The 62,647-nt window shown below is 37.2% G+C and overlaps 2 protein-coding genes across 3 annotated transcripts; one reads left to right on the top strand and one right to left on the bottom strand.

The window, feature by feature from the left end:
* The first annotated feature begins 3,526 nt into the window (after positions 1–3,526).
* Positions 3,527–59,965, top strand: LOC129744433 (suppressor of hairless protein-like). The gene is made up of 5 exons (XM_055736946.1): positions 3,527–4,157; positions 12,540–13,797; positions 42,930–43,478; positions 43,544–44,086; positions 58,852–59,965. The coding sequence occupies exons 2-5, from the start codon at positions 13,534–13,536 to the stop codon at positions 59,131–59,133; spliced, it is 1,638 nt and encodes a 545-aa protein (XP_055592921.1). The 5' UTR covers positions 3,527–4,157; positions 12,540–13,533; the 3' UTR covers positions 59,134–59,965.
* On the bottom strand, positions 44,137–50,922 carry LOC129744434 (uncharacterized). Of its 2 annotated transcripts, none has more exons than XM_055736948.1 (3): positions 50,547–50,922; positions 49,998–50,465; positions 44,137–44,682 (listed from the first exon to the last, which is right to left on the bottom strand). In XM_055736948.1, the coding sequence occupies exons 2-3, from the start codon at positions 50,366–50,368 to the stop codon at positions 44,226–44,228; spliced, it is 828 nt and encodes a 275-aa protein (XP_055592923.1). In that variant the 5' UTR covers positions 50,369–50,465; positions 50,547–50,922; the 3' UTR covers positions 44,137–44,225. The 2 variants fall into 2 exon arrangements, with proteins under 2 accessions (XP_055592923.1, XP_055592922.1); XM_055736947.1 differs by having other exon boundaries at positions 49,998–50,436.
* Positions 59,966–62,647: the final 2,682 nt, after the last annotated feature.

The following is a 62,647-nucleotide window of genomic DNA, read 5'->3' as shown; positions in this document are numbered from 1 at the left end:
CATTTCTGTCATTTTTGTAATTTTTGTAATTTTTGTCATTTTGGTTATTTTGGTTATTTTTGTCATTTTTGTCATTTTTGTCATTTTTGTTATTTTTGTCATTTTTGTCATTTTTGTCATTTTTGTCATTTTTGTCATTTTTGTCATTTTTGTCATTTTTGTCATTTTTGTCATTTTTGTCATTTTTGTCATTTTTGTCATTTTTGTCATTTTTGTCATTTTTGTCATTTTTGTCATTTTTGTCATTTTTGTCATTTTTGTCATTTTTGTCATTTTTGTCATTTTTGTCATTTTTGTCATTTTTGTCATTTTTGTCATTTTTGTCACTTTTGTCATTTTTGTCATTTTTGTCATTTTTGTCATTTTTGTCATTTTTGTCATTTTTGTCATTTTTGTCATTTTTGTCATTTTTGTCATTTTTGTCATTTTTGTCATTTTTGTCATTTTTGTCATTTTTGTCATTTTTGTCATTTTTGTCATTTTTGTCATTTTTGTCATTTTTGTCATTTTTGTCATTTTTGTCATTTTTGTCATTTTTGTCATTTTTGTCATTATTGACATTTTTGTCATTTTTGTCATTATTGACATTTTTGTGATTTTTGTCATTTTGTTTTTTTTGTCATTTTTTTCATTTTTGTCATTTTTGTCATTTTTGTCATTTTTGTCATTTTTGTCATTTTTGTCATTTTTGTCATTTTTGTCATTTTTGTCATTTTTGTCATTTTTGTCATTTTTGTCATTTTGGTCATTTTTGTCATTTTTGTCATTTTTGTCATTTTTGTCATTTTTGTCATTTTTGTCATTTTTGTCATTTTTGTCATTTTTGTCATTTTTGTCATTTTTGTCATTTTTGTCATTTTTGTCATTTTTGTCATTTTTGTCATTTTTGTCATTTTTGTCATTATTGTCATTTTTGTCATTTTTGTCATTTTTGTCTTTTTTGTCATTTTTGTCATTTTTGTCGTTTTTGTCATTTTTGTCATTTTTGTCATTTTTGTCATTTTTGTCATTTTTGTCATTTTTGTCATTTTTGTCATTTTTGTCATTTTTGTCATTTTTGTCATTTTTGTCATTTTTGTCATTTTTGTAAATTTTGTCATTTTTGTCATTTTGTCATTTTTGTCATTTTTTGTAATTTTTGTCATTTTTGTCATTTTTGTCATTTTTGTCATTATTGTCATTTTTGTCATTTTTGTCATTTTCGTCATTTTTGTTTTTTTTTGCCATTTTTGTCATTTTTCTCATTTTTGTAATTTTTGTCATTTTTGTCATTTTTGTCATTTTTTTCATTTTTGTCATTTTTGTCATTTTTGTCACTTTTGTCATTTTTGTCATTTTTGTCATTTTTGTCATTTTTGTTATTTTTGTCATTTCTGTCATTTTTGTCATTTTTGTCATTTTTGTCATTTTTGTCATTTTTGTCATTTTTGTCATTTTTGTCATTTTTGTCATTTTTGTCATTTTTGTCATTTTTGTCATTTTTGTCATTTTTGTCATTTTTGTCATTTTTGTCATTTTTGTCATTTTTGTCATTTTTGTCATTTTTGTCATTTTTGTCATTTTTGTCATTTTTGTCATTTTTGTCATTTTTGTCATTTTTGTCATTTTTGTCATTTTTGTCATTTTTGTCATTTTTGTCATTTTTGTCATTTTTGTCATTTTTGTCATTTTTGTCATTTTTGTCATTTTTGTCATTTTTGTCATTTCTGTCATTTTTGTCATTTTTGTCATTTTTGTCATTTTTGTCATTTTTGTCATTTTTGTCATTTTTGTCATTTTTGTCATTTTTGTCATTTTTGTCATTTTTGTCATTTTTGTCATTTTTGTCATTTTTGTCATTTTTGTCATTTTTGTCATTTTTGTCATTTTTGTCATTTTTGTCATTTTTGTCATTTTTGTCATTTTTGTCATTTTTGTCATTTTTGTCATTTTTGTCATTTTTGTCATTTTTGTCATATTTGTCATTTTTGTAATTTATGTCATTTTTGGCATTTTTGACATTTCTGTGATTTTTGTCATTTTGTGTTTTTTTTGTCATTTTTGTCATTTTCGCCATTTTTGTCATTTTTGTCATTGTTGTCATTTTTGTCATTTTTGTCATTTTTGTCATTTTTGTCATTTTTGTCATTTTTGTCATTTTTGTCATTTTTGTCATTTTTGTCATTTTTGTCATTTTTGTCATTTTTGTCATTATTGTCATTTTTGTCATTTTTGTCATTTTCGTCATTTTTGTTTTTTTTTGCCATTTTTGTTATTTTTCTCATTTTTGTAATTTTTGTCATTTTTGTCATTTTTGTCATTTTTTTCATTTTTGTCATTTATGTAATTTTTGTATATTTTGTAATTTTTGTTCTTTTTGCTATTTTTGTTATTTTTGTACTTTTTGTTATTTGCGTTTTTGTTATTTTTATATTTTCTTTTTTCATGTATTTTGTTATTTTTGTATTTTTTGTCAGTTTTGTCATTGTTGTCACTTTTGTCATATCTGGCATTTTAGACATTCTCGTCTATTTCGTCTATTTTGTCATTTTTGGTCATTTTGGATGAACTTTGGGATTTTTTTATTGACATTTAAAAATTTTGCCAAATGAAACGTTTAAATCGTAGAAGACTAAACCATGTATCATTTTAATTTTTCCTTCCAAAAAAAATTTTTAATTTAAATTAAAAGGATCGAAAACCCTCACACTGCCCTACAGGATAAACATTTTCCGCAAATTTGGAGAAGGCTTTGAGTTTCAACAAGAGTAGTATTAAATAATTTAAGACCATATTGTTTGAATATGATAAAAAAAGGGAAAAGAGTTCAACAAAAATGGAATTTTAAATCATTTTCTGAATATGAAACTATTTGTTCCTCTTACAGGGATTTGTGTATTGTAAGCTTTGTCTTACGGCATCCACTACACTATAGAATAGTTGAAAATAATAAAATTGTCCTCCCGCCATTGAGACTGTAAGTCGGAATGTCTATACATCTACATTTTTATAACTTCTTACGTAAGTAACGAAAATATTCCAATGAATTTTTCTGATCATCAGATTTATTCCCGAAGTACTTTTTTAGTCGGGCTTCCATCGCTGTCAAAGAAGCACCGGGAAAGTGCACAAACGTGGCAACATGGCGTGGGAACCGCTACAGGTGTTCATTCTCAATTATTCATTCCCATTCTCGCCGCGTTCGAATTCGTCCGGCAAATAAACCTCTTTCGATCGGCGGATGCTCCCAGTTCACTCACACCACGCCAACAGCGCACAGAGAGCGAGACTTTTTGGCTCATTCTCAAATTTTGGACTGTCTTTCTTCGCCGTTGTAGGTATGTTGTTTTGGGATTGCCTGGCCTGGTCGCTGGAGATCGAGCAGTATAACTTTATGGGTGGAAGGGTGCGAGTTTTTTTTAATGAATCGAATAATTTAACTGTATTGTGCGGTGCTGCCAAATCCAATGGGAAAAGTGAGAAAAGCGAGAGTAAAGTATTGGTTAGCTGCTGGAGAGCAAGGCAGGTTCCAGTTCCAGCCATCGGCCAGGCCAGGGCAACTGATTGCTAGGCGTACGGTTCCGTTCATACGATATCGTGGATGCATTGAGTAAAGTCGCGCGTTCATCATCTTTGTCGGGCTCACTCTCTCACACTTCTGGATTGTGTTTTTTAATTGTCAATGAGGTGAAAGAATAAGGGAACTAAATTAATGCAAAGAAACATTCGTGTGAATTTCTGCACATTGGACATCATTAAATATTTACCATTGTCGATGGATAAGCCGTGCTAGTGATACAACGCAACTGTTGAGTGCGCTCAAGTGCAGTAGTTTCAATCAACATACGCCGGAAGAACGCAAGCTGTTACAGTGTTTCTGGTATACCGTTGTTATCCGGTCGGTGGCTTAGGGACATCATTGGTGTCGCGTTTGGTATATTCCCATTGAGGGAAGGCAAACTTGAAATCGCCCACGGACCAGTGAAAAGTGAGGTTATGTTTGGAGTGTTCGTATAGTGTAGCTAGACCCATCATATGCTCATTTAGCTTTTCGGTCATCCGGGTCTAATTTTGGCCATTTGACGAAACGGCTATCAGTGACAGTTTCCTTTGATCTGTCGGGAAAACTTGAACTTGAGATTGCGGATTTAGGAGTTGTTTCGGTTTTCCGTTTGTAGGTAAGTGTTGTGGCTCGCTCTTACTTTCTTGTGTGTGTTTGTATTCGGCTGGCTGTGAGGGCTGGGATGGGAGAGAAAAAAAAATTATGTTGTGTTTCCAAAATGTGCTGTTGTGTTGGTATTGATAGTGGTTGCCAGATGTTTTCTAGGTTTGTTTACTCATAACCGTTTTTTGATGAATGGAACCTGTAGAATAAGTTTTATTAGAGTTTTGAAAAAGGTTTTTCTCGCCTAACATTATTCAATGATTCTTTTTATCAGAAGTTATCTGGCGATTTAAAAATTATATCAGTAACTATGATCTTGGTGCGTATAACTTATGAGAAAATTATTATAAATCATTTTTGAATTATTTTTGTTTTTTTTAAAACTTTTTGCTTTAGTTTAAAATAGGTTTTAGTTATCTTTTAATGGTAAAACTATTTTCAAAAATAAATTGGGATATAGGGGTAATTAATTCTCAATGTCAATAAGCATAAAGCAGTTGGACGAAATTGCTGATAAATCAACATTATATCTAATCAGTCTAAATCAAGGGTAATACCCATAGATCACAAGGCATAAAAAATTTCTTATTGAAGTACAAGTCCAAAAAAATCTTAAAATTCAAACTGCGTTTTGAAACATTTTTTTTAATATATTGAATTTTTGAAATCATGCGTTCAGGAACTCAGAACAAAATTTCCTATAATGCCTTTACTGCCGTTCAAAGCAAGACTGTTCCATGTGATTTTTGTGTTTTTTTCACTTTTTTGTTGGAAACACTCTTTTTTAGTGTTAAATTTCGAATAAAAACACAAACAAGTATACTTTGTTCTGAACTTATACGAAATTTTCATCTAGGTGGTTGTCTCTATGTTGATGTTTTTTACGCAAGAGTGTTACACTAGAGAAATTTTTTTGAATAAGGTACACCGGGGTAAGTGGGGACGGTTTTTCGTATAGTTCAACTTTAAAAAATCATGTAAAAATCAGCAGTGGGTCAATTTTGATAAAATCGCGTTCAATGTGATGCAGAACATGTTGTTCACAAATGCTGAAGAGATGAGCTTGATAGGTGAAAAGCGAACAAAGTTATCACGTAAATTGTTATGGACGGCTGGTGTCTTCACTTACCCCGCTTTATGGGGTAGGTGAATTTTCCCTTTGATTTCTAAGGAAATTTTCAACAAATTTGTGTTTTTTTGGTTGAATACGTTACTTTATTGCTCGAACCGTCCGAAATTTTGAAAAAAGTTCATGGTACTAATTATTATATGATTATTGTGTGTAATCCGGTATTATCGAAAATATGTACTTATTTTCGAAAAAACAAGTATTTTCCCAACTTTTCATGATCTGAATGATATATATAGCTAAATTGTATTGAATGAAGGAGAGAAAACTGAAAAAATGTGTAAACATCAAGTATGTATGAAGCCGTCCCCACTTACCCCAGGTAGGGTTTGGAGACAAAATTATAGATTTTTGTAAAGAAACCCTTTTTTCTCAATTTTTAACCGTCGTTTCTTTTCCTAAATGGTTGTTTCGAATGTAAAGATTGTTTCAATGTAGAGTTTTTCGTCAAGAGCCAGCTAGTTTACGAGAAATTTGCGATTGAAAAAGATGCACATCAACTCTACATCGTAGTTAAAAATAGAAAATTTACAAAAAGTCACCGTAAACATCCGCAATTGTCGGAACCGTATCTCTTTTACAGTTATTGGATAGATTACAAGTAAATTCGACATTCTGCATTAAAAGTTTGAAAAAATAGTTCACAGTATTGTTTTAATAGCCACCGTCCCCACTTACCCCGCGTCCCCACTTACCCCGGTGTACCTTAATGCAAATTTCACCAAAAAATTCTTTTTCTGAAAAAAAAATTCAACACCTAAAAATTATCACAAAAATCATTAAAAAGTTGTGAATGAAGAATGAAGAATGAGTTTATCGGTTTTTCAAAGATTTCATTCATCTTTTAGCTTTTTTCCATTTTTTTTTAATTCACTCAGGGCTGAAATCGAGCTCGAAAATTTAGCAAAAGGGGGCGGTGAGACAAAAAAGTTTGAAAACCACTGGTCTATAATCTAAGGATTTCATATCAGTCAATCATATTATTTTTTTCCGATTTTCGATATGAACTACACTGCCGTTCTAAGCAAGATTGTCCCATGTGGAAAAACGTGCAAACGAGAAAAACGCGATTGAAATATCAGCTATATTTCCAATTTTTCTCTCAAACTAAAAATTCACCGACAGTTTTTTCGTAGTGAACAGTTCAAGTTAATCATCTTACAATGTTTTTTGCCAAAAAATTACGTTTCCTACAAAAAACAGCAAATTAGAGCCAAAAATGCTCCGTGTGACACTTTTGCGTAGAATCAGAACGCATGCCGGCTAGTTCTACGAAAAACTGTCACACGGCTACAATTTTTCTATCATTTTAAAAGCTTGCGTAGTTTATTTTTTCCCAAAAACTCATGCTAAACCGTAATTTGAGAAAAACGTTAATCTTTGTTTATAAAAATGTATAGTTGAGTATGGATCTTGTAAGTAGTGCCTACCGAAAACTGTTTAGTGAAAATTTCTCTGAATAAAACACTCAAGGCTTCTCGCTCCTCCTCTGCCCTCTATTTTAGTGTTCTTTTCAGTGAATAACATTAAATTCAACAGTTTGAACTCATCTTAAGACAATTTTTCGATAAAATTTGCATTTTTCATAGAATTTTCTCTAGTGTGACATTCTTGCGTAGAACTATCAACATAGAGACAACCACCTTGATGAAAATTTCGTATAAGTTCAGAACAAAGTATACTTTTTTGTGTTTTTATTCGAAAGTTAACACTAAAAGAGACCATTTCCAGCAAAAAAGTGAAAATGACCCAAAAGTCACATGGGACATTCTTGCTTAGAACGGCAGTACACGCGATTAAACTTAAGTTGTTTCAAAATTTTCTCATGGCGCTCAGTTCGGTCTGGTCGAAGCCCGGCCAGTAGATTTTGTTAATTTAAACAATATGCCTCAAGTGGTGGCAAAAAAGTTAAATATCGGCAGAAGGTTGCAGTTTTGATTGGAAATCGAATTTTTGGGAGATCATAAATCCTGGATTCCAAAACTTTGAAATTTTTCTAAACCAAGAATTGATAATTAACTATTTTGTTAACATAATAGTATTTTTTTCATAAAGTAAAATGGAAGTTAACAGTATAAGAACATTATGCGTTTTCAAACTTTACACAATTTGACAAATTGTGTACAATAGGAATTGGTTATTCACATCATTACACTAGCAAAAGTGAATCCTATCTTTTTCTCCCAAACCTCAAATTTTGAATTATTTTGCTGGAATGAAGAAAGAACCTCGGTTCTCTCCATTCAGAGTATCCCGTTTGCGTTTCCTTGAATGCCTTCTCTCACTCAAAAAGCTCCCTCTGACTGTGACAGCGTTTACAATTTTCTTTCGCTCATGTTCCCATTCCATTTGGCTAACGGTCACATTCACTTCGAGCACATGATTGTGAGCTTCGATGTAAACTAAGTCATTATGATGTTGAATGAATGAAATCCGTTTGAACGTTGTTCCCGATGCCGAAATATCTAATCAATAGCGGCTAACCGATAAACAATAGAACTTGATGTCTTCGAGAGATTTTTTACGCAACAAGATCTTTCAAATTCTAAAAAAAAATCAAGAATACTTTGTGGTGGTGTCAAAGTTGTAGATTGTGCAATTTTAAAAAACTTTGTCGAGCCGATCACAGAAATCGAATGAAAAACTAAAAAAAACTATAAGTAATTAAAAAATAAAATGTTTTTTTTTTCAGTTTTTGATAAAAAACCATTATTTGAATAAGTTTCAGAATTATCTCAAGTAACCAAAAGTCATATAACTACTTTATTTTTAACTATTGAAGTTCACATTTGGCTGAATAAAAGGTACTCGGGAGAGTTTTCCTCGGATGCTTTTCATCGAACTTTGGACGAACATGGAAGGTCTAAAAAAGTATCATAAATTCATTAATACATTTATGTACTAGGAGCTTATAAACTGTTGAGATTCCATTTGTGACAATTGTGCTTTTCAATGAACGTTATATGAACTCTTTTCTTCCATGAGGAACTGTTTACGAACTTTTTGAGGGACTGAAATAGAACTTCTACGTGAATTATTATTAAAAAAATTAAATAAGATTATTGAATGAAAATTGCATTTGCAAAAAAAGATTTTTTTTATCAATGTCGCTGATTATTAGGAATTATTAGGAAAAAATATTTCAGAAAAGAATCTGAATAAGAAGATTTTCGTGATTTCAAATAATATCACAATTCATTGCTTGTACAAAAAGTTCAGTTTCTGCATTTTCAACAGGGGTTTTCATTGAGAAAAAATCTCATGAAATTTGACACCATATGTTTTTCAACAAATAAATTTATTTAGTCTAAATTAAGAGACATAATCAAGCAGTTTATTGAAATTTATTTTACACAATCCGCTCGTATACAGCCTTTATTTTATCTTGAGATGTAGATATAGGGAAAAATACAACAATGTGGTAAATTCCCGGAAAAAAAAAGATTACGATTCTTCAGTTAACTCTTTACTATGGGAAGCTAGCACTTACAGCAGCTTCTCCAGCACTTGGAGCATCGCCATTATCAGCTGGCGTTAAGGGTTGCTGAAAAAAAAATCTGTGATTTTGCGAAAAAAAATCTGACATTCTTTGATTTTGCAAAAAAAAAATCTGACATTCTGTGATTTTACTTAGAAATTCGGTGATGGTTTTCTGTGATAGAAAATGCCGAAATTTTTTTGAAAAGTCATGAATGTATGAGTTTTTTTCATATTTGACTTAAGAAATTAAGATAATATTAACAACCTTAGCATGATTTTCCAAAACAAAGTAAGCAATCCATAATTTACGTAAGATAAAAATTATAATTTCGGACATGTATGTATGTATGTAAGGGTCCCTCATCGCACAGTGGGGATTTTTGATCAAAAAAGGTACCTATTACTGTGACGATCGCCTAAACAGTATGGGAGAGTGGGGAATCATGGACCACTTTTTTCGTTGTTCCATAGCTTCTTTATTATAAAAGATAAAATGAAAATAAAAAATGGTATGGTTTTCTACATTTTCAAGGTATCATAAAGTATTTTTTTTTTAATTTTAATAAGTTATTTTCCCCAAATTCTGACTGTTTGAAAAAAAGCAATATTTTTTGGATTTGTAAAAATGGTGGGGAATCGTGGGCCACCAAATCCAAATTGACCAAATAACATGCAAAGTTTATGAGTTGACCCAAAACTGTGATTTCCTAGTTCATTTCGTTATTTTAAAGCAATATCAGATGATTAAATAAAAAAGAGAGCTGTGTATGATCGAATAGACTTCAAAACCTGGCCCGCGAACGTTTTGGCAAAATTTCTTATAAAGGACGGACAAAATATTTTTCATAACTCTTCATTTGGCATAAGAAAATTGTACAGATAGGAAAAACGTATTTTAAGTTCTGAATGTGTATAAAAACATAAAAATATAGGTGGTTCAAGATGTGTGGCCCACGATTCCCCACAAGCTATGATTTGCAAATTGGTTGCGTTTGTGTGACTTATTGATGTTTCATCTAAAATTCCTTTTCCACGTGAAAGATCATGACAAAACTAAGATCATAAGCGTATGAGCATATTTTTGTTATGCACTTTAGGTTCCCCATCGATGAAATTAGCGGGTGTTTTTTAAATTATGTAAGTAAATTTTTCTAACTTGTTTTAGCTTGGTAAATTAAAGAAGCATATGATGCGTATTTGAGTCAACAACATATAGAAATTTAGACAGACGATGACAGTTGGTTTGAGATTTTTATCACAACACACATCTGTGGCCCACGTTTCCCCATGGCCCACGATACCCCACTCTCCCCTACTAAATTCTGGTAAGCTATCACTTCTTATGCAAAAAAACACGAGGAATCGAATAGTCTACACCGTTTTCTGATTAAAAGACTCTGAACGCCTCATTTTGACCATTTTCCCCTATTTTTCTTGGGTGTAAAGTTATAATTCCGAATGTAGCAATCAACCTTGCAACAAAAAAGTCATAAAAAGCATACTTTTTATGTAAAGATGTCGGCTGAATCGATTGGTGTATTCAAATTTTTGTTTTAACTACGACAAGTGGCTCATTTTGCCTCTTTTCCCCTAAAAATAAGAAATTTTTCAAAGAAATGCACTCAAACAAAGTGTAATCCAACAATTTTTCATCATGAATGATCATTTTTGGTAGATTTATTTATGTTCTAGATAACCGTGTCGCTTTTTTGCACTAAAATGATTAAAACGACTAAATATCCCCAACTTCCACTAGCTGTTTTTAAATTTTTGCACAAATTTCACTGTAACAATCGAGCAATTCACATATCAAATGCAAAAACCATGTGATTAAGTGTCCATTACTTTATTCAACAGTAAGGTTTACACATGTTTTAATGATTTGTACCTTTTCTGATGCTTTCACATTTGTTAATACGATTTTTTGGTTCATAATGTATGAGTTAATTAATGAATTTAGGGAAAATTGGGGAAAATGAGACTTTCCTCGTCAACTCTGTGCTTAGCAGTGTTCCTCTTCGATGCAGCAATGAGTTTTTCACCTGATTCAACGTTTTCTTCATCTGTTCAATAGCATTTTCGTTTGTTACAATGTTTTTTTCGAAGAAATTGCATGAATTTAGGGGAAATCGGGTTGATTGAGGGTCTTCTCGTCAACTTCACGCTTAGCAGTGAACATCATTCGATTCAACAATGAATTTTACACTTGCCTCAATCATTTTCGTGTATTTTCTGATGCATTGATGCAACCCTCAGAAACCTACAATGATGGTTGGCTACCACTCCGCTTGCTAAATTTCTTCGGGTTATCCCCAGATGCATTTCCTTTGGTAAATATGTGTTTAAATACTTTGGAATAGTATAATATGTGGAATATAATTAATAAACAATGAAATCAATATCAGATATACTGAATGTTATAATTGTTATATAAAAGGGCAAAGGAAGAAAAAAAACAAATATATATATATAAGATAAAAATTATAATTTCGGACGTAAGTGCAAAATTTAAAAAATCTGTGAAATCTGTTTATATTTCCAAAATTCTGTGACACAGATTCTGTAGTGAAAATTTGCTCAAAATACTGTGAAATTAAAGATTTTTCTGTGATTTCGGCAACCTTGGTTAAGGATAGTTCTCGAAACCGGAAACACATCGGAAAAACTAAGAATACATGGATTACGATGTTTTCCATACAAACATCCGTCCAAAAAAGAATGAAATCGTTTGCTGGGCGATAAAGAACCTGATTTTCTACCCGCCACCAGTTTTGATCACGTTCATCGATTTTGACGAAACTTGGCCTGGTATTAGATCAAACATTTTTACATCTTTGGACCAAATTTCAAGATTTTTCAATGAAAATTGTCGAAGATATACAGCAAGTTTAGTGAAGCAACTCAAAATTTCCCTTTTTACGGAAATAGCTCTATCTTTGTTTCCCGTCATTGTAAAGACTTCAAATTTCGTAGAGTGTTAGTTGAATAGTTGAAGTAAATTGTGTGAAATTTTCATGAAAAAATATCAACCGAGAGAGAAATGGTAGCTTGTCAAAGTAGGAAGTGGGTGCGCAGCTCCACGCGATTTCATTCTTTTTTGAACGCAACTGTACATAAATACACGCAGTTTTTAAGCTAGAGTAGCATCCGTATCACTCTTGGAGCATAGAAGTTCGAAATAGATGTTGTACGGAACTTGAAAGCTGAATAACGGTTCATTTGAAATCACATGGACTTCCCATTTGTAAAAAACGAATAAACGCAAAAATGTTGCATGTTTGGAGATTCTAAAGTTTGTAATGAGTTTGGAACTAGTTCCATGAGGGAAAGTATTTTCCTCTCTGGTACCCTTTATCAGCCAAATGTGAACCAAGAATGCTACTGAATAAAAATTACACATAAAATCAGCACTTTTGGTGTTTATGAATTCGGGACAGGTATCGGGATTCGAAATTAGAATGCCAGGCTTATCAAACTTGCTACACTCTAACTGCATGGCCAGTGTATAGCTCCACTGCAGTTAGACATTTTTCCTTATACTTTAAGATTAAGTGATCACCACAGATTCCCTTTAAAAAAAAGGAGCTCAGGTGACGAGACTTGTCGTACAATTTTAAAACCATTCTATAATCGAAACAACCCGAAACTTGCCATCACTTCTCTCAACGTTAAAAGTCCCCGTTCATGAATGACTGTATTGGGGGACCGTGGCATAAGAGAGTATGTTGATACCTTCATTCATTCAGTAACATTGATATGCCCACTGCTATCTGTTCTCTTTTCCAGGCGGACGGAACTCGTCGTCGTTGTGTAGCCATACGCTAAACGCCAAAAGCCACCACCAGCCAAACCAGCATCTCTCTGGGACCAGCATTGATTTTCTCGTTGTATGTCGTAGCTGCGGCCACCAAACCGAATCTGCTCTCTGCGCACCATCATCATCAGCCCCCGAATTTCGTTCGGGCAACGAAAAAAAAAAAAACCAGAAAGACAGAGGACCGTGTGAAGTTTTGGTTAGGGTCCCTTGTATTTTAGTTTCATTGGCACAAACTCATTGCCAGTAATTGCAAGACTGCAGGAGAAAAAAAGACAGCTCCGTGTCAAAATTGACATTACTTGCATGTTCCGTGATAGTGGAGAAGAAATCTGAGCGAAATTTTTGTTCATGAATGTTTGCGCCGTGATGAGGAGTTAGTTTTTTATACGCGTTTCGGTGTCGCGAGTGGTGGTGCCCTGGAATCTGTTGAACTGTAGGCATGAATGGAATAGTTTTCCCAGTGCACTGATAATCGAAGTATTCCAGGTGCGAAAAATGGTATTTGAGGTGAACGAGGAAAGTGACAAGAATGTGATGATCTACTTTGCTGTGAAAATCAAGAAACCATGATCCATATCGACTTCTTGCGTACTAGTCCGTGATGTAGAAGTTTTAAGAAAGGATCGTCGAAGAATATAGCTCAGTGTTACAAGGAGTGATGAATGAATGAGCGAAAATTACAGAAAGTGATGCTGACTGATGGTGGATTTGCCGCTGGAATTGAAGGAATTTGCCATACCCATTAGCCGAAGCTTCTGAAGCGTTCCCACGGATTGTAGCTAGACGTAATGTAATTGCGTTGACGACCAAATGGTAGAAGTCAACTAAAACCGAGCGGCCTTTCTCATTATAATTGTTAGTGCTCATCTGTCTGATTCGAATCGGGATACAAAATACAAGTGTTAAAATTACTTCGCGAAAGAAATTAAGTTCGGCAACATTCAACCCCAACAGCACACAACGATGCCACATCAGTACGGAATTCCCAGCTATGGCCAGACACCGCCGAGTCCACCTACGCACCATGGAGGCGCGCTCATTCCACGGCTTGGCGGTGGAGCTGTGATTCCGGTGGCGGCAAACACCAACTCTGGCGGCAGCAACATGGGTCCATCCGGGAATGCGCTTTTCCGGGGCCCCATCGAGGAGCGGCGGCTGACGCGCGAGGCGATGGAAAAATATCTGCGAGATCGCAACAACATGGTCATTGTGATACTGCATGCAAAGGTAATTATTTATTCATCTTTTAATCATCATCATCAATATGAGCGACGACGGACGACTATTGTCGAACTTTTTTTTTTAACGAACGACGACGACTGGCTGTTAGAGAGACGTTATTTCTGCTATACGAATTTGCACACGCACAGTGGGTGTATGTAAACGGATCTCCAGCTTTTTTTTTAAATAACCGTCTTATTAAGAACACATGATGATGCATGAAATTATTTCGACTTCCCTATTTGAAAATTGAGATTTTTCGATCCGCATGGTTAAAATGTCAAGTTTAAATTTTTCATTGGTTCTGTTTACTAAACAAATTTAAGAGCTGTTGTACTTGATTGACAAATCATATAAATTTACTAATTTGGGCAGGTTTTTATCACTAATCAAAATTGAAATTACTTAAGTCAAGTACCAAACAGCTAAATCCATACCCTGTTGAACAAAACTGATGCGCACTCTACACGTAGATATACAAAACTTGAATTGTACCTGGCTAACAAATTTACATCTTCCTAAGGAGTGATGTATTCCACTCATTAAATGATAGAATCATGCGGCAGCTGCTGTAAGTTCCCAATTCGCAATTCTGTCAGCAAAAAACTTTCCAAATTGGTTATCAGAAGTAGATTGTCATATAGGAAAACCCTCGCAAAAAAAAAATTTTAAGCGCACAATCAGTAAAAAAGCTCCACAATATTATTTTTCTTCTTTTTTTTACAACTTTTTTATTCCAAACAATTTATTTTCCTTGAAATCAGTTTTTATTATTAACTTTGGCATGATTTTACAGAGAAATGTTTTAGAAATCTTCAGCTAATTCGAGTGCTGAGAATCGGTCACATGTAAATACATGTATATTACATTAGATTGCTGCAAAAATGAATTTTAGCTCCCATATGTTTCTTCGATGCCTTTTGGGTTACAAAGACTCAATATAAAATTTGAGATGATCTGGTTGATTCCTGAGTTAGCGCAACGTGATTCAATTTTGCATGGAAGTTTGTATGAAAGAAGAAATTTTAGTATATTTAATCATCCAGGAATTTTAAAAAAGCTTTGAATGAAGATTGTCTTCAATTATTAGTTTTGCCTATTCTGAATCTTTATTTTTTGTTAACATGAGAAGCTAAGATTTTCACGGAAACAGTTATAACCATTTCAAAAATTATAACCATACCAAAATCTGAATCCATTGCAATGGATTCAGAAATGCCAAGCCGCCGACCGTTGCCTAGAGGATAGCGTTCAAGTCTTCTAAGCCAGAGGTCATAAGATCGAATCTCGGTCACGGCATATATAGTAGGGGAGAGTGGGGTATCGTAGGCCATGGGGAAACGTGGGCCACTTTTAATATCTCGGATGTGTGTTGAGATAAAAATCTCAAACCAACTGTCATCGTCGTCGCTTTACGTGAGCATATGTTCCTATATGTTGTTGACTGAAATACGCATTATATGCTTCTTTTATTTATCAAGCTAAAAAAAGTTAGAAAAATTTACTTGCATAATTAAAAAAACACCCGCTAATTTTATCGATGGGGAACCTAAAGTGCATAACAAAAATATGCTCATACGCTTATGATCTTAGTTTTGTCATGATCTTTCACATGGAAAAGGAATTTTTGATGAAACAACAATAAGTCAGACAAACGCAACCAATTTTCAAATCATAGCTTGTGGGGAATCGTGGGCCACACATCTTGAATCATCCATATTTTTATGATTTTATACACATTCAGAACTCAAAATACGTTTTACCTATCTGCAAAGTTTTCTTATGCCAAATGAAGAGTTATGAAAATATTTTGTCCATCCTATATAAGAAATTTGGCCAAAACGTTAGCGAGCCAGGTTTTGGAATCAATGCGATCATACACAGCTCTCTTTTTTATTTCATCATCTGAAATTGCTTTAAAATTACGAAAAGAATTAGGAAATTACAGTTTTGGGTCAACTCATAAACTTTGCATGTTATTTGGTCAATTTGGATTTGGTGGCCCACGAATCTCCACCATTTTTCAAAATCCAAAAAATACTGCTTTTATTAAAACAGTCAGAATTTGGGGAAAATAACTTAATAAAAATTTTAAAAATATACCTTATGATACCTTGAAAATGTAAAAAACCATACCATTTTTTATTTTAATTTTATCTTTTATAATAAAGATATTATCGAACAACGAAAAAAAGTGGCCCATGATTCCCCACTCTCCCATACTCTTTCTGTGGGCTGGTGGTTTTAGCATTCGTAAGATGCTAGCCATCATGTCCTTCAAAGATGTACGCCTTACAGGGTGGCCACTCATTCGGGAAAGGCGAGAAATGCGAGAAAAAGTCGGGACTTCAAATTCATCGGGAAAAAGCGGAAAAAAGTCGGGAATTCCTCCCAGAAACCGTGAATTTTGCTCAGCTGCTCAGTGCATATTTTTAAGTGCTTTCAATGCTCCAGTGTAACTGATAAATTATGAAACAAGCACTTGAACTATGTTATCAGAAAATTAAACTCGAAACTTCGAGCAACTCAAAAAAGATAAAATTGTATCCTTCAGTCCAGTTGTTACCGAGATAAAGCTGGAAGAAATATGATATTTTCCGTTTGCATTTCATCGTGGCCTTCAATATGTCAAATCCTGTTTAACATGCATCTTCTTTTTTTTTAACCTTCCAAAGCCGTTCGCTAAATATCAGGAGCTGTAGTTCGATTTCGTTTTCCTGGCTATAAATGTTAACCGATTTCGATGTTATTATATTCATTGTGTTGGTAATTTATTCTAACTACTCATCATTTCAAAATTAAGTCGATATGTATTACCAGGTTATCAGAAACTGGTTCAGAAAGTACAAAGTCCGAAAAATCTATTTTATTTTTAAAATACTCATAACTGCTGATAGCTTTTCAGTATTTAAGTGTTTCATTGATGTTTGAAATTGTCAAGAATCCATCTATCCGACAATGTACAGATATGTTGGGGTCCAATGAAAGTTTAGACCGCTATCTCAGATCTTCCGGTAGGAAAAAATCTAACTTTAAAAAACGACATCCTGTTATGGCTTTGCTTAGCCTTATTTCATTTCCCAATGAGCCTGTTCGGGCACGGCCGATGCGGGGGTTCGGATTTCGGGGAATTTCTTTCCGTCTCCAGTCGACGGCATCCACCAACACAGGAACTCCAGGTAAGTCGCACGATTGATGGCACAGCAGCTGATCGCCCGCTCGGGGGGAAGATTTTGTTTGCACTTGGGGGTGTACGTTGATGTGTTGAAAACACTTCGCAATTCAATTGCGGTTCTACTACTATCACTTGATTTCGGATGCACTTATTGAAAGTCGCTTTATTGGACTAATTACTAATTTATTAGCGAAGTGAAAAATCCGTGTGTAGTATTCAACGTTACAATCTATTCTATTCTAAAAATGGCTTACTTTCTATTCTATGAGCGGTTTCATACTCTCTCGAAGAAAGCTTTTATGTTAAGAGAGAGTTATGTTTATCCTAGGGTACATATACAAATAGTGGTGTTTTCGAGCAAATTAATTACAGTGTCAAGTGAACATAAATTAGACACATATTAAAACTAAGAGTATGGAGTCAGGATGGTATTTCCTGACCGGTACAGTACCGATCATTCCGGCCACCTTGAAACTGCTGTTTCAACGCATTTCGGACCACTTGATTACGGCCTCCTCAGTCGGTTGAACCATGCGACACGGTTGGATCAGGGGACATAGTTGGACCAAGGTACCCGGTTGAACCAGGAGACACGGTTGGACCAAGAAACGCAGCTGACACGTCGCACATCGAGGACTCTGCTTCGGCACTGGTGCAGAATCTGTGAAGACAAAAAAGACCCGGTAGACCGAACGGCGTAGGGTAAGGTTATAGGAACGCTAATCACCTGTTAGCGCCCCATTAGCGCGTTGAGCAACGTTCGGCGTGCTCTACCGATCTTTGTAGATTCTGCTACCTTGTGGATGTGGCCGATCTCGATCGGCTATAACGCTGGTGAACGAAAGAACTGCGACGATGTACGACAGTGGACGGTCTGGAATCGATAAAAGACCCGGTAGATCGAACGATTTTGATTAAGGTAATAGGAACGCTAATCACCTGTTAGCGCTCCTTTAGCGCGTTGAGCAACGTTCGGTGTGCTCTACCGGTCTTTGAAGATTCTGCGTTGCGGCTTGGAACACGGTGACGGAATATTAATGGAGTAATGTTTGAGATAGGATCTGAAATCAACGAAGACCAGGTAGATCGAACGAGAAAAAGTGAAATATTGGAACGCTAATCACCTATTAGCGCTTGGAATGCGCATCGAGACACATTCGGCGTGCTCTGCCGGTCTTTGGAGATTGATCTCGTTGAAACAAACAATGGCTAGGCTCTACAGGACACATACGGATCTGGAAGCAGCAAAGACCCGGTAGATCGAACGGTTTAAAGAATAAATTTGGAACGCTAATCACCTGATAGCGCTCCATTAGCGCGTTGAGCACGTTCGGCGTGCTCTACCGGTCTTTGTAGTTTCTGCTAATCTTCGGTGGTTGTTGGGTTAACGTCTTGGATGCTGGCGGTGGGTAAGATGGCTATCCGGTTCACCGCTCTGATGACGTCATCACGCTTGGCTGTCTTCAGTCCCACAACACGAACAACTCCATCTCGGCCGGGATGAAGTTTTGTGATGCGACCTAGTGGCCACAAGGCTGGTGGTAAGTTGTCTTCCTTGATTACCACGATTTTTCCAACCTCCACCGGAACCGCCGATTTGCTTCCCTTCCTAGCGCGAGTTTGTAGTTGGGCGAGATATTCGGGATACCAACGAGCCCAGATACCCTGCATCCGTTTTGTGGTGAGCTTCCAATGGTCGAGATGGTTGTCGGGCTTTGCAGTATCATCCACATCGTCAACGGCTTGCAAGTTGGTGCCCACAAGGAAGTGTCCTGGAGTTAACACCTCGAGATCATCGGATTCCGTCGGGATCGGGGTGATTGGACGTGAATTAAGGCACATCTCCACTTCAGCGAGCAGTGTGGTCATGTCCTCGTAGCTCATGTTCGTGTGTCCTATCTCACGTAGAATATGGTGTTTGGCAGACTTCACCGCAGCTTCCCATAATCCACCGAAATGCGGAGCTCGCGGAGGAATGAATTTCCACTGGATTCTTTCCGTTGCACACCAGTTGAATATCTGCTCCCTGTCTTCGCTGTTTTTCTTCAGCATGTCGTACAATCGGTGAAGAGCGTTCGATGCACCTTTGAAAGCTGTCCCGTTGTCCGAATGAATTTCCCTCGGGCGACTGCGACGGGCAACGAAGCGACGAAGTGCTGACAGAAAGGCGGGCGTTGACAGATCCGACACCAACTCAATGTGAACGGCCTTCGTAACGAAACATACGAAAATGGCACCATATGCCTTTGTTGGACCATGACGACGAATCGGTGACTTGATAAAAATGGGCCCGAAATAGTCGACTCCACACACAGCGAATGGACGATCTTGGATCACACGGGATTTTGGTAGATCTGCGGAGCTTTGCTCAACGAGGGTCGGCTTCTGCCGAAAGCATTTCATACAGCCATGGTACGTTTGGCGAGCTAAATTTCTTCCTCCATGAATCCAGTATCTCTGGCGAATAGTGGCAATCATCAACTGCGGTCCAGCATGCAAAAGCGTTCGATGGTAATGCTCCGTAATAAGCCTTGCCAGTGGATGCTTAGCCGAGAGAACTGCTGGATGTTTGACACTCTGCGCAACGTCTGCATTCCTTAGGCGACCACCAACGCGAATAATACCATCCTCACAGAGAAAAGGACGTAGGTATCGTAGCTGCGACGACAGCGGATTTCTCGTACGTTTGGGATTTTGGAACTCGGAGAGCTCTTCCGCGTATAGCTGTGACTGGGCTAATCGGAGCAGCGCACGATCTGCCTCGGCTAAATCTTCAGCTGAAAGGTAGACGATCGCTAACTCATTGGGTGTAGGGAACGGCGTAACTAGTTGATTTTTCCTCCTTATAGCTGCAGCTTGGAGTGCCTTGATGTATTTGATACAAGCGGCTGTTACCCGGTTGAGTCGCTTGAACGTTGAATACCGAGTGAACAGCTGGTCTGCAAAATCCTCTTTTTCGGAAACGGTGGCAGCTAAACTGACAGAAGGACTTTCTTCAGCGACCTCTGGTGAATCATTCTCCGGCAAAACACATCGTGGCCAATATTCCGATGACGACGACAGCCAATCTGGACCGTTCCACCATCGAGCTTGGTTGAGAAGATCGGAGGGCTGTAGTCCACGAGAAAGTTCGTCGGCTGGATTCTGCACTCCCGGGACGTGTCTCCAATTGAAACCTTCAGTGCCAGTCTGGATAGCAGTAACGCGATTGGCAACAAAGGTTCTCCATCGATGCGGTGGCGACCTCAACCATTGGAGGACTGTGGTTGAGTCAGACCAGAAATAAACGTGTTCTGATGACCCAATCGCGCCTTGTACCTTCCGGAACAACTTTGTGGATAGAACAGCTGCGCATAGCTCCAAACGTGCAATCGAATGTTTCTTGGCCAAAGGAGCAACCTTGGATTTGGAGGTCAACAACCGCACTCTGATTTCGCCTGCAAACTCGGAACGAACGAAGCAACAAGATCCATATGCAGCTTCAGATGCGTCACAGAAGAAATGGAGCTGGATCGAACAATCTGCATATCCGTTGACAAACCGAGGAATTCGAATGTCGGCTAAAATGTAGAGCGTTGCATGGAACTGCTTCCACTCCTCCTGCAGCTTCGAAGGCAGAGGCCGATCCCAATCGTACGGTTCGTCCTTTTCTGATCTAAGTCGCCACAACTTTTGCATGAACAGCTTGGCCAGTGTTATAGCTGGTCCGACGAGGCCCAGCGGATCGAAAATCCTCGCTATGTAGGAGATTACTTTCCTCTTGGTCAGCACCGACGCAGGAAGTGGAAGGTTGATGTTGAACCGCAGCATATCAGTTCGAGTATCCCAAACTAGGCCGAGAGTCGATACCGATTGATCTTCGTTCAAGTCATGCAGTGGATCGATGGCAAGGTCTGCAGATGGAACGTCTACAAGAGCCGATCGGTTGTTAGAAGCCCACTTTCTCAGCTGAAATCCGGCAGACTGACACATCGCGGACATCTGGCGGCGTTTTTGTATAGCGGACTCTAGATCGTTGGCACCGGATAGTAAATCATCCATGTAGTAGTCATCGATGGCTTCGGCTGCGACTGGGAACCTATCTCCTTCATCAATGGCTAACTGCTTCAAAACACGAGTTGCCAGGTACGGAGCTGAAGCGGTTCCGTAAGTAACGGTGCGGAGTTCGTAAGTATCCAACGGTTCAGAAGGGTTCTCCCTCCAAAGGATTCGATGAAAGGGCTGATCATCGGGATGTAAATTAACTTGACGGTACATTTTTTCAATGTCCGCTACAAGAGCGATGGCCTTTGTACGGAATCGAAGGGTGATGGACAGCAGATCCTGTTGGACGACCGGACCGACGAGCAGCACATCGTTCAGCGAATACCCGGATGTGGTCTTGCAAGAAGCGTCGAATACCACGCGTACCTTGGTGGTTGTGCTGGCTTCCTTGAAGACCGGGTGATGTGGCAGATAGCAGTGTGGTTTGTTATCGACGACAGGATCTATCTTAAACATGTGTTCAAGTTGTGCGTATTCTTCGATGAATTTGTGGTAGGCCATTTTGGTGGAGTCATCTCGCTGTAGGCGGCGTTCTAAGCTGTAGAACCGGCGAATTGCGATCATGCGAGAGTCTCCAAGGGTGATCTGGGAATCATCAGTCCGGGGCAGCCGTACGACGTACCTTCCATCGTGATTTCGAGTGGTGGTGCTGGCAAAAATCTCTTCGCACTTCCGTTCTTCTGCTGAGAGGTTTTGGCCTTCATCGACGGTGTCCAGCTCCCAGAAACGTTCCAGAGTAGAGTCCAAGTTCTGGTCAACGGCGGAGATGTAGCACGCTCGTGGTGCGGTGGTGGAGCCGGTCGTTACCTTGCCGGAAACTGTCCAGCCAAAGTGTGTGTCCACCAAGAACGGGAAGCCGTTGCCAAGAGATTGGCGAACGCCGGTGTGGAGCTCGTGATAGCACTCTCCACCGATGATTATATCGATCGTAGCTGGAACATTGAAATGGACATCCGCCAAAGGCACTTCAGGAATGTTCCACGCAGATGTGTCGATAGGTATTGTGGGCAGATTTGATGTCGGCTTCCTCATAACTAGAAAATCGAGTGTGGTGGAGAAGTCACTGTTCCTGGAAACAATCTTGGCCGTTAGCTGGTGCTTGATGCGCTTGACGGACTCTCCTATTCCTGCAACTGAGATGTCCACGGGGCTTTGTCTAGTGGCGAGCTCGTTCGCCAGCTTCTTCGTAATAAAGTTAGACATCGCTGCAGAATCCAGAAGAGCGCGTGCTGGAATTTGCCTTCCATACCGATCGACCACTAGAAGCGCAACTGTTTCCAGTAGAACCGTCGAGTTGGAATGCACAGATAAGTTGATTGCTGGCGGGCTGAGTGAACCACTGGTGCCTTGAATCGCCGACGTGGGTTGCGGGGCTGGTTGATCGTGCAACATAGTGTGGTGCTTAGCTTGGCAGTTTCTACAAACAAACTTCGACTTGCACGCTCGTGCCTGGTGATTTGAACGGAAGCAGTTTCGGCAAAGACTGTGCCTCGTAACTAGTTCTCGCCGCTGGGAGATCGACAGCTTCTTGAATGCTGGACACTGGTGCAAAGGGTGCGTTTTGGAACAACAGTGACACTGTTGTGTGCTGGATTGTGACTCGGATGTTGCTGCGTTGACGACGGATTTGATCGCTGACGGCTTCTTCGGTGTTTGTCCGGCCACCCTGGAAACAGTCAACACTGTTGAACGGTGCTGCAGATCACTGGCAACGGATTTCAGCATTCGAACATGTTGGATCAAAAAATCGATGAGCTCGTCGTACTTTACTTCGTCCTTTTGACGAGTATCTTGCTCCCAAGCGCGGATCGTTGCTGCATCCAATTTATTCGAAAGAATGAAAATAAGTGGAGTGTCCCAGTGCTCTACTGGCTCGCCCAATTTTCCCAATGCCTTGACATGTCGCTGAAAGTCATCAACCAGAGTGTTGAGGTCCTGTGCTGACTCACGCTTTATCGATGGGAGATTGTACAGGCCTCGAAACAATTCCTTCCTGAGAAACCGTTTATTATCGTACCGCTTCTTCAGTGCATCCCATGTCGACGAATAGTTGTCCGCTTGGATGTCCACAGACTCAAACGGCTTCTTAGCTTCTCCCTCCAGTGACTGTAGAAGATATTGCAGCTTGTTCACGATCGGAATATCTTCGTTGCAGTGGATCATTGAGATAAAGTTATCACGAAACGAGATCCAACGCGACTCATCTCCGCTGAACTTCGGCAGATCGATTTTCGGCAAACGATGGTGGAAACTAGCAGACATGTTGTGTGAAGACGATGCGTGCATGATCGTCGAACTCAACGGATGCTCCCTACTTTCCAGTTTGGACAGCAAAAAACCTTTCGCCCTGCAGAATCGATCCTCAAAATCCGCCCGAAACTCTAGATGACCTTCAAACCTCTCTTCGTGATCGCCCAGCTCAATATCATTCTGCACGTTCAGGAACAGCTCGTTGCACTTGTTTAGCGCCTCCAAACGCACCGCAACCTGGCAACAATCCCGTTCATAGGTGTACTCCGCAATGAACTTCTCCACCACATCTCGCTCGGCACACGCTCGTCGTCGCGTCAGAAGGTCCGCTGCTAATTTCTTCTCCGCCTTGCTAGCCATATTACCACCACTCGAATCACACTTGTTGACACCAAAAATACCGGACACACCACCAATGATTGACTTTCGGATATTTTCTCGCAAATAAAATTCCCAAATTTATTTTTATTTTGTAGATGTTGCTATCTTTTTGGACCGTACTGTAGTCAGCAACTCGTATGAACAGCACCCAGCAATGTTGTAACACAACTGTTACGATTTGAAACCAAAAGTGATTTGCAATTTCTCCAAAAAATGTAGTTTCCGAAGTGTCGCTATTATTTTGACCGACACTGTAAAGTGCAACAGGCTAAATGCACTTGCAATTCGTTCTACAGCACGCCTTTATTTATCCAATGCAATTTCTCCTCAAAAAGTTTTATTTAAAAAAAACTTGTTCCAAAACTTTTGTGCTCCAGTGTAAAACCTCAAAATTTTGTGAGACAGTGTAATTGCCGTTTGTTTTGGTTCTAATAAATATCAATCACCAACTTGATTCTAATTGCTGCTGTTGCAATTGCAATTATTGGACAAATTTTCGTTGGCCAAGTGAATAATGGGCCTGAATATTATATTCACGGTGAGTATATCACAAAATGGCCTACCTTGATGTGATTGTACAAACCACAGCTGCTACTGCGCTTCCGAAGATGGCGAATGTTGGATTCCAATGCTGGTCCAGATGAGCTTCTGTCCTCGAATCCGGCTCGAAGGACCAAATGTTCGGGCACGGCCGATGCGGGGGTTCGGATTTCGGGGAATTTCTTTCCGTCTCCAGTCGACGGCATCCACCAACACAGGAACTCCAGGTAAGTCGCACGATTGATGGCACAGCAGCTGATCGCCCGCTCGGGGGGAAGATTTTGTTTGCACTTGGGGGTGTACGTTGATGTGTTGAAAACACTTCGCAATTCAATTGCGGTTCTACTACTATCACTTGATTTCGGATGCACTTATTGAAAGTCGCTTTATTGGACTAATTACTAATTTATTAGCGAAGTGAAAAATCCGTGTGTAGTATTCAACGTTACAATCTATTCTATTCTAAAAATGGCTTACTTTCTATTCTATGAGCGGTTTCATACTCTCTCGAAGAAAGCTTTTATGTTAAGAGAGAGTTATGTTTATCCTAGGGTACATATACAAATAGTGGTGTTTTCGAGCAAATTAATTACAGTGTCAAGTGAACATAAATTAGACACATATTAAAACTAAGAGTATGGATGGTATTTCCTGACCGGTACAGTACCGATCAGAGCCGATTTTCAAAACTCAAATTTTAACTTTTTGTTGTTAATTGATCATTATTTTCAAAAAACATACTTGGTCTGTCAAATTTCCCAGTTCTTCAGTATATTGGAATGATGATAAAGATGTTTGAAATGTGCGCTTCGGGTCATAATGACCCCTACAGCTTTGGAGGGTTAAGGAATGGAAACTCCGAAAATAAACTAATAAAGCATATAATTGAAATACACATATTTATCAATAGCATTAGAAATCGGAACTCTAGGTGATATCTGCAGACTGCATTTGAAGTCAAGTCAGAGATTCGTCGTTTACTTTCTTTAGAGAGATTTGTTGAATCGTTGAATCTTTAAATAATGAAACGAAAAAAAGTTTGTCAAATTAACTAACTTTCAACAATTGCGTAGTCTAGTTATGAGTTTTAGGGCTTATTTTTATGTTTGTTATAATTGAACATATTCAATCATTAATGAACTTTTTAACGAGTATTTTGTTGGGCTTGACCAGGTCAGACTTAGCACCATCATTATGAGAAAATTGAAACAACAGAATTTGAATCTCAATTACAAGACCAGAGAAGTGACTATGATCGACGGAAATTTGTTTCTTGGAATCAAAATAACTTATTCTGGCCCTTAAAATTCATCAATTGTTTTTTGTAGCCTGTAGAAATGATTTGTACAATCAACAGATGCTTCTAAAAAAAATGCTGATGGCGTTAAATTAGATTTGGTCGAATTCTGACCAATCATCCTCCGGTATAAAATTAAAACTCAGGAAATATTTTTAGATTAAATATTTAGGAGAAAGCAATGAAATTTTGGTTCCATTATGGATGTATGAATAAAATAATCTTAATTCACACAGCAAACTAAGAACAGTTTTGAACTAAATTCACGTCTTGATAATTAAGCAATTTTCTTGAAAAGCATAGTGTTTATAAGAAAGTTTATAACAATCATAAAAGGAAGGTTTTTGAAATAAAAAGCAAACGATTACACATAAGATTTTTTTTTTAATCTTCTTTGTGACTTGAATTTACTTAAAATAAATTTTACTATATCTTATACTCCTTTTTATGATATTCATACTCTAAGTATTTACAGCATTCCCGAAGCACAAAATATTTCCATTTTTTTTAATACCTCTATTCTTTAAGTTTCAGATGGGAATTTACTTGTTTTCTCGAATATTATAAAAAATATAAATTACCCAAACCGGTACCATTTCTGTTGAGTTCCAAACTTGGCGAATTTTATTATTTTGGCTTGGCTTTTTTAAATGTACTTATTTTTATTTAAAAATGGTTTTCTTGTTAGCGAGATTTGAAAATGCGAGGAATTAGGACCGATGACAACAAAATGATTAAAAATTGAATTCTTTTTAAATATGCTATGATTTTTGGGTTCAGTAAAAAAATTGTAATCAAATCACTTATTAAAGATAGGAAACCGGTAAATAGAGCTTTTGTGACTTCATTTCTGTTTTTAATAATCGGGAATTTTGTGAGACCAAGCGGGAAAAAGTTGGGAAAAATGCGTGAAATCAAAAATTCAAATTGAGTGGCCACCCTGGCCTTAGTGTTAAGTTTGAATTAGATCTCTTCAAAGAAACATGAAGTTTCACTGAGATCCTATATATGTGTGTTCGTTTTTTGAAAAGGCTTTGCTTGTTAGAGCTTTCAATAATAACATGAAGTGTTTTTGCCAATGTTATATCTATCAACAAACTCATCGGCTATGTAAGGTAGTTGCGATTGTTTTTCTTTTTTTTTAAAATAGGAATTTCCTCGATTTAAATAGGGTGTGCTTTTACGATTTTTAATTTTCATCCTACGATTAAACACCTTCAAAATTTGCAGTCAAAATCGCTAAGTTAAAAGAAAACATTAAAAAAATGTTTTGAATAACATCCAATTTTTTTCCTGATGTAAAAGTTAGGTATATGGTTTGTTCACATGAAATGTTATGCAAGAATCAAGGATTATTGAAACTCCAAAGTTAATGTTTTTTTTTTTTTAACTTACAGTACATCTCTGGCAATTTTTTAATGAAAAATATTGTAATCTTGTACAAATTTCGATACAAAATTAAAACGCGTCGCGCAAATTTAGGACTGAATTTGAAATTTCTACACAAAGCTTGCAGCGGTCTAATGTGCATTTAATGAAGCCATTTAATTCAAATAGACCCAGTGCAAGATTCAAGCACAAGATTCTCTGACGCACTCCTCCATCATCTAGGATTGGTATTTTATTTGGCATTTATGATGAGTCCGTTCCTCAATGTTACATTTTTCCATTTTTGAAAGCATTTAAATTATACTAGAATCGTGTGAATTGTGAGATTTTAACGGGCAAAACACTACCCATGAATTTTTATTTTCAAAGTTATGTATTACATGATATTCAGACAAGACAGTTTTTCTTTTGTTTTTTTCTCGAAATGATTTTACATTTCCACTTATAGTTTATGTTACTTGAAATCAGATGCAAAGAAAAACTTGAATTGAATGCTAGACTGAAAACCTTAGATTTTGGAGGAATACCGGGCATAATTTGTATTTTTTTTTATTCTATCCTTACGTTACAGCTGAAATTTTCTTTACTGGTTTCAATATTTCTTTGAGATGTAACAGCGTTTTGCTACAGGAAGCCACTACCGGGCCCTGATAGAAACTGTTCTTGGAATTGATCTCTAGATAACCCCCTTCCTTTTCTATAATTAGATCAAAATTAACAGTTTAGTCGCCGCGACGACGCCTTTCAAATATTTTCAATACAAATTGTCTACATTTAGTACAATGAAAAATGCATCGAATAACTATGACGATAATAGAATCAAAGTTCTTTCATTCGTTATTTTACAACTCATTTGATTTTTTACGATAGTAGTTAATTTTTGTCGCCATTAAACAGAAAATACTCATGCCTTCTTATGAACTGAAAGCTTTCAATATGAGCCAATAGGAGTTAGGAATACAATTTTTGTGGTTCACCGTAACACTAGTCAAAAGTGTCTCCCAATCAATTCCATTGACCCCAATCCCAATAAAATTATTCGCTAGGAGGCAGAGATAACCTTGGTCTTAAAGCACAAAAAAAGGTCTTCCATTCTTTTTTTTTTTCAAATCTATCCATTGACTAGTAGGACGTGGCCGGCGCCGTTTTTGACATTCATTGAGCGAGCATCAATTTTGTGCAGTGTTAATGGATTTTATTTAAAAAAAATTGGCAAAATCCGAGCATTAGATTTCAAAATTGACATCCAAAAATCCTGATAATATCCTAGCAAATCTGGGTAAACAAAGAAATTACTAAAAATCATGAAAAAAAAATTTAAAAAAATGATTTTCACCAAAACTTATCACAGATTTTAAAACGTATTTTAGGCTTCCGAAAATACCCTTCATGATTGTTTTTCTAAAATTTGCTCAATAAATTTCGTATTGGATGCATAAATACAACACAATAAGTTTTTTTTGCGAAATAAAGTTTATAGATCTGAGCAAAATCCAGCCATTTTACAATGAAATTCGGCCAACCGGGCCGGGCCGGACTGTTCCCAAACTTTGTATAAAATACCCGGGTAAACCCGGATAAAACCGGGCAATCTGGCAACTTTATGCTAATCCCAAACATCATTCATTTGATCTCTGAACAAAATTGATGGCCTCGGTCAATCACGGAGTAGCAACGAGTTTTACGGCTTAAAGTGGATTGAGTAGTTCGTCAAGCTAAGCTAAGCTAAATCTAACTACGGTGGAGAGTAACAAATATAAAACTTCTTAGTATTTTAGTTCAGGAAGCTGAAATTCTTACAATCTTCGCGGTCTTCGAGAAAATTTGTTAGGTATTGATTATATTATATATTTTTAACAAAATTTTAAATAAGTTCGATCCAGCCAGTTGCCCGTACGTCGTATGAAAATGTGCGGTTTCTGTCTGAATTTGTTCATATTTTTCGGAAATTTATTCAACTAAAAAGGGTTTTTTTTTAAGTCGACGTCTAAAAACATAATTTTTCAAGTGAGTTTTATCATAATGAACATCAGAAAAAATCGAATACGGTATAAAAGTTTTTATATAAAAAAAGAAATGTATTTCTTTCATTCTTTCCTTAACCTTCCAAAGCTGTTGGGTCAATATGACCCGAAGCGCATTTTCCAAACATCATAATGATCCAACCCATGTACTGAAGAACTGAAATTTTTTAAAAGACTGAGTATGTTCTATGAAACTGAAATTAAAATCAAGTTAACGAGAAAAAAAATTAAAATTGGAAAATCGGTTGATTGAAAAATGAGATACAGCGAATCAAAGCAAATGTTGAAAGTAATTTTTTAAGTAAGACTTTTTTCTACGGGAAGATTCGAGATAGCAGTCAAAACTTTCATTAAATCCCAACATATTTATACATTGTTGAAAAGATCTGAACGACTCTAAAATCATTAAATTTCTTATAGATATATAACAAAGCTGTCAAAAATTATACATTTGAATAAAATATAATTGTTTTGTTCCAATGAAAAAGACATTGGAAATCAATTTCTGGTAACCTAGGTAAAAAAAACCCGACTTTATTTCAAAATTTTGAGAAACTAGAATCAATTACCTTACAATGAATCTAATATCAACCAAATCGGTCATCATTTGTGGCCAGGAGAATGCCATCAAACTACCAGGTCAAATTTCCAAAGTGGATATTTTGCAAACAATTTTGGAGGGTTAAAATTGTTTTAATAATACCTGGATTCTGCCGTTTCACTAGAATAAATGGTGACAAATTTTCATCCAAATTTGAGGCTCGTTGAGTGACTTCTTAGAGTGAACCAAAGGAACTGAAATTTGGCATAGGGCCTTCTGGCAGGTCAAAGAACGATTTCCGCCCCCAAGGTTTTGATTCCGGAACATAACCCTATTTTTGTACCACCGTAACATGCATATCTATGTACTTTTCAAACGTTTTTTTTTTTTTTTTTTAAATAAATCCTGTTAATATTTAAACAAGAGCTGTTAGAAAAAAAACGAAGCTGTAGCACTGCTATTAGCAGATTTCAAGGGATGTTGATTTGGAACTCTCAATTCAGATTTCGTTAGATAATTTCAATTTGTCATGAAATGGTTATTCTTTCTAGATCTGTGTAGCATTGCAGGGAATTTATTGAATTTGGTTTATCATCTTCGACGCCGCCTCTTCGGAAGAGGATGAGTCGAGTCTCTTCACATAATCCGTACCGATTCCTGAAGCGGCTGGCCCCTACATGCATGGGACCAGCATCAGCGGCCCGGACTCAGACCCAGACCTGGTCATCATAACAGAGCAGAAAACAAAAAGTTCCCATCGTTCGTTCTCTCTCCAAAAAAACCGAAAACCATCCGGGGTCCGGGGTCCATCTCCGTCTCACTCGCTCTTGATTAGTTTGGAGGAATTTTCTCACGGTCCGTCCTTCTTCTTCTGCTTCTTGTTTTCTACTCTGCTCTCTTTTGCGTCTCTTTGACCGGCTCTGGCTGGCTCGTTGATGATGGGCTCAGTTTGATCGTTTGTTGTTTCTGTTTTTCGATCTCTCTAAAGTGTTTGTCGCGCTTTTGTGGTCGAACACAATGCGGTTCAATTTTTGAAAAAAGAAGTTTTTCTTGAATCAATATATTCAAGAGTCTTATTTTTTTAATTTATTTTTTATAAATTCATAAGTTCTCATAAATTGATTCGTCATATAGCCAGGTAGATGTCCTACATATTCCGCAGAATGCCCTAAATGTGTCTTAACTTTGATTGATGGGTATTTTATTTTGCCATTACATCCTTCCTCTGTGTGAAATATGAAGTAAAGTTATTATTTTTACATTTGACTATTGATTGCGGTACTTTCTTCTGCGATTTCGAAACCGAGTTAATACATGCATCGTACGCACCAGTGTTTAGGCAGAGGTCGATTCAGTCCTTCCTACCACATGTCTACATTAATGTCGTTGGGGTTCTCCTCCCATTCATGCTCATCGGAGTTGGGGAAAAGCTCATCATCCCATGCTAGGGGACACTCATGTGTATGCCAGTGTGTATGTGGCGATGGATGGAGCAATAAACTACTTAAATTCGATTTATGTGCGGAACTTTTATCGTTCGTCGTTCACGGCCCGTATTTTTATGGGAAAAATATTTCGGATACTTCAGGGAGGCCTGGGGATGATTTGTAAAGTTGCTCCCGAACCAGAAGCAACAGAACACGCAAACACAACGGAACAATGAGTTGCCAGAAAGTGTTATATGTGGAAATATTATTTTGTTTCAGATAACTGTACTATTTGTCAAAATAATCGAAGGTGTATCCGGCAAGAATATTCTAATTTTAGAAAAGTTTATGAAATTGTGATAATTTTTAATACAGTGAGCGAAATAAGAATAGTACCACTATGTGTTTTGCTTGTTAAAATATGAATTATTGAAAATCACCAAAATTTTCTTCTACAATTCGTTTTAAATTATTTAACGAACAAACCAAGCATAAGTTTACTTTTTTTTGGACTTAGCAATTGGCATTGAGGACCAAAAATATGAAAAAAGGTGCGAAATAAGAATAGTATCACGTGTGTTTTTCAACAAAAACAAGATTATTTCTAAAAATTTACTGTGTAAAAGTGAATAATAAGGCTTTTACGAATTATTTGAATAGATAACTGCATTTTCAGTATTTTTCTAGAATTCCAAAGGTTTTCAAAGGTTTTCTAAGAGGGTTTTAAAAGATACTCTTCTAGAATTAAGGAATTTGATAATTGAGCTGTATCTAATTCTTTACCAAACTAATTACTTTCTTAATCAAAATAACGTGAAATGATGAAACAAACATTCTGTGTTTATTTTGAATCAGAAAAAACAGGTTGGAATTCAAAAACTTAAGATTTTTTTTAGTAAACCACACTTTTCCATTTTCAAGTCGTAGATGGTTGCACTATTTTGCAGTTAAAACCAAATTATTATTGATTTTCCAGGTTTATTTAGGCCCATATTCATCATTTCGAGGTTGTTTTCCAACACTGGTTGGAGTTCACGCCGCAGAAAGCTTTTCCGGATTTGCAAAAAATAGTGTTTGACTATTAAACCCTCATCCGCATTAGAGTGTCAATTTGACACTATTGCAAGTTTGAATATAACTTTTTCAGAAGCTTCAAAAAACAAAAATTTCTTCGTGGACCCTAAATTAAATACAAAAGTTCTTTAATATTGCATCTTTACTTTTTTTTATGGACGAACCCTGGAAGCCTGGACAAAATAAAACTCCCATTTCCGACTACGTTGCGTTTCTTGGTTGGAAATTTTCTAATCGCGTTTGCAAGTTACGACACGCATCATTATTTCGTCTCTCGGCTTGGCTCTCTGCCCAAATCACCACCCACCGTACCTACTCGGAGAGCAAACAACCACGTTCTGCTGGACGCGTTCTGCTTGTAGTTCCAAAAATTCAGGAATGGTTTTACGTTTATAATTTTCATATTTTTGTTCAATCTCATAGCGTGAATTGTTGCACCTCATTAGAATGAAGATTAAATTAGCTTTCCAATGAATATACTTTTTATTGGTCCAAACAAAGTAAGAGCACTGAAAATCCGGGTACAACCTGACGGTGGACCACAAAAACAGATGGAATTTCAATTTGTAAAAAAAACGCGCAAAGTAGTTAACTTTGAAAAATTCCAGTAAATTCATTTTTTGTTGCATCGAAAATCTAAAGACAACAAAATGTCAGAATTAGAATAAATTTGGTAGTCATATTTTTTTGAAACCTCTACCACCGCTCAAACAGTATTTACTAGCAATCTATTGAAAAGTAGGTTTTTCAGACCACTTTTTTTAACTTTTTGTGACTCTTTCATTAAAAAAAATTTAAAAAGTATGTCTTGACTTCATGATGTAGACATTAACTTCAGCTTTCATATGCATAAGGAAAATATTTTTGGACGTGTAATATATCAACTACAGCTGTTTTGCTGAAGCATGTTTTTTCAGATTTTTTTTATGCTGAATAACGAGAAAACTAGTAGCTTTAGCTATAGATATATAATGTTCTAAACATATTTTACTGACATTAAAGCATGGATCACTACAAATCTGGACGCATTAAAACGGGTCTATCTCGGAGCTATGTAAACAAAAAAAAATGTTTTGTACTCAAAATGTAGGGTTTTTATTGCACTTTAAAGGAAAAATAATAAAAACATTATTCCGATGTTGTTTTGATGAATTTTCGAACTTTTCGTCGAGTACCACTCTTTATAGTTTGGACACCCTATTCGGGCCCGTCAACGGAGGAGGTCCAGCTACTCGCCACAGTAGCTATCGAGAAGGTGGAAAATTGGATGCGCTCCAAGAGCCTACGTCTGGCTCACCACAAGACCGAGATGGTGCTGATCACCAACCTGATTTCAGCACAATCAGGAACGATCGCAGTTGGACCGTGCGCGATCGAGTCCAAGCGTGCGGTAAAATACCTGGGGGTGATGATCGACGACCGGCTGAGCTTTACGGCCCACGTCGATTACGCCTGCAAAAGAGCGGCAATGGCGACAGCAGCCCTCTCACGGGCCATGTCGAACAACTCGGCGATCCGCTGCAGCAGAAGGAGGGTCCTGGCGAATGTGACCTCGTCCATTCTGCGTTACGGAGTGGCAGCCTTGAGCAGGCTGTGTAATCTGCAAAAGCTCTGCAGTGTGCAGCGGCTCGCTGTCCAACTGGCAGCACCAGTGGGACAGCTCGGAACGTGGCCGGTGGACCCATCGCTTGATCCCTAATATCGGATCCTGGATGGATCGAAGACATGGTGAGGTGGACTTCTGCATGACACAGTTCCTGACTGGTCACGGATGTTTCATGCAGTACCACCATCGGTTCGGACACGTGGCTTCGCCATCCTGTCTAACCTGCGGAGACATAGTAGAGACACCTGAGCACGTAGTGTTCAGCTGTCCAAGGTTCGAAGAGGTACGTGCTAACATGCTTGCCGCCTGCGGACCTGACACGACAGCCGACAACATCGTGCGGAGGATGTGCGAGGACGCCAATACTTGGCGCGTGGTCAGCGATGGGTTCACCCGGATCATGACTGCCCTGCAGAGGAGTTGGAACCAGCACCAGTCCGCGAACGGTGTAGGGTGACTCCTTCGTCGGGGAGCTCCTGAGTAGTGTGCGTCCGACCCTGGCAGTAAAGCATACAAAGATAAGACAATACCTTCTGCGTATGCCGAGCTGCTAGGTACGTCGCGCGTCTGTGTGTAGGATACCTCCAACGTAACCGTCGCGGAGTATCCGAGTCGAACGCGCTCTCTGCGACGAAAGCTGTGGGGATAAGACAATACCTTCTCCACAGTGGAAATCGTAGGGGGAAGAGTATTCACGTCGCGGAATACTCTCGGGTAGAGTGGTCTCACGTCGCCGTCGGATGAGCCACTCGAGTCGGGTAGGATGACATCACCGTCGGGATACATCTGAGTCGCAAGCGTCTAAGACCCGTACGTGTGCTGTGACAGGCGCGAGTCTAGGATAAGCTGCTCTCGATTCGGCACACGGCGGGCAAAAACCCTAGGGTTGCCAGCCAAAAAGGCAGGAGGAAGACCGGACCACGGTCGGAGTAGAATGTCCTTTCGGCTGGGGGGCATTCGAGTAGAGTGCGTCCGATCCTAGCAGTAAAGCATACAAAGATAAGACTCTACCTTCTGCGTATGCCGAGCTGTTTAGGTACGTCGCGATCGTTGTGTAGGATACCTCCACCGCCGCGGAGTATCTGAGTAGAACGCGCTCCCTACGAGGGAGGCTGCGGGGATAAGACTTGACCTTCTTCGTAGTCGAACTCGTAGGGGGAAGAGTATTTACGCCGCGAAATACTCTCGGGTAGGGTGACTTCACGTCGTCGGCGGGTGAGTCATCTGAGTCGGTGTAGGATGAATTCTTCGCCGGGAATCATCCGAGTAGTTTTTCGTAAAGCCCCGGACGTGTGCTGTGACAGGCGCGTGTCCAGGATAAGCTGCTCTCGATCGGCACACGGACGGGCAAAGAGGAGAGGGCCTCGAGCCAAACCAAGCGGAGCCAAGATCTCGAGTCGTTAGAGGAGAGGTCGTTGGTCTCTTGCAGTGGTCTCGAACAGAGGTGGAGCGCACGATTTTCGTGGGAACCAAGCTAGTCTCGAGTTGCGAGTAAAGGCCGGATCTCGAGTCGTTAGAGGAGAGGTCCTTAGTCTTGAATCGTAACGAGAGGCAGGGTATATATGCTGGAGTTTGACTCGAACTGGAGTTTGCCGAAGAGCGCTTAAGCGCGGACTTGGTCTCCCATCTTGGGTACAGTCTTCGTTGCAGGTCCGGATGGGAATTATGGCCAGAGGCCCCAGGTGGACTTTATGGCGTAGGGGTACTTAGTATCATGAGTCGGCCAATTGCACCCATGGACCCAGAGTAGCATACTGGGGGGACTCGGTCGCTCGCCGTGCCTTGGAACGCAATCCGTAAAAAGGATTTACCACCTGGGTGATCAACTAATAAAAAAAAACCCTATTCGCTGACCTCAGCGGCCATTTTGTTTCACAATCTCTTCATCTCTGTTCCATCCCGAGTCGTCCTACCATTCTTCTTCATTATCTGCTTGACAATTGCCCAAAATTTTTCAATAGGGCGGAATTGAGGGCAGTTGGGTGGGTTGATGTCCTTTTCGACAAAATCCACCCGTTGGTCCGATACCACTTTAGTACCTCTTCGCTGTAGTGGCAGCTTGCCAAATCTGGCGAAAACTTTACTGGTCCTTTGTGAGATCTAATGTACGAAAAAAAACGTTTTTAATGCACTTCTCCTTGTACATTTCGGAGTCCATGGTCTTGTTTTTCACAAAAACCGTCCGCAGCTGCAAATACCTTGCCAGATCAAAAACTTTCTTGCAAACTTATCAGCAAAAACGAATTTGAACTTGCCGGGAACATCACCATTACCAGTGCCGTGCACCATTATTGCAGTGGCTTTATAAAATTTTTGGCCAGGAAGCTGCCCAAAATCCATCTTTACGTACGTTTCGTCATCCATGAGGATGCATCCGTCGAACTTCGTTGGATTCTTCTTGTATAACTTCCGGGCACGTCATTTGGCTACTAAATTCTGCTTCAATGTCCGGTTTGCTTACTGGTCCGATAGGATCGTATTCCTTGGCGTAGACGAATCCTTCTGACGGTGCACCGGTCGGCGTTGAGTTTCTTGGCGATGTCGTAATCCGACTACCCTGTGTTTGCCTTGATCGTTCTCAACACCTTCAAATGCAGTTTCCGATCCTTAATTCCACTATGACGCTTGGTATGAACCTGCCAATCGATAGTATGCATCTCACAGAAACGTTTGAGAACGCTGCACACGGTTGATTTGGCCATTTTTAACGATTTCGCGATTTTTGAACCCGACCACATCGGGTTTTTGACTTGGGTGTCCAAAATTAATTTTCGTCTCCCGGCTTCCATCACGTGTAACTTTTTTGGAACAAAACGAATCGTAATGAAATTTTCGATTTTAGCTTGGAGGGTCAAATAATTGACACTCTTAAGTCTGATAAGGGTAACGAAATATAGTGCGGATGAGGGTTAAGAAGATGCTGCTTCATTATCGCCCAGTACTTTTCAACGGGGCCGAGCTCAGGAGTGTTGTGAGGGTTAAACATTTTCGGCACGAAATTGACCGCATTCCACTTCAGCACGTCCTCGGAGGAGTGGCATGAGGCCAAATCAGGCCAGAAGATTGTTGGGACGTTGTGGGCCTTCAGGAGATGAAGAAGTCACTTTTGGAGGCACTCTTTCATGTACATCTGTCCATTCATCGTGTCCTGGATCACGAAAGGTGCACTCCGCTTCCCGCACGTGCAGATGGCTTGCCGAACCAGGAATTTGTTCGCAAATTTGGACATTTTCTGAGTGCGGCGTGCTCCGGAACGCTGAACTGATCCTTGGCCGTGAAAAACAGATTGCCGGGGATCTGTTTGAAGTCGGGTTTCACATATGTTTCGTCGTCCATGATGCAGCATTCAACTTTCGTCAGCATGTTGAGGTACAACTTCCTGGCACGGGTTTTGGCTGACTTGTTCTGCTTCTCGCCGCAATTAGGGGCCTTTTGTACCTTGAACGTTCGAAGCCCAGCCTTAGTTTTGGCCTTCTGGTCAAAACTTCGGCTTAGGTGCAGCTTCTTAGCCACATCCCGAACGGAGGCGTTTCAGTTGAAGACCCCAACTACGTGGTTGTGATTTTTTGTGTTGTACGGAATACCTTTTCCTTCACTTCTGGGCTTCCGATCGGCGGTCAATCGTTCCTCGAACCGCTTCATCCCTCGCTTAATCCGATTCGCAATGAATGCGCAAGTTTTTATCACGCACGAGCTTTTCTTTCGACTCGATTTCCACGAGTTTTGATCACAGGACTTTAAAACTTGCAGGATGTAAGAAATGCATTATGAACTCAATCCACCTAAATTTCCATTAAATTCTACCCAAAGGTTATAAAGTTAAAGCAATTCCATAGTGTGGCAATTTCATCGTGGACATTCTTTATGAGGAATCGTTTGGCACGATTAATTCAAAATAAATCATTTTTGCACTTATACCCCCTGAGGGCCTTAAATGTATATGATTGGTTGATACTTCCCATACATCCATTTCGAATCTAATGTATTTTCCCGACAAAAAGTTTGGGATCAACCTCAAGTAACACCGATAGTTTAATTAGACTCCTCAAGCCCCTTATAAAACCATAACTTTATCTAGTAGCCTGCTATAAAACTTTAAATGTTACTTTACTTGGGACTCCTAAAAAACATGAAAACATGAGCTATATTTCAGGAATCTTATCATGTATTGCATGTGTTTTAAATTTTATCCGAATGATCGTAAGCAATTCCTTCTTCGCATGTATAAAGCGATATGCGTTAACATTATATGACTGAAACTTAACGTAAAGTTGGAATGATTTTCAAAAAGTAGCACTCAAAGTACCAAGCCGATTATCTCAAGGTAACTTTATTCGACATTTATTTTTGAGGCTTAGTTAAGATAAGTATGCGGATGATCTGAAAATATTTCTGATAATAAACAGTCGTACTGATTGCTACGAATTACAACAATACCTTGATACAGTAGTGAACTGGTGTGCTGTCCACCTTCTGGTTTTGATTGTTGCTTAGTGTTGTATCATAACATTTGGACGCAGGAAACAACCTTTCTTGTACGATTATAACATTGTTAGCAAACAATTACATCGTGCAGACCAAATAAAGGATCTTGGTGTTATTTCAGACAGTCATATGGCTTTTAAGCACCACTACTCTGCTACTATTGAAATAGCTAACCGGATGCTGGGATTTGTAATTCGTTTGAGCAAAGAATTTACTTATCCTGACTGCCTACGAGCTCTATACTGCTGCTTGGTTCGTTCAACATTAGAATCTGCAAGCCTTGTGTGGTGGCCATTTGAAGCTGTGTGGATTGCACGTTTTGAAGCAATTCAAAGAAAATTTGTGCGATATGCTCTTCGGGAATTGCCTTGGGAGAACCCTCTAAACCTGTCACCGTATGCTCAGCGTTGTGCTTTACTGGGTCTTCACACACTCTCGGATCGTCATGCCATCTCGCCCAATCACTGTTCGTGGCGAAGGTTTTACGAAATGAAATCGACTGTTCATGGTTGCTATCTCGCTGTAATATCTATGCTCCTGAAAGAGCTCTGCGAAATCGAGACTGGCTTTCACTAGAATCAAGAAGTACGCGGTATGGTAGTAACGACCCTTTAGGGTCTGCAAAAATTAGCTTCCTAATTCCTACGATTTTATACGCTTTTTGACTTTAAACGACGTATTGAATCTTATCTAAGAGACGAATTGAGAAATAATAGTTGAAAAATCATCGCTCGAGCAATTGATTCATGTAACCTTAAATTAAGTTTATCATCAAGACAACTATGTCAGATGATTTCAAAAGCAACAACAATAAGTAAGATAAGTAAGATCGTTTTTGATAATTCTCATCAAATATCCCGAACGTTTAATAAATACTTGCTCTTTTTTTTACAATATTTTAATGTAAAAGCTTTTGAATCCAATGACTTAAAAAAAATCGAATGATTCTGAATGAAAGAAGCGTGTTGGTATGATATTGATTGGATTTAACACAGCTTAGATGCACAATTCCCGGCATTTCTGAGAAGTGTTTATCCTACTATCCGACGCAAGTAATTTGCAAGTAATAACATCAAGTGTCGCTTGAAAAAATACCAATGACTAAATCCGGGACGCTCTGCCGAGTTTCGATCCGATGCAACTGAACATGCGGACCCCTATCCCATCGCATGTAATAAAATCATCCACTAGAATCATCCCGCTGGGGAAGCTCCAGAAAGCCGGCAGACCACCACCAGCTGCTGAGGTCGTTTGTTTTTTATTGTAATAAATTTAATTCAATCAATCCAATCTAGTACCACTTCCTCCGGGCTGTCCATTCCCGGAGTCATTAGTGAACTTGAATCGAGCAACAGAGTGAAAAAAAAAACAAAAGAACCTAATTAAATAAACCTGGAACTTATCATTCAGTAATTTGTAATTCGACACAATCGCAGTTTAAAAGTGCAAATTACGAACACCTCGCGAATCGATTTCTCCAGAGTTATTTTACTCATTGAAAATTTAACCAAATCCAGCCTCTGTGGCCAGACTCACAACAATCATCACCGCACACATCATCAAAAGTCATCAAAGTTTAGCTTCGGGTGCGGAAGGTTTTTGGCCAATTTTTCAATTATTTTCTCATTTTCTTTAATTTTTGTTGGGCTCAGATGTGGGATTAGACAAAACCGTGAGAAAATCAATCTCCCGCGGGTCTCAATCGTCGCGAGATAGTATCGAGATGGAGACGGAAAAAAGACGCGTATATGCGGCACCGCATAGATAGATGGATAGGTCCGTCCGGTGCGAGATTGTCCGTTTCCCAGTCACATCACGAGATGTCACCTAAAGTTTCTAGGTGCTGTTGTCCGGTGTTTGAAATGGAATTCGAAAATTGTTGGCGCTATGGCTCGTAAGGAACTTGGTGAATTGAATAAGTTGTTCCATCATGACGTATGGTTTTAGCTCAAACTCGATACTAATTTTAAACAATTTCGAGTCTTTGAGGATTGCAAATAATTTTCATATTTTTTTTTTTTTTTTTTTTTTTTGTTTCGATTATAGTCGTTTTACCATCTTTATGGCATTCGCGACTTTATCAACGTTACAGTAGGCGGATCGTTATTGAAAAACTTATCCGGTACAACTGTGATCGATGTTTTACTCTTGGGCTCGAACTCGCGGACATCGGCTCAGGAGACAACAGACTTGCCAACTGAGCTATATCACAAGCCCATAATTTTCATATGGTACTTTAATTTTCCATCGATAAGCTCGTTAGTCTGATCTCTAACTTCAACTGGATAATTGTTTACGAGTTGTTAGTTTATTAGTTATTTTAAATCGAAAATTTCATCTACAGTTTGCCTTTCGCTCTTTCAACTGTTTGAACTTTCGAAGAATTTATCAACTTTTTCAATTAAATATCTTAAATTTTATTCAATCGGAGCAGGGTTGGTCGGCTCTTCTCAAACAACAAAGAGCCGGGAGAAAACAACATTGTTTTCAGTTCGGCTTCCGAGTGTAATCCTCTTTCGCTGATCGTGCTCCACTCGTTACCCGAGTTTACACGAGCTGTAAGTGACTCGTACGGCAAGTGTGAGAGCATTTGCATCTGAGTGGAAGAAAGAGAATTGTAAACAAAGAGCGCCCTGTGTTTCAGTCGTACACCTCAGAGTAAAGAAGAAAAAAATATTTAGACTCCCACCACACAACGTAGAAAAAATGCCCCACTGCTGTTAGCTATTTTGGATTTTTTTTTTTTGCAAAAGGTAGCGTTCGAAGAAGAGCTGCCAGGTGGTTTCGTCAAAAAATCAGGACACCGCGAAGAAAAACAAAACAGGATTTTTCAGGACACCAGTAGATTGGTGGAAATGAAGTGCAGCTCTTCTTAGATTGCATAAATTAAGGCGGAATAGCGGTGCAGTATACGCCTCAATTTATGCAACAGAAGAGATAAGAAGTTAGGTGGCTTGTGATTTTTACCGAAAAACACCGTTCAAATATCATATGAACCGAAGATTACAATTGGTTTAGGAGGTTAAACTGTTTTTATTACAAAATCATTTGCAATTTAGATCAGGACGGCTTTGAGAAAATCAGTACACCTCTGGGACCTTTGATTCGGAAAGCTGCATCTTTTCTCGTGAACGTTCCAGGAATAAACTGAGTAAGCTCTCAGATTTATCCTCAACACAATGCGCAACAGATTTTTCCGGAGAAGGGAATTCTCTTCATCAGCGGATGTGAATGCTCTCGCTCACTCTTATGGGTTAACAATCTCACTCTTGATTTCAGTGCGATTTATCTGTCCCCGCACAGGTTGGAGGAGCAGACGAAAAAAATTGCACTCTCTTTCAATGGACAAGCCGATCTGAGGAGTTTTGCCATCCATGAATCGGAGAATCGAAGGGGGGAATGAAAAAACAAGAACTAGATAGATATTTGTTCCGCCGTCTTATCACGCTTTAAGGCATGTTTAAAACAATTAATAAAACAAGTTCACATAAGAAGGTTGTTTTATCAAGTTGGCGTGAGTTTCCAGTAACTAGCAGATAAACTGTTTTTACCACAGTATCTGTCATAAAACGTCAACAAGGACCAGAAAAGGTTATATGACAAGGACTATAGGTCGAGGGCTAAGACAACGACTGAAAGTCGAGGACTAGGACAAGGACTAGGACAAGGACTAGGACGAGGACTAGGACAAGGACTAAGACAAGGACTAGGACAAGGACTAGGACAAGGACTAGGACAAGGCCTAGGACAAGGCCTAGGACAAGGACTAGGACAAGGACTAGGACAAGGACTAGGACAAGGACTAGGACAAGGACTAGGACAAGGACTAGGACAAGGACTAGGACAAGGACTAGGACTAGGACAAGGACTAGGACTAGGACAAGGACTAGGACAAGGACTAGGACTAGGACAAGAACTAGGACAAGGACTAGGACAAGGACTAGGACAAGCACTAGGACAAGGACTAGGACAAGGACTAGGACAAGGACTAGGACAAGGACTAGGACAAGGACTAGGACAAGGACTAGGACAAGGACTAGGACAAGGACTAGGACAAGGACTAGGACAAGGACTAGGACAAGGACTAGGACAAGGACTAGGACAAGGACTAGGACAAGGACTAGGACAAGGACTAGGACAAGGACTAGGACAAGGACTAGGACAAGGACTAGGACAAGGACTAGGACAAGGACTAGGACAAGGACTAGGACAAGGACTAGGACAAGGACTAGGACAAGGACTAGGACAAGGACTAGGACAAGGACTAGGACAAGGACTAGGACAAGGACTAGGACAAGGACTAGGACAAGGACTAGGACAAGGACTAGGACAAGGACTAGGACAAGGACTAGGACAAGGACTAGGACAAGGACTAGGACAAGGACTAGGACAAGGACTAGGACAAGGACTAGGACAAGGACTATGACAAGGACTAGGACAAGGACTAGGACAAGGACTAGGACAAGGACTAGGACATGGACTAGGACAAGGACTAGGACTAGGACAAGGACTAGGACAAGGACTAGGACAAAGACTAGGACAAAGACTAGGACAAGGACTAGGACAAAGACTAGGACAAAGACTAGGACAACGACTAGGACAAGGACTAGGACGAAGACTAGGACAAGGACTAGGACTAGGACTAGGACAAGGACTAGGACAAGGACAAGGACTAGGACAAAGACTAGGACAAAGACTAGGACAAGGACTAGGACAAAGACTAGGACAAAGACTAGGACAACGACTAGGACAAGGACTAGGACGAAGACTAGGACAAGGACTAGGACTTGGACAAGGACGAGGACAAGGACTAAAATTATTCATTAAATTTTTTTCCGATTATAAGGAATACTTTTGGTGCAGGTCACTTACCCATTTTTATTTTTCCTTTTCCATTAATTCCAGGTCGCACAAAAATCCTACGGCAACGAGAAACGATTCTTCTGTCCGCCGCCCTGCATCTACCTGTTTGGGGAGGGCTGGCGGTTGCGCAAGGAGCAGATGCTGCGGCGCGGCGAAAGCGAACAATCCACCCAACTATGTGCCTTCATCGGAATCGGCAGCTCGGATCAGGACATGCAGCCGCTGGATCTGAACAACTCGAAACAGTACTGCGCCGCCAAGACGCTGTTCATCTCCGACTCGGACAAGCGGAAACACTTCATGCTCTCGGTCAAGATGTTCTACGGCAGCGGCCACGACATCGGGGTATTCCAGTCGAAACGAATCAAGGTGATATCGAAACCATCGAAGAAGAAACAATCGCTCAAAAATGCTGATCTGTGTATAGCTAGCGGGACGAAAGTCGCGCTGTTCAATCGACTACGATCTCAGACGGTTTCCACGCGGTACCTGCACGTGGAAGACGGTCACTTTCATGCGAGCTCCACCCAGTGGGGCGCCTTCACGATACACCTGCTAGACGACAACGAAAGTGAATCGGAAGAATTTCAGGTAATGTGGTGGAATTTGTATTTTTTTTAGCGATTTCTAATAAGGTTCTAACTTTCTATCTGCAGGTTCGAGACGGGTATGTACACTACGGATCTACAGTCAAACTAGTCTGCTCAGTAACGGGAATGGCCCTGCCGCGGTTAGTGATCCGGAAGGTGGACAAACAGATGGCCCTACTGGAGGCCGATGATCCAGTTTCGCAGCTACACAAATGTGCATTCCATATGAAAGACACCGAACGGATGTACCTGTGCCTTTCGCAGGAGAAAATAATTCAGTTCCAGGCGACGCCTTGTCCCAAGGAACCGAACAAGGAGATGATCAATGACGGTGCCTGTTGGACCATCATCTCTACCGATAAGGCTGAATATCAGTTCTACGAAGGTATGGGACCGGTTCGAACGCCGGTCACGCCAGTGCCAATAGTCAACTCACTACATCTGAACGGCGGCGCCGATGTGGCGATGCTGGAAATCACGGGTGACAACTTCACGCCCTCGCTACAGGCGTGGTTCGGTAATGTGGAAGCAGAAACCATGTATCGGTGTGCGGAATCGCTACTCTGTGTTGTGCCCGATATTTCGCAGTTCCGAGGGGAATGGTCATGGGTAAGTTCTTTCAAATTGTCTTCATACAAAACAATAAGATTCTATTTTCAAATTAACACCCAACAAAGTGGTAAAACCGTTTAATATTTAAATCAAACTAAACGATAGTTCTGAGAAAAATTTCACTATTAACACAAATCTACTTGGACTTGCTCCGGGGTGCTTTCCTTGTTTTCTTCTTCCCGTCAGCATTGCCCGCACTTTGATTCCCATCGTCGTCATCGGTAGATTTCAGCTTCACCGACTTCGATTTCCTCCTAAGCGAGCGGCGCCTTTTCTTCAAACTTTCCGCTGCCGAACCACCACTGTCCACACTCTTCTGGTTTAGATCGGCCAATGATTTCGAGGTGGTCATCTGCTGCTGCGAGTTAGTCTTCTGCAGCGGAGCCTTCGGAACGACCCGGGTATAAAGGTCGTAGTTGAAGTCCAAACAGACCTTCCCGTTGCAAAACTCCTCCAGGCACTCGTTGCAGGTCACCACGCGGGACTCGATGATGCCGGCCTTGGTTTTCACCTTACGCACCGACGAGGACAGCTGGTTCTCACGCTTATCACGTTGCTCGGTTTTGATTTGTAGCTTGCCCAACTCCACCAGTCTGATAGCGGATCGATCGATTTAATACGCGTGGGAAAAAAACAAAACAAAACAGCTAATTATTTTCTCATCGACTAATGAGGCGCAATTTGATCGTGATTTACAAGTCTTTATCACTTGTGTTGAGCAACATTTTTCAATTTAGGGTTTTTAACAATCCTTCGACACGGAATGAGATTTGAACTTTTATATTACTTGCTTTTTGATTAAAATTGACTACCTATAACTTGATTACAAGCGTGAATTTTCGTTAAAAAAATAAAAAATTCACGCTTTTTCCCAGGAAAAAATTACAAAAGATGATGATGATCATGATAGTTTTATTTTGTTGTTGAATGTCAATTCTACATTCCGTTTGTCAGTTTTGTTCTGTTATTTTTTTTTAAATTCAATGTTGAACCAAGAAAGAAATTTTTCATCCTATCTTTCCCAGCTGATTCTGATATTTAAGTTATGGTTGAAATTCTTTGAAATCTGATTACTGAATTCTAGTCAACTTTTGAAAAATTGTTCTGAATCTGATAGTGAATTTATATTCGAGATTCTAAACTTAACTTCAAATAGTGATTTGAAGCCCTTGTTCCTTACACTGATTGTGAGTAAACAATTTCGAATCTGAATCTGATCGAAGTTCCGAATTCTGAAGCCATAATTTGTAGCTGAAATTTTTGTATTTTAATCTGAATCTGAAATCAGAATTTACAATCTTAATCTGAAACCTGAAATCTTAATGTAAAATCTGAATTTGAGATCTTAGTTTGATTTTTAAATCTGAGATCTCGGTATCTGAATTCTTAACCTATAATCTTGATCTGAATTAAGAAATTTGAAACTAAAAATCCTATTTTGGTTCCTGAAACTTAACTAATCTAAATGCCTAAATCTTAAATCTGAAATACGAATAAAAAATCTGTCGAAATTGACGGATATTCCGATTCAGAATCCGATGCCTGAATTCTATATCTGAATTCAGATTTTCCTGAAATCTGCATTCAGGGTTTCTAACCTGTATCTGAATTCTGAATTATTATTTACAATTTAAGTTCCCATTTCCAGAAGTAACCTGACTTAAATTTCAAGTTTTGTTTTTATTTTTAATTTCAATTCTTAAATGTTTATTTATTTCGTTTCGTTTTTTTTTTAAATTTTAGATTTAAGTTGTGTTATTTTATACTTAGGATTATTCAAATAAATTTATTTTGGCATACTCGAATATGAGTTAAGAATTTCAATCCCAATTGCGTTTTCCTGTTGTTCCTGTTCCTCAATTTCTGATTGCAGAATTCCAAATTCTGAATGTTCTGTTGTTTTTTCTAATGTTTAATATCTAATTTATTTTTTGGTTTTTTTTTAGTTTGATGATCTTTTTTTTTTTTTATTATGTATTATTGATTTTGATGAGTGTTTTCCGTTTTCATTATTATGAAGAAAAACTTTTTGATTTTTCATAAATTAATTAGTTACAAGCTTATTCTTTTTACCACAAGCATAACCATTTTATCATTGGTGAAAGTTTATCAAATATTTAGAAATAAAAGTAGGATATTAACTTTGCGGTTCAAATCAGATTTATTAAACTCGATTAAAATTCAAGATTTAAGGATGAAACTTTGTTTTTGAAGAATCTGCTATAAAAATGATGTCTAACAACAAACAAATCAATACAATATAATTCCAACTAAATTTTTACTTGAAGATTAAGTACAAATTCATGACCAACAAAAATTTATCATTTATTATTTATTTCATAATTTTAATACTGTGAAAATTTTTAAAATTGTGAATGTGTTTCCAAACTAACTGGATTGAATAAAATATTTAAAATTTGAACCCAGAACTATTATTATAAACTGCGATCTCCTTCAATCGGAATCGTTAATAATAATTCTCACATTGATTTCTTAATCTTGATTATAAAACTTAACTTCGCTGAAACTTAATCTGAATTTTAAATTTTATTTCCGATTCTGATTCCCGTCTTTTGATCCTGTGAATTTGAGAACGATTTCTGAATCTTACTTTCATACGATAATTCCTATTAAGGCCGGAACAAATATCGAATTCTTCCTTTGTCATCTCCCCCTTCCATATTCCCGAAAATCCCAAAGGGTGGAATAAGACAAGTTTAAGGCTTTTTATTGAAAAAATTGAAAAATTATTCGAACATTCAAACAGTTGAAAGAGCGTAGGGGGAAGTGTTCCTAAATGCGCATGTTGGGTAATATGCGCATACATCCGATTGACGATATGTCTGGAGATTCAACGTATCTAATCAGTGCAGTTTGGGGGTATTACGCTGCTGAAACATGGCATGAAGAAATTTGATTGTTATATAAAGCCAAAAAAATTAAAAAATTCAAACAAGATTTTTGTCAGTTTTGTTATAATATATTGAACTTTAATTATCGTGCGTACAGATTTTGTAAATAAAAATGTTTATGGTTTATCTTGCTTATTCATTTGGAAATCGGAAATTCAACAAACTGAAGCTTTTGGCAAAGTTGTAAATGATAAGATATTGGAATAAGAGACAGGTTCTGAATGCCCATATCAAGGCAGTTTAAATGCCTATATGAAGAAAAATGGATTAGTCTTATAAATTTTTTACTTTTTATCATTTAAACATTCAATCTACGCTCAAATCACGATCTTACAGCGAAAAGCGAAGAACTTCATACTGATCCGATAAAAATACGATATGAACAAAATATTACCATGAAATATGGCCATATGGCATACCTAACTATGTTTCATGCAAAAGAACTAGTGATGTAAAAAATTTCACCAAAATTTCAGCCTTGACGTATGCCCAACATCCGTTTCTACCATTTTCAATTAAATAATATCAAAATATTGCAAATGTTAATTGAATATAGCTAAAAACATAAATATGCGCATTTAGCCCGCCATTTTCGGAAATCGGCTATTTTGACTTCTTTTATTATAATATTATTTTCACAAAAACTGTAAGAGATTTTAACAAAAAAATTGCTCTAACGTATAAAAAACAGATATCCGCTCATGTGCATATAGTTTTCAGACTCCTATCTATTGGAATATGGGAGAAAATGAGTGCTTTCCTTAATATGCGCATATAGCCCGCCTCTCCCCTAAGTCAAACAGTCGGAGATGAGAATTTTTTTCGCTTTTTCGCATTTTAGATTTTATGCAAGTCTGTTTTGTGCTAGCTTGTGTCCAATTTATTGAAAATTTGGTTTAATTTTTTATCCCACCCCTCGTGATGTTTCAACTCCAGGTGACAAAAGAAAGATTTCAAATTTGTTCCTGCCTAATTATGAACAAAAAAAATGAAATTTGTATCAAAGCTCTCAACCAGAAATCCTTCAGTTATTTATTCGAAGTTCGACTTGTAAATTTAAATGATAAAAAGGTCCGACTCTGCATAGGAATTAAACGTATAAATTTCAAATCCATATCTTAAAAAACGCTTGTAAATTGAAATATTTTCTTTCCGTATTCCGAAATGGTGTGTTTCGAGTTTCGAATATGGAAAATGTATCTATTTAGTTTAAGTTTAAAATGGAAAACCCAAACTTCGAATCAGGATTTTCTCCCAATAATGATCCAAACTAATATTTAAGAACAATTAATTGGATACAGAACCGGAAACTTGATCACATACATCGATTTTCTAGATTTATAAGTAAATTTGGATCCATAAAATCCGTAATGATTCTAACCTTCGCCCCCCATATAATTTTTGTCATTATCCGGGCCGTGCAAATCCGGGCTATTTTCCTTAAAATGCGCCAATATCTAAATTATTCATAACAATCACGAAGAAAAACACTTGAAGAATTTTTTTTATCGAAACACATCAGTCAAGTTTAAATCATATTTTAAGCTTCTAAAACCCGCTTTCATGTAAATTTTTATAAATTTTGCTCAAAAAATTTGGAAGTGAAATACATAATTAAAATGACTCAAATTAAATGTGTTCGATTTAGAAAAATAAGTGAAAAAAATCAGACAAAATCTGGATAATCTGGCTAAGGATTGCAGCTTAGTCATCTTATTATACGATATTCAACAAATGAGAATTTTTTTTTCTTATAAGCTGTAGTAGAATTGTGTAGGGGAGTGTGGGGTATCATGGGCCCCTCTTTTTTTTTGCTTCATAACTTCTTTATTATAAAAGATATAATGAAAAATATGAAATGTTTTTCTATATTTTTAAGGTTTCATTTGGCTTTTTTTGGTTTTTTAATAAATTAATTCCTTAAAAAGTATTTTTCAAGGGGTTTTGAAAAATTGTGGAGAATCGTGCGCCATCAAATCCAAATTGACAAGATAACTTGCAAAGTCTATGAGTTGACCAAAAACTGAAATTTCATAATTCATTTAGTTATTTTTTAAGTTATTAAAGCAATTTCAGATGAAGAAATAGAAAAGAGAGTTGTGTATGATCGAATAATTCCTAAAACCTGGCTCGCGAACTTTTCGGCAAAATTCTTTATAGATGGACAGAATATTTTTCATAACTCTTCATTTGGCATAAGAAAACTTTACAGATAGGAAAAACGTATTTAAGTTCTGAATTTGTATAAAAACATAATAATATAGGTGACCCAAGATACCCCACAAAATGTGGCCCACGATTCCTCACAAGCTATGATTTGCAAATTGGTTGCGTTTGTGTGACTTATTGATGTTTCATCCAAAATTCCTTTTCCACGTGAAATAACATGACAAAACTAAGATCATAATCGTATGAGTATATTTTTATTGCGAACTTTGGGTTCCCCATTGATGCAATTAGCGGGTCCTTGTTTAAACATGTAAGTAAATGTTTTTTAATTTTGGTAACTTTAAAGTTTTTTGTTGGCAAATTTATCTTTTTCAATAAATTTAAAAAAAAACAAACAAAAAAAAAACTCCACCAAGCGCAATTAATCCAGCAACACATTTTACAAACAATTTTTCGTGCTCGTTAAAATAATTTTTTTAACACAAAATTAGCGGAAAGCAATGGGTCATATGCGGTTTTATGCCAGACACTGGTTTTTCTATGTTTTAATCGAATTTTGAATTCTTTTATTGAAATCTGAATTTCAGTATTTTTCCATCACTACCATAACATAATTTGAACTTCTCTATAAAATCTAGCTTAAATTTTAGATTTTCGTAACGAAATGTTCTTCTTGTTTCCAGTGCTTGTCATTCGAAAATTTTGTTCCTCAATTGGAACCCGTCCGACAATATTATTGAGCAATAAGCAAAAATGCATCAATGTCTCTAATCACAATTGTGTCAACGACTTCAAATGAGACCACCACCTCCCCCACCCCCACTTACTTGCTGAAATAATCCTCCTCGACTTTGGTTTTCGGCCTCTGGGCCGTCAACATTTTCCAATCGATCGAAACCGCGCACAACTCCATGATGACCAGGTTCCGCATTTCCGTCGGAATCGGATCCATGTAGGTGTACAGCTTGTCCCGATCACCACCATTTTTCAGCAGCATCTTAAGCTCCTTTTTGGGCATCTTAAAATTCACCTCCTTATCCTTGAAGCGGATTTCCTCCGGACGCACCTTGATCGGGCGCATCTTGTAGTCCGGCACTTTTTCGAACATTTTCTTAAACTCCTCCCGGGTCATGGCCGTCACCCGGGAGAGGTCCAGAATGGGAACGACCTCCTTCTTTTTGCCAAAGAGATCGTCCATTTTGCTGCTGTTTTAGTTCAGAGAGATTGTTCTGCTTCTTTTCCTTCGAGTGTAATTTCTTTTCTTTCCTAAACAGCGTAGGGTGGGAAAATGGAAACTATTGAACTTTTTTGTTTCGCAATCTTAACTGCAATAATGGGTGGCAGCTTTCAGCAGAAATTTTCCCACAGCTACTTACTCAGTTGCCTCTACCACCTGCTGCCACTTTGGGTGAGGGGGTGGAACTTTCCGGAATTCGCCCGTCGACAAACAGCACTACACTGGGTAGTCGTTTTCAGGAAATTAAATATTCATAAAAGAACTTCTATCTAGCAATTACGCGTCGTCGTCCAGGTTGTTCTGGGGTGCTGGCTAGGTCAGAGTACTATCACTGAACCACTCCGAGTTCATCTGATGAGGTTCCAGCTTTCCTTCCGATACCCGCGGGCGCCACTCTGGCATTGTGTTGTTGATGCGACAAATCCGACCCCGAAAGGGGGAACTTCCGGACGGCGAGATAGCTAGCTAGCCAAGCCAGCTCTGTGCTCTGATATTATCGATTTAATAATGAGAAAATCTGTTGCTATAGCAAATCGAGGGAGGGGCGCCAAACGGGGTTGACTGACAACAGGTCGTTTATCATTATCGGAACTCGAATGTAGGAAAAAATTTCAAAATAAATAAAAAATATGAAAATCTCAATTGTAGAACTTTCTTATCTATGGAACTTCATATATTCTGTCGAAGTTTTCCTATAACAAAAATAGATTTGTAACGATTTTGACACCAACTATCGTGTATTGATTTCACACGTTATGTCCGTCTATCACACAAGAAATTGATGTACACTACATTGGTATAGATATTCTTAAATCAGAACCTTTGAGGCTGATATCGTTCCTTGGTCTGGCAGAAGGACCCTTGCCTAATTTCAACTCATTTTATTAATTATAAATAAATTGCGTAAGATTTAACACGTTCTATTCTACGGATAGTGATATGAGTACACTGCGACTCTTTTATTTTATTCATAAGAACTAACATTATTGTTGTCTACAGTTAAGTAATCATACATTTTTACACTGCCCCTACTCGCATAACAGTCCCATATGAATTTTCGTCATTTTTCATCTAACCTGACAGTTTGTCATTTTGAACATAGGGCTTCAATGTAAAACAATAAAAAAGAGATTTTGTTCTAGAAATTTCGAAAAAAAAATATCAACTCGTGGCTGTCCCATATGAAATATACCCGCATAACAGTCCCATATGTGAAATACCACGGGTTAAGTTACTTTTCAATGTTTCTTTCGAAATAGTCTTTGATTTATCATTCAAAAAAGATTCAACTCACTTGATGTCGAATTATGCACATTAGTTTTCGAAGGCAGGCCAGTAAGAAGGAAGGAATGTCTTCCTGAGCGAAAAACTATCAGATGCAATCAATAATCGTAAAAACATTCAACTTACAATGTGGAATTCACAATATTTTTCTAAAAGTATGTGTCTTTTTCTGATAACTGCATTTAGAAGTTCAGAAATGATCAAATTTAAGTCTTAGAAAGTAGCTAGGTTAACAAAACATAACCTGTATCGGACTGTTAGGCGAGTAGATTTGTAAACCTTACCAATGGTATAATTTCAAAAATTTCAGGACTTACGGTTTATTATGACAACCTAGAACACATTCCATCAAACGATTTTCGTTTATGCTGAAAATTATAGTCACAATTTAAAAATATATTCCAAAACAGAAAAAGCTGATTTTCTCGCTTGCTTGTTTTTGCATATGGGACTGTTATGAAAGTAGGGGCAGTACAGTTTTCAACCGATTGTGGTGAAAACCCTTTTGAATTCTTTGTTTCAAATTAACCCTTGATATCCACAAAAAAAATTTCAGATGCATAAATCTAGATTAAAAACATCATTGAAATTCAAATTTATCAAAAAAAAAGTGTTCCAATCGATTTGTTAATCAGAAATTCGCAAATACATACTAGGTTTAAAGTGAAATTTCGATGCTCGATAGCAAATTTATTCAATTTATTATCATTTATATATGTAGTTGTTACATGGTTCGATTATTTCATATGGTCGATAATGTTGCACAGTCAGATTATATCACATGGTCGATTATGTTGCATTGTTAGGTTTTGTTGCGTGACTGGATTATGTCACATGGTCCGATTATGTTGCATGATCGGATTATGTCATGTACTCGATTATGTTGCATAATCGGATTCTATTACGTGGTAGATTTTGTTACATGATTGGATCATGTCATATGGTCGATTATGTTGCATGGCTGGATTATGTCACGCGATCAATTTTGTTGCATGAGCTTGCAATTCAAAAAATCACACGCTTTGGCTTTCCGTCGTGGTCCACATCGTGTCTGTACTCTTACCTAACGAAACGCCAAGCATTTGTGAACTTACGAGGAATCAGATATCAGCCATTCGACGTTCCGTCCGGCGTCACTCAGGGAAGCCACTTAGGCCCACTCATTTTTATACTCTTCGTGAACGACCCTGCTTGGATACTCAATTCTTCGAAGTTGATGTAAGCAGACGATCTTTATTGGATCACTTGTGGACTGTGCAGCACTTCAAGCTGACATCTTGTTACTCTTGGACTGGTACATGTCATATGGGATGATAGCTAACTCGAATAAGTGTAAATGTATTACTTTCCTTCCATAAGAGCACATCCGCTTTGGATCCACCATGGACACAAAAGAAATGGAGAGAGTGACTTCAATAAAAGATTTGGGTGTAGTGTTTGATCATGAACTGACTTTTACGGAACACATAGCCACCGCAAAAACTTTTGCCATCTTTGGTTTCATCCGGAGAAACACCGCTGATTTTGAAGATTTTTCCTGCCTCAAAGCGATTTTCTGTGCCTTGGTTCGTGGTGTATTGGAATATGCTGCGATAGTCTGGACACCTTATCAGGAAGTACAAATCGAAAGAAGTTTTTAAGATATGCACTACGACGATTGCCATGGAATGATGCCGTTAGACTACCACCTTACGTAGAGCGATGCACTTTATTATCCCTCGAAACCCTTCGTTGCAGGCGGACATACATTCAAAGAATGTTTGTCTTTGACCTGTTAATGAATAACATAGACTGCCCACAACTACTACAAAACATCAACATTCACGCACCAACGAGACGATTTCGACAACAGAATTTTTTGTGGATACCACTTAGCCGCACTGTTTTTGCACAAAACCACCCCTTGTATAATTGTTGTCGTGTTTTTAACGAAGTGTCATACGTTTTTAATTTTAACCAGTGCCAAAGATGTATTTAAAAATATTATTCGTAGTCTTAGAACATAAGTTGTATTTAGTTTAAGATATGTCTGTATGGTGATTATCAAAGACATCAATTATGTCACAAAGTCGGTTTTGTTGCAGGGTCATATTATGTTGTATCTCTGGATTCTGTCGATTCTGTTACATGGTTGAATTATGTCACATGGGCAGGGCCGAATTAAGCCTTCGGGGGGCCCGGGGCAATTTTTTTCGGGGGGCCCCAATGAATATTTTTTTATATGTCATCCCAGAGAAAACATAATATTTCAAACATATGAAGAAACTGGAAACGAGTTCATTATATTCCCAGATTATCCGGTTTTATACGGACATGATCAAATATTCAGTTTTGAAATTTAGGAAAATTGCGGTAAGCCGAAAATCTTTGAAGAAAGCCCAGTTTACATTACTTGCAAAACCAAACAAAAAACTGGAATTGATTTATTATATTTTTTATTATATATATTGCATTGTCAACAATTATGTCTGGTGGCTTCAAACAAACGTTGTATAAACGTCTAAAGAATTCACTGAAAATTGCTGCAAAACAATTTTAAAATTTGTGTTTTACATATAGAATATGTTGTTCAGGCTACAAATATTATAAATTTTAATTTTAATGATTAATGGCATTTCGGTGAACTATACATTCTAATAGGAAGAATTTCAAATGAAAGTAATGAAAATTATAGAAGGATAGATTAGATTAGGAAGCATGAAAGGTGTTGAAAATGAGCCAAGAGCGTGATTTGAGAAAACTTCTTGCCGCACAAGACCATTTGTCCCACATCGTATCTTGTGCGGCAAGAAGTTTTCTCAAATCACGCTCTTGGCTCATTTTCAACACCTTTCATGCTTCCTAATCTAATCTATCCTTCTATAATTTTCATTATTTTCATTTGAAATTCTTCCTATTAGAATGTATAGTTCACCGAAATGCCATTAATCATTAAAATTAAAATCATAAAACCAGCGATGATAAACTGTTAACACAAATATTATAAATGGAAAGATGTTGCGATTAGTCTATATAGGTTTTTTTTTGGTAGGAAATCTCTTTATTTACATTTAGTTTCATACGACGTAATGAAAGCTCACGTGAGAATTGTTAAAACTTCGCGTGCAAATGTTGAAAAAATAATAATATTTTTTTTTTTCAAGGAATTTAACAGCAAGCTGTCATTCTTCCCAAACACCCTAATCTTTTTTAAAACTTTGATGAAAGCTAAAATTCTTTACAATTTATTTAATTACTCTATCATCTCCTAAAACTCTCTAATTTAGAAAACATCTAAGACATAAATTCATTCCATAGAGATACAGATAAAAGAGTTCAAGAGTAAAATTTGAAACCAAAATCGGATTTCATTCAGAACCACAATTCTGTGCTTCAAATTAAAATCACAATTTCAAATCAAGATTTGAGAAACAGATAACAAATGAATTTCTAATGAAAAATTAAAAACAAAGTTGCAGTCAGAGCCAAAGCATGAATTGCAAAATTTATAAATTAGATCCAAAGATCTTCAAAAAAAAAACATCGTTTTCATGCAATGTGTTGCAAGTTGAATAAATAATACAGATTATTTACAAATTTGTATAAAGAATAAGATTCTCATCAGATAAAATATTAATTTAATAACAGGAACTTTTGTCAAATAGTTCTATATGCTGCAAAATGTTCAAGATACGGAATCATAAACTGAAAGAAGATAAGATTAAAATGATATTCATATTTAGAGAATCACTCAATGAAATTCGAAACTCAACAATGAGTGTGTTTCTATGATCAAAAATAATTTTAGATTGAACAACTAGAAAATTACATGCTGATTTTTGGTTATTCGCTTAAGTAGAGGATAATTTTAAAATTGAAGTGTAAATTTTTTGTTTTATAATTTTATATCGATGGGCTGACGTTAAATCGATAAAGAACAGTTACAATTACATTTAAAATTTCAATAATGATCAAAAAGCTAACAATAATTTTGTATTTTTCATAATGATACTTTTGCATGCTTATAAATTGAGCATTCCAGATTCTTTGATTTAATTATTATTCTAGCCCCCGAAAGCTGTCGTAAAAATCGTTACATTTTTCAAACGTTGAAAAAAAATTCATATTCCAAAAATTAAGATTGATTCGCTAGTAGCTTCTAGAATATTTTCTTAATTTTCATAGTTTTCACCGGGCAAGAAAAGCGAACTATGATCTGGCCAAACAAAACTCGAATTTGTTTGAATTTTCTTCAGCTATCTTTTATTTGTATTTTTTTTTTTTTTGAAGATTGGAATGTTGTTGACAAGTTTCGATAAAAAATTAAAATTTGAGGTATTTTGTGTTGGTTACTAAGTTACAGTTTTTTTTTTCGAATGATCGCTGTATTTGATTTGTTCAGATGCTATGTAAAACAGTTCAATACCAAATGCCCAGATTTTGCTAGGTTTTGAAAACAGTTAAACAGATAAAAACTAATAAACATGTGGAAAAAAATCTGCAATTCTTATTCTAAAGGCCCCCCTCAACTTATGTTACAGTGAAATTATTAATGATATTATTTCACTGAGGCTCCCTTACTTGTTATGTTTTACGTTTTGATTCAAGATTTCTCGTTCTATTCTTGTTTTGCTAGAGCTTAAAGCAGTATGATTAAAGATTTTTTTTTACTTCTCGGGGGGCCCCTTGAGCCGGGGGGCCCGGGGCAAATGCCCCCTTTGCCCCCCCCCCCTTAATCCGGCCTTGCACATGGGCGATTATGTTTCATAGTCAGATAATGTTGCATAGTCCGATTATGTCACAATGTCGATTTTTTGCATGGTCATATTTTGTAGCAAGACTGGATTATTTTGGATGGTCAGAGTTTGTCACATAGTCGATTATGTTGAATGATCGGATCGGATGGTCGGTTATATTGCATGTGCGGATTTTGTCACATGATCGATTATGTTGCATAGTAAGATGTCACATGGTCGATTATGTGGCATGGTCAGATTATGTCACATAATCGTTTATGTTGCATGGTCAGATTATGTCACATGATCGATTATGTTGCATGGTTGGATTATGTCACATTGTCGATTCTGTTGCATTGTTGAAAATTTTTCATGTTTTTAATAGGTACTAGACGTGAAATTTAAAATCCGCAATAATGAAATAAAAATATTTTAATCCTATCCATCTTAAATATTTTCTTAACAAGAAAATATTATTTGCTGATTCAATTGTTAAATAAATTACTATACCAATTTTGAAATTAACAGATCTTATAAGAGTTTTCATTTTCGATAAGTTGGGAAATTTAAAAAAAATATTCTTAGGGGCCCTTCGAGAAAAATTCTTTCGGGACCCCCGATGCCTTAATCCGGCCCTGGTGCTACACAAAGTCCTCATTTTTAATCAAAATCATCCTACTCGTCTTGATTGAATCCGGAAGCTTGAAAATGAGTATAAATTTCGTTCAACAGCAATATAGTGCTGCCATCTACCACTTGAAACTGAAAAAATGATGCTTTACTGATAAAAAAATCTATTTGGATTTCTGTTAAAAAAACGAGAATCTATTTTTCGAATGCAAATTCAACCAAAACTCTTTGTTTCAGCATTTCACATCATTCAAATGAAAGCTAAGCAATTTGATTAAGAATTCCTACATCTCAAATGTCATGTTCGTTAGTGCTAGAAATCTCATGAAAACTTTTCAAAATCAGCGTGAAATTCTTGAAGGCACCTTGAAATTCAGTAATGCATATCTATTCAATTGGTTCTCAGAAGCATTATTGTTTACTTATACATATTAAATTTTAAGAAATAATCTCGCTTTTGTAGAAATAAGTTAGTGATGATGGTTTTGTTCCGCATCTTTTTTTCTTTTAAATGTTTGGACTTTCAAGCTATCAATTGGCATCGGAGGAAAATTAACAAACGCTTGATATATGCGTTTAACAAATTGAAACACATTGTAGAAGAAAATTTTGACGATAGCCAATCATTCATTCATTCATTTAACAAACAAAAATCAAAGTGATGCTATTTTTAATTTGCTGAAAGTATTTGTGAGAAATGAAAATTGTTCTGAGATGTGTTCAATTATGTAGCTCCCGAATCCATGTATATTAAGTTTAAATGTTGTTGTTTTCAATCGTAGATTTTACTTCTTTAGGGGAAAGGTTTCCTAAATGGGCCTATAGGGTTAAATGATCCTACGGCTGTTTGATGAAATGGCTGACTAGACAGCTTATCTGACCAATGCATTTTGAGGCTGATAGGCTTAGAACATAAGACAAGAAAGAATTTTATGAATTTACAAACTCAAAAAAAATTTAAAAATCATACAAGGTTTTGATACATTTTGATGTAATATTTCGACTTTTATTAATTATACGTAAAGAAGCTTAAAACAAAAACTAGGATGGTTTATGTTTCTTACTCAAATGAACTAAAGAAATAAAACATATTTCAGCTTTTGTGGAGGTTTAATAATGATTATATAATGGAATAATAGAGTGTTTTTGTATGCCCCCATCATGTTTGTAAAATGCCTCCATCCTAAAATAACAGGTTAAATAGAATAAATAAATGAATGATGAATAACATCTTATGAGAGAATTGAAGATCTAAAAAAAGATTTGATAAAGTTTTTCTCATGGATGAACTGCCTCCATAGTATGGCAACCCTAAATTTTGATTTTTTTTCATAAAATTATAATATACATAGATTTTCATAAAACTTCAGTTTTGTCGTACGGAAATTATTACTTTCTAGCAGTTTCAATGAAATTATACGAAAATATTGCCCAAAAAACAGAAATTTTGTTCAAAATATAAATAGGCGCATTTAGCCCGCACGGTTTGAGGTTCGGCATTTTAGACAACACTTATAATAAAATCGTTTTCTTGGAAACAGAAGAGATTTTTAATATAAAAATTACTCCGATGTATAGAAAACTGATGCCTGCACACGTGTAAATAGTTTTTGTACACATATTCGATGTGATATTTGATTAAATCATTGTTCTGCTTAATAGGCGCATATAGCCCGCTCCTCCCCTACTTGTTTTTTTTTGCTTTTTTCGTTTCCGTTGGAACGCTTTTTGATTACTAATTTTAAAGAATCGAACTGTATCTAATAAGACGAATGTGAATTAATTTTTTTTTCTCTTCTCACTTCATCCCCACAGGTCCGACAGCCAACGCAAGTTCCGATCTCCCTGGTGCGGAACGACGGCATCATCTACGCCACGGGGCTGACGTTCACCTACACACCGGAACCGGGTCCTCGATCGGCTTGCGCTGGAGCCGATGAGGTCCTCCGGAGGGCCAACAGTAATAGCAACAGCGCCAACAATAACAACAACAACGGCAATAGCGCCGCGACAACACCCGGCGGAACCGGAACCGGAGGATCCTTGCCACCGATCTCGGATGTCGCCTGGAGCGCACATGGTGGTGGAATACCGTAAGATCAATCAATCGCTTATTGTTTATTTTTGGTTTAATCTCTTTTCGAGGGTCGGTCATTCGAGCACTGAACATATTTATTGTTTAATCGATCAGAAAAAAAGTTCGTGGTTCTAATCATCGCCACACCTACCTATGCATACTATATTTGCTAATTTATACACAGTATTTTGAGGAAGTGAGCGTTCATACCCGAATCGAGAGACAACACCGAGTAATCTCAATATTTTATTCCTACCACAAAAAGTTAATCGTTAAGTAATACCAACATAGGCCAATGAACAAATTGCTAATATATGTATACATGTGCGCTGGGCGGGGGAAAATCGCTATCCAAGAAAATATTTTTCCCTACCTTATTTTCTCTATCGTAGTGAAGGAGAAAACAAACTGTGTAGACTATCATTTCCTACTCTATTTTTTAAGGAAAGTCGTATTTTGACAGATTTTTTGTAAGAGAATTACTATTTTTAAGAATAGAGATTACGTGAATCGTCACGGAACCAGACATTGCATAAAAAAAACACAAGAGATGATGAAACAAGTGATATAGCAGGTTTTACAGAATAAAGATTACAAAATCAAAGTATTTAAACTTAAAAACGTAAAATCAAGTGACTACTATTTTGTGTGTGAAGAAAAATTCTGACATCGAAAGCACTGTCCACGAGTAGCAGCTAGAAGCTAAAACAACAAGAAAAAGACACTTTTTACTGTTCCGAAGTTTGTTTTTTTAAGAGACGAATTATGAGAGAGGGGGAGAGAAAAAAAAGCCGCGATGAAGAAGTCTAAGCATTTTAAACTGGGAATAAAATTGCCAAAGAAGTAATCAGATGTTTATTTTTTTCTTTTCCAACGAATGAAAGAACTTAGTTAAGGCCCCACACTTAATAGCAGGTGTAAGATTTATTCACAAGTTTCCATCAATGGGATACAGACAAGGTTATTGTTATAGTTATAGATAAACAGGATCTTCGTAAATACTGTTGCTTGCTCATCGGTCATGTATCGTTTTCTCCACTACAAATTCTTAATCTAAACACTTTTTCTCATAAAAAACTGTGATAAATTCTTTTATTCTCTTAAAATTTTAGTAAGCTATCGAGCGTCTTCGAACAATCATAACACTTGTTTCCCTCACCATAAAAAGTCAATAAGTGAAAACCATATAAAAAGCACCGGTAATATATTTTAATTCATCATATGGGACGAATCATCCAAAACCAAAAGGTTAAAAATCCCTGAAAAAAAAAATTATTCATCATAATATTAAATCATAACACTTTTTTTTACACATAACACTGATAGAAATAGAAAACGAAAAAGATTGAAAATATTAATTACTTTGAGTAAGATTTTTGAGTAAATCGATTCGAGTTCTGTTCGCCGCTTAGGAAGGTGGCTGCGAAAATTATCATATCGAATTTCAAAAACCGACCATGTTCGTATAGTTTTATGCAAAATTTCAACTCAATAAAACTTAATGTGGGAGTGCAATAAGGCATTCAATGTGCAATTTTTTTTTTGAATGTTTAGTGTAGTGTGATTTTTCATCGTTGTATTTTTCTTAACTTGTTTCTCTTGAAATATTTTTTTTTAATTTGAACACTTTTTGAACAACAGAGTGAAAAACAATTGGACCAACCTGGTAATAATCAATTTTAAGATGCCTTTTATATGTGATCACTTATTGATTTTTTTCTCGGTGAGATGCCTTATTAATATCGGAATGGAGGATATATGATTTGAAGCGAACGGACAGTCCGTTCGGCACATGTGCACACTCACATGGCGGTCGAACCATCCATAATTAACTGTATCGAAAAATGTAGTGCCTTCTCTATTGGGTACAACTTCTTCAATACAGTTAATTGATGCGGGACAAAGAATTTAGCATGTGGTCAAGCTTCTAATTCAAATGCTCTTCGCTCTTTTCCCACCTTAGAATTTTCTTCTGATCTTCTATCCGTCTTTCATTTCAACTCTTTAACCCTCACCGATAAAGCCGCAAAATTCATTTCATAAAAAGATTTATTTTATTTGTTTCATTTAGGCAAGAAAGTTTGCTTAGTGCAAAATTCTAAGAGCTGCGTCCAAAATGTACAGTTTTGATTTTTTAAAAGTTCGCTTTATGGTAAAGGGCCGTGAGCCATATTTTAACCCATGAAAATTTTTGAGGCATGTTTTCACAAAAAATATTTTTGAGATTAAAAGAATTTGCTTAGCCCATGGCATTTTTATCACGATATTTTAATGTCTGTGTGAGATATCGAAGAAAGTATGCAGAAAAATTGAAAAATTCCAATTTATTTATTTTTATTAAAAAGTAGTTTTTGGAAAACCGCTGTTATTTCTTCAAATTTGGAAATTCTAACAAATGTTTTGAAGAAATTTGCAAAATCATGTAGAAATAAATCAAAAATTTCAAAAATTATTTTTCAACTTTGAGGGGTCATGACTTTCATAATACTAAATATTATGGCTTTAAACCTGTTCAGTTGAGTTGTTCGAAATAAAATGTTATGTTAACAGATTATCACCACTGGTTTATGATTTTAATTTAATGATTAATGGCATTTCGGTGAAGTACCGTAAACTGGAGGAACTTTGATCACAAGGGTAATTTTGATCAACATGAAATTTTTGCAGATAATCATCATTAACTAAATCTGAAGTTAAAATATCTGAAAACTGTGTTCTACGTTTAAAAACCTTTAAATTGAGTTTCAAATAGGCTAAATTTGGTTTGAATTTGGAGATTTTTTTAATATTATTAAAAATGTAATTATAAAGCTTTAAAATATCTGTTTTTTCGAAAACTCACAAACAAACACCACTCCTGATAAAATGATAGCATTTAGAAGAAAATGGGTTGTTTTATATGAAATTTCAACTTTTTTCCTTTATATAGGTAGAGTTTTAGAGTTTTTTTTTTTTTTTTTGTTTCGATTATAGTCGTTTTACCATCTTTATGGCATTCGCGACTTTATCAACGTTGCAGTTGGCGGATCGTTATTGAAAAACTATCCGGTACAACTGTGTTCGATGTTTACTCTTGGGCTCGAACTCGCGGACATCGGCTCAAGAGACAACAGACTTGCCAACTGAGCTATATCACGAGCCACAGTTTTAGAGTTATTTTTATGGTCATTCTATGATAATTTTTGGATATTTAAAAAAACTGACATTTTCTATGAGAAAGCCTGTATAGAACACATGGCCAAAAACCCTATCAAATGGTTAAGTTTGAATAAAAAAAAAACATAGGAACAGTGGAAGGACCCAGGGAATTGTATGGATGTAAAATTTCATTTGTTTTTGAAGCCAAAAAATATTGAGAATTTTTTATAATTTTTGCCCCTAAATGTATGCAGCAACATTGTTCATCTTTTGAATATATTTGTTTTTGAAAGCAAACGTTGAAAAATTCAATTGACAACAAAAATTACTGTTATTGATGTTTTAAGCCTTCTGTGCTTATTGGAATCAAAATAATTATTTTGAAGTTCTTGAGAT

The sequence above is a fragment of the Uranotaenia lowii genome, chromosome 2 (assembly GCF_029784155.1).
Source record: "Uranotaenia lowii strain MFRU-FL chromosome 2, ASM2978415v1, whole genome shotgun sequence".
NCBI lineage: Eukaryota > Metazoa > Arthropoda > Insecta > Diptera > Culicidae > Uranotaenia > Uranotaenia lowii.
Note: the sequence above shows the minus strand (reverse complement) of the source record. Positions and strands in the feature narration are given on the sequence as shown.

Excerpts from the sequence above, each read along its gene's own strand:
- LOC129744434 (XM_055736948.1), bottom strand. The coding sequence starts at position 50,368 with ATGGACGATCTCTTTGGCAAAAAGAAGGAGGTCGTTCCCATTCTGGAC. Across the intron at positions 44,683-49,997 it reads GAGGAGGATTATTTCAGCAA|ACTGGTGGAGTTGGGCAAGC; the intron begins GTAAGTGGGGGT and ends ATCCGCTATCAG.
- LOC129744433 (XM_055736946.1), top strand. The coding sequence starts at position 13,534 with ATGCCACATCAGTACGGAATTCCCAGCTATGGCCAGACACCGCCGAGT. Across the intron at positions 43,479-43,543 it reads GTGAATCGGAAGAATTTCAG|GTTCGAGACGGGTATGTACA; the intron begins GTAATGTGGTGG and ends TTCTATCTGCAG. Across the intron at positions 44,087-58,851 it reads TCCGAGGGGAATGGTCATGG|GTCCGACAGCCAACGCAAGT; the intron begins GTAAGTTCTTTC and ends TCATCCCCACAG.